The 69280-nt window shown below is 43.6% G+C and overlaps 7 protein-coding genes across 11 annotated transcripts in view; all 7 read left to right on the top strand.

Annotated features, from left to right (window-relative positions):
* Positions 1-1907, top strand: part of LOC115792648 (hepatitis A virus cellular receptor 1 homolog) — a 7460-nt gene extending 5553 nt beyond the window's left edge. The window contains exon 7 of the mRNA XM_030747265.1: positions 1486-1907. Coding sequence (XP_030603125.1) covers positions 1486-1654 — 169 coding nt within the window. The 3' untranslated portion in view covers positions 1655-1907. The remainder of the gene's footprint in view (positions 1-1485) is intronic.
* Positions 1908-4711: 2804 nt separating this feature from the next.
* On the top strand, positions 4712-12716 carry LOC115792502 (hepatitis A virus cellular receptor 1 homolog). Its single transcript, XM_030747062.1, has 7 exons — positions 4712-4821; positions 7165-7506; positions 7822-7896; positions 8229-8290; positions 8561-8648; positions 10931-10958; positions 12310-12716. The coding sequence occupies exons 1-7, from the start codon at positions 4788-4790 to the stop codon at positions 12500-12502; spliced, it is 822 nt and encodes a 273-aa protein (XP_030602922.1). The 5' UTR covers positions 4712-4787; the 3' UTR covers positions 12503-12716.
* Positions 12717-22159: 9443 nt separating this feature from the next.
* Positions 22160-31916, top strand: LOC115792393 (GTPase IMAP family member 8-like). Its single transcript, XM_030746911.1, has 3 exons — positions 22160-22263; positions 26665-26793; positions 28622-31916. Exons 2-3 carry the CDS (start codon positions 26694-26696, stop codon positions 31393-31395), a joined length of 2874 nt encoding a protein of 957 aa, XP_030602771.1. The 5' UTR covers positions 22160-22263; positions 26665-26693; the 3' UTR covers positions 31396-31916.
* A 7602-nt stretch (positions 31917-39518) lies between these two features.
* On the top strand, positions 39519-48232 carry LOC115792369 (GTPase IMAP family member 8-like). Of its 2 annotated transcripts, none has more exons than XM_030746878.1 (2): positions 39519-39584; positions 46297-48232. In XM_030746878.1, exons 1-2 carry the CDS (start codon positions 39560-39562, stop codon positions 47886-47888), a joined length of 1617 nt encoding a protein of 538 aa, XP_030602738.1. In that variant the 5' UTR covers positions 39519-39559; the 3' UTR covers positions 47889-48232. The 2 variants fall into 2 exon arrangements, with proteins under 2 accessions (XP_030602738.1, XP_030602739.1); XM_030746879.1 differs by having other exon boundaries at positions 39523-39584; positions 46300-48232.
* Positions 48233-50506: 2274 nt separating this feature from the next.
* Positions 50507-55968, top strand: LOC115792372 (hepatitis A virus cellular receptor 1 homolog). Of its 3 annotated transcripts, none has more exons than XM_030746883.1 (7): positions 50507-50603; positions 51779-52120; positions 52233-52286; positions 52722-52783; positions 54256-54346; positions 55118-55142; positions 55716-55968. In XM_030746883.1, the coding sequence occupies exons 1-7, from the start codon at positions 50570-50572 to the stop codon at positions 55855-55857; spliced, it is 750 nt and encodes a 249-aa protein (XP_030602743.1). In that variant the 5' UTR covers positions 50507-50569; the 3' UTR covers positions 55858-55968. The 3 variants fall into 3 exon arrangements, with proteins under 3 accessions (XP_030602743.1, XP_030602742.1, XP_030602741.1); XM_030746882.1 differs by having other exon boundaries at positions 55115-55142; XM_030746881.1 differs by having other exon boundaries at positions 54256-54413; positions 55115-55142.
* Positions 55969-57073: 1105 nt separating this feature from the next.
* Positions 57074-60916, top strand: LOC115792374 (cornifelin homolog B-like). Of its 2 annotated transcripts, none has more exons than XM_030746887.1 (5): positions 57074-57096; positions 57573-57751; positions 59770-59891; positions 60291-60445; positions 60615-60916. In XM_030746887.1, the coding sequence occupies exons 3-5, from the start codon at positions 59789-59791 to the stop codon at positions 60735-60737; spliced, it is 381 nt and encodes a 126-aa protein (XP_030602747.1). In that variant the 5' UTR covers positions 57074-57096; positions 57573-57751; positions 59770-59788; the 3' UTR covers positions 60738-60916. The 2 variants fall into 2 exon arrangements, with proteins under 2 accessions (XP_030602747.1, XP_030602746.1); XM_030746886.1 differs by having other exon boundaries at positions 59764-59891.
* Positions 60917-62282: 1366 nt separating this feature from the next.
* On the top strand, positions 62283-66085 carry nhp2 (NHP2 ribonucleoprotein homolog (yeast)). Its single transcript, XM_030746884.1, has 4 exons — positions 62283-62580; positions 63244-63313; positions 63412-63517; positions 65618-66085. The coding sequence occupies exons 1-4, from the start codon at positions 62412-62414 to the stop codon at positions 65741-65743; spliced, it is 471 nt and encodes a 156-aa protein (XP_030602744.1). The 5' UTR covers positions 62283-62411; the 3' UTR covers positions 65744-66085.
* The last annotated feature ends 3195 nt before the right edge of the window (positions 66086-69280 follow it).

The raw sequence follows: 69280 nt of genomic DNA, 5'->3' as shown, positions 1-69280 counted from the left end.
CTGTAGGCAAACTTTGAGTTTGCAGTTTAAACAGGCTTTAAGAGTCAGAGTGGAGAACAGACAGAGGAACTCGGAGGGGAAACAGTTGGAGGATCCTCGGTGCTGCATCCTGAACAGTGACCACAGGAGGAAGCAGGAGGTGTGGGCTGCTTGTGTTTTTGCAGCTAAAAATAAAATTAATCGCACTTTAAATGAGTTTGTGTGACAGGAGTAAGATTTACCTGTGACTCAGGTCCAGCTCACACCTCTGCAGTGGACAGATACTGACAGGAATAAAAACACCTGAGACTAAAGATTTAATGAGTTCATATTTATTAGTGAAATCCATCCATTTTCAGGGTCAAGGGGGGGGACCTATCCCACCTGCCATAAGGCAAGAGGCAGGTACACCTGTACAAGTCACCAGCCTGTTGGAGGGCTGACACAGAGAGACAGACAAACACTGTGTAATTTATTATCACCAATTAACCTAAACCCACTAACTGCATGTATTTGGACTGTGGAAAACCCACACAGAAAGGGTGGATTCAAACCCAGGACCTTCTTGCTGGCAACAGTGTTAATAAAGGGAAACGGGCCCAAGATAGTCCATCATCTTCCGTGTATCAGAAGTCAACAGCTGGTATTCCAGACATCTTTTTCCCCAGCAACACTTTCCAGTTCCTCCTGAGAGCTCCAGAGAGCAGCATCTCCTCTGGGGTCTCCTCCCAGCTGGGCATGCCCAGAAAACCTCCAAACAAAGTGACCAGGAAGCAGACGCTGAACCTCCTCGTGTCATTTCCTCGAGGAGGAGCAGCTTCTTCCAGACCACAGCTGAAGGTAGATGGAGCTGATAAAGCTTCACCTTCATGCTCAGCCCTCTCTTCACCACATAAGACCAACACAGCGTCCACATCACTGCAGCCTTCCTCCCCCACCGGTGAGCCAGACCCTGAGACGCTGAAGTCAGAGTTTCAGTTTCCTGTAGCCCCTCTTACCAGAAGCAGAGAGCGAGGAGAGGAAGCCTCTGAGGTTTCCACTCTGCCTTCTCATCCTCATCCAGCCACCACTTAAATGTCACAGCCTGAACCAGAGGGTCACGTGACTAAACCACCGCATCATCTGGGTCTCACTCGCAGGAACAGGAAGTGACCTTTAACAAACTCTGCTTTTAAAGTTTGAGTCTTTGACTTTGGAAAATCAGATAAGTCTGGAAGCAGAAACAGATTCAAACAGCAGATTTGGTCAAAAAAGTCCAAATATTTTTAATGTCAGTGGATAAAAGTAAAATAGTTTTGGAGGGAAAAATCAGTCGATCAGCTGAGAGAGTCTCAGCTGATTATTTCTGATTTCAACATATTTTGTTCAAATTTCTCCTAAACTCAAAGTGTTTTTTTAATGAATCCTGAGAATGAGTTTGGAGCTTCTCTGCAGGAAGTCGTCATTATTATTATTATTATTATTATTATTATTATTATTATTATATATCTCGCTGTCGTGTCTCAGCCCTCAGCAGCAGCAGATGGTTGGCAGCTCGGCTCAGCAGGTCCAGGTCAGCTCCACGTCGCTGAATCTGCAGCTGCAGAGCTCCACCGTGTACAACGTGTACCAGATGGACTGCGATGGAGGCGGTGATGGAGGTGAGGATGGAGGCACATACGAGTACTGTCCCTGAGCTCTGAGGCTCCACCCACTCACCTGCTGTGGATGTGGGACTATGACGAGCTCTTCTGAAGGTGAACAGGAAGCAGGAAGAAGGAACATTTTTGAAGGCGTTGCTCTTTGCTTTGAGAAGCATCCAATCAGAGAGCTGCAGGTGTGCGCCCATGTGATTAACGCTGCACTCAGGTGGGAGGTTGTGCAGGATGTGGTAAACAGACTAAAAATAAGAGCTTTTATTCTGAAAGGTTTGGTGAAGGTTTGCTTTTTTCTCAGGTTTAATTTAATAAAATGTTTGAAGAACTTTTGAACGTTGTCTTGAAGTCTTCTTCTGCTCCCCCGAAAAGCTGCAGCAGGTCTCAAACCATTACTGACTCTTTGTTTCCACCTGGTGGACGAATGGCTGAACTGCAGCAGGACACACATCTGTGCTGTTAACTACAAAGGTGCACTTTAGCAGCTTAATTATTAATAATAAACTTTGTTTGTATGGGACAGCTCATATATGTGAAGCATCTTTTATTGTTTTTAATTATATTTAGTTTGGCTGAGCCTGTTCCAGCAGCAGAGACACAATAAAATCCTGTAAATATGCATTAAAATAATCTGCATAGAAATAGTTTCATACACAGTAAATATGATTGCACATCAGTGATTCTGTGAAGGTCACTTTTTAAATTCAGCAGCTGAAATTCTGAATGTTCACATTTTAAATAGTCAGCGATGATCCTGTTTGGAGGCTGAAGGCTCTGACGCGTTAGCATCGAGTGTCTCAGCAGTTACGTCCGTCCAGAGTCGCATGAATTAATTTGAGATCTTGCATTAATGCCTCAGAGTGGGACCACAGAGGAATGTCTTCTTCAGGACTTCCCACAGATTCTCAGTGGGGTTCAGGTCTGGATCCATGCGTGACCCCCCCCGAACTTTCACATCTGAGCCTGATGATGCCGGAGCCACGAGAGAAGATCAAGTCCATGGATGGAAAATCCTGGAGCGTGTTTGAAGGAAGGTTCCAGATTGAGTGAAGTGACCCAGAAGCTCCTGCAGACCTGCTGGGATCATTCAAATATGGGAAAGTAGCTTCACTGCTTCCTTCATTGCCTCCTGTAGCAGAGGAGACACTGGAGCATCCTTTATGAAAGGTGATAATGTCCCTGTGATTCAGCATCAGAATATGATCAACAAAGTGGTGCAGGCCCCGCCAGTGTCTATTAACAGGCTGCTGCACCCAAAACTGGACTCTGAACATCTGATCCTGGTCCAGGTGCTGCTGCATGAAGAAGAAGATCCAGACCATCACCGACATTAACTGATCAAAGTTCTGCATAGTTCAGTTTGCATCAGAGTGTTGTTGTCAGCTTCATGTTTCTGTCGGGTCAGCTGGGATCAGCCACGGATGGAGGAAAATCCTAAACATGGTAGAGGAACAGAGGCCCAGTGGATCCTCCTGCAGGAACACAGAAGGAAATCAGACTTATTCCATTTTATTAGCTGTGGGTGATCAAACAAGCAGGTGATCTACTATCGATGCAATAATTCACACACTAAGATGCAGCCAGCCTGTCTGTGTGTAGCGGCTGCATCAGCAGTATTCAGACATGAATCCAACAGTTTGGTTTGTAACACGTGTGAAAGCAGAGAGAAAGAAAACAAGTCTGAGCGTCCTGCAGAGGAACAGCAGCATCACTGACACTCAGGACGAGCTGCAGACTTTTAAACTTCCAGCCTGTGATGAAGCCGCTCCTTCATTCAACCTGCATAAAACAAGAGTGAAGGACACTGGAGGAAAGGAAGGTGTGCATTTTGTAGTCTGTTTTCTGGGTACTGTAGTTTTAATATCTGGCGTCAGGTTGTTAATGAGCGTAAGTGTGGTCAGTATCTCCTTTCCTGAGTCCTTCTCAGTTCTCCTTTATTAGGTGTTGGCTCTCACTGTGGTATTGTATCACGTCCTGTTCCTGTTTGGGAGCACGGTCCAAGCAAAGCTTCTGCCTTTGGTGTCCTGCTCTGAGGTCCTCATCCTGCTTGCCACACAGCCGTACATTACAGGACTATTGTAATTCATTATTATCAGGCTGTCCTAAAAGCTCCCTGAAAAGCCTTCAGCTGATCCAAAATGCTGCAGCTAGAGTACTGACAGGGACTAGAAAGAGAGAGCAGATTTCTCCCATATTGGCTTCTCTTCATTGGCTCCCTGTTAAATCTAGAATAGAATTTAAAATCCTTCTCCTCACATACAAGGTCTTGAATAATCAGGCCCCATCTTATCTCAAAGACCTCATAGTACCATATCACCCCAACAGAGCACTTCGCTCTCAGACTGCTGGCTTACTTGTGGTTCCTCGGATACTTAAGAGTAGAATGGGAGGCAGAGCCTTCAGCTTTCAGGCCCCTCTTCTGTGGAACCAGCTCCCAGCTTGGATTCAGGAGACAGACACCCTCTCTATTTTTAAGATTAGGCTTTAAACTTTCCTTTTTGATAAAGCTTATAGTTAGGGCTGGATCAGGTGACCCTGAACCCTCCCTTAGTTATGCTGCTATAGGCCTAGGCTGCTGGGGGGGTTCCCATAATGCACTGTTTTTTCATTCACCTTATTTACTTTGTTTATACTTCATTCTGCATTTAATCATTAATTGATATTAATCTCTGGCTCTCTTCTACAGCATGTCTTTCTCTCCCCTCAGCCCAACCGGTTGCAGCAGATGACACACCCCCCCCCCCCCCCCCCTCCCTGAGCCTGGTTCTCCTGTTAAAGGGAGTTTTTCCTTCCCACTGTCACCAAATGCTGCTCATAGGGGGTCGTTTTGACTGTTGGGTTTTCTCTGTATTATTGTAGGGTCTTTACCCACAATACAAAGCGCCCTGAGGCGACTGTTTGTTGTGATTTGGTGCTATATAAATAAAATTGAATTGAATTGAATTGATTCAAAACTAAAAGCTCACCAGATAATAAACCAGAGCACAAAACTCTACAGGCTGGACCAACAGAAATCTGTCAAACTCTGCAGGGAGTTTCCTCCTCCTCCTCCTCCTGTCAGTAATTTGGTGGTTTTGGGTTATTTTTTGCAGTGTGGGGCTGTGGTGACTCACAGGTTTCAGCAGCTGTTTAAAAACGTGCTGTCGTGCTCTGATAGATCACTCAGGCTCCATCATGAAGCTCGTGCTGCTGCTCGCGCTCCTCGCAGGTACGTTCAGACCTTTTCGCTGTGATCTGATCCTGATCCGAGCTTCGTTTCCTGCGTTCATCTGCTTCACTTTCTCTGTTTCATCTGTAAAACTCTTTAAATCCAGATGAGCAGAAACTTTCAACATCACTGATACTGATGGATCTCAATGCAGCCTTTTGTGATTGAGTCATAGATCTAACCTCATTTATTTCTAAAAACTCTCGATTCACTGGAGAAGTGCACTCAGGCTTTCTGGTTTATATTCTCTCATCAGTTCCTGTTTTTATATTTTCCGTCTCCTGGGGAAGATAACAGTGGTAGCTGTAATTGACAGGTCTGTGAGACAGAGCTGCACCGTCACAGATTAAACACTGAGGCGAGGAGGGCTGCAGAGCCGAACCCCCTGAAGATGTTACAGCTCTGAACGGAGACTGAGGAGCCCAACTGTGTTTTAGGCTCCTGAAGTCTCAACAGTAACATGATTAAAAAAAAAAAGCAGTAATTCTGTTTGGCATCATCAACGTAAAGATGAGGTAACTCTGGGTGCTATCCAGGGGCAGGCAGGAGCACACCAAACAGGGTTATAATAGTTTTGGATTTTACATCATAGTTTAGTTTTAGTTCATGTTTCTTTTTTCCTCTGATTAGTTTGAGTGGTTTTGCTTGTTTTTACTAGTTTTAATTTTAGTTTAATGCTTAGTTTTAGTTTCTTTTTCATTAGTTTTAGTTTTAGTTTTTCACACTTTGTCAGGTGCAAAATTCAAGCTGAGTGACTCTTGTGTAATAAAAACTCATCAAAAGAAATATATACAACAACCAACTGTTCACAGACAGCAGCACTACGTGCTAAATGTGTGTAATATTAAGGACACACATGAACATCAGCAAAGAAAAACATGAACTCCAGAACACAATAAACTCTAAGGTTCAGCATCAGTGCAGCAGATTAACAACACCTACATGTGGTGTTTGACAAAAACAAACTCTTTGAAGGAGTCAAAGCTCAAATCCAGCTGCATCCTGATGTTCTCACCACCTGATGCTGCTTCTGTTTTGGAGCTAGCTTGGTTAGATGCTCACTGATTAGACTTGCAGGGTCTTTGCTGCCTCTGTACACAACCTACGGAAGATGCCGACCTCATGTCACATTTCTGCTTGTGTAGCTGGATTATGTGTGTTAATCACCTTGTGATCGTGTGCAGGTGTTTTATATGTGGTGCTTTCTGGGTCTTTTTTTTGGTCCTCGCTCTTTGTGCTCAGTTTTTTGGCTGCAAACATATTTGTCCCTGATTTTTTCACTTTCTTCAGTCCTTCACGTCCATCCCGATAGTTTCAGCAGTCTCCCTCCAGGAATTTGCTGACATTGAGTCCTTATATTGATGCTTTGATTATTATTCCTGTTATTCTCTCACTGATAAAGTAGCCGGAAACGCACAAGGACGCAACAGGTTAACCACAACTTTCTGGGCTGCGTGGACCCAACGAGTAGTCACGTTTCTCCAGAGGTGAACGTTAGGTTACCTGGTAGGAACAGAGCAGTTTCTGTAACCGTTGTGCGCTTCTCAGCTGGTGTTTTTTCCTGACAAAAGTGTTCCTCAAATTTTTCATCGTCCACAACAAGACACTCGCTTCTATCTGAGCTATCGTAGTCAAAGGAACTCCATATGAGACTCTGCTGCGGTCTGCAGACCACTGCCATTAGATTATGGACCAGCGCGGTGAGCACGTGCACGCGCACAGCTGCCCGATGGCGCTCCCAGCTTGACCTCGTAGAGCGTGAAAAATGATTTCATATCAATCTACAAGGGTTTAAAAAAAATGACAAACATGAAAACGAAGGTCATTTTATCTATAGTTTCAGTTAGTTATTTTTTTCCTTTTATTATAGTTTTTATTTATTTCAGTTAACAAAAATGTTTTTCAATTTCAGTTTTTGTTATTTCGTTCGTTTTCGTTAACAATAACAACCCTGCACAAGTGAACCAATCTAAACGCTCTAAACTTTAACAGAAACCAGCCGACATCCTGAAGACTAAACTCCAGCTCACAGTGAAACCAGGAAACATCCAGAATGAGGAAGCAAAGCTAAAAACACCCTGTGATGGTCACAACACAAACAGCAGTCAGCAAAATCAAACTGAACCCACACCCAAAACTTAGTGGAACCAATAAAATCTTTTACCTTCTGGTCTCTTACCCTGAGAACACGAGGAACATTCAAAGTTTACTGGAACCAGTCAAACCAGTAAGAACCAGTCAAAGATGATGAGACTGCTCTAAGACCTGAAAGCAGAGCAGTAATCAGAGTTTGGATCTGAGTCGCTGTTTTAATAAAGTCTTCCTGTTTTTCTGTATTTTCAGCCTCTGAATGCGACAGCACAAAGGTCAAAGGTCAAACGGGACAGGATGTCACTTTGTCCTGTAAATATGACAGAAAATACTACGGAGCTCTGTCGGTCTGCTGGGGTCGAGGAGAAATACCAAACAGTGGCTGCTACAATCAGCTGATCTCCTCAGATGGAGACAGAGTAGAGACCAGAGCTTCCAGCAGGTATGAGCTGCTGGGCCGACTGGAGGACGGAGACATTTCTCTGACCATCCTGAACCTCACAGAGGGAGACGCTGGACGCTACGGCTGCAGGGTGGCGATACCCGGCTGGTTTAATGATGAGAAACATCACTTTGACCTGACCGTCGTCACAGGTGAGGAGTTATCCTAAAATCTGTGGATCGATCAGTTCTTTCACCTCTTCATTTACTGAATGAAGGACACGTGAGGTCCTGACCCCAGTGGGTCTCCTGCATGTTTAAATGAAGATGTCCCCACTCGGCTCTGGTTTCACAGGGAGAGCTCGTCCGTGAAGCTGCTGCTGCTCTCTGAAGGCGTTCCAGCACACACTCAGCGGTGTGCTCACCCCGCTGACCTCTGACCTTTTAGAGACTGTCAGAGGTCAGCACAGTGAGATCAGGATTTCATTGAAAACTGTGCGTTGATGTCGTGTTAATGTTCTGTTTCAGCTCCGCGTATTCACACATCGCCGGCCTCAAACACAGAGACGCCCTCAGAGCCGACAACAGCCGCTCAGACTGAAGGTACCAGATTCAGACCTGCAGGCTCGAACCTGTGATCGATCAGCTCGATGGCTGAAGGCACTGAACACAACTGTGACGGACATAATTGTCAGCACCACAACTAAGGAAAGATGATCTTCCACCAAAGCCTTCTTCTGTGCAAGAAACATTGTTCACATATTTATAGCATCACTTCCTCATTTTTGTCCAATCAAAGTCCCAGAAATGATTTGATATCAGGCTTTGTGTGTTTCTGGAATAAAGTATCAGCAGGTTCAAACTAAAGCATGACATCATGCTGCTGCTGACACAGCTGTGCTAAAAACGTCTGCTTTCATTTCCTCGTCCTGCAGGTCACATGACCTCCTCAGAAAGCCTCTCCACTTCCTCCTCCAGCATGACGAAGAGCAGCGAGGTGAGAGATCCGGTGTGAAGGACAAAACACAAGTGTGAAAGCAAAGGTGCCCAAACAGAGCCGAGCTGTTTTTAATCTGCTGAAGAAGCAGCTGGAGCTTTGGTGTAAACACCATGAGACCATCATCTCCTGCCTCCTCTGCACTGTTTAGGAGCCCTGCTGGAGAGAGGCAGCAGATCTTAGCTGCTGTTTGAGTGAAAGAAGGCCAGAGTTTCAGAGCCGATCTGTGACCAACCAGCCTGAGTGACCCGATGTTTTTCTGGGTTACAGGAGGAGGACAGCAGCCAGCTGATCGTGGTTGTCCTCTGCACGCTGCTGGGTTTGTTGTTTCTGCTCAGCATCGTGGGAATCATCATGGGTGAGTTTAGTTAAACTGGTTTGGTGTTCTCCCATCCTCACAGCCTCACAGAACAGGAGGAAGTTCCCCGTCGACGGTCAGGGAAAAGACTTTTCAGCTGAGATCAGCCAAACGCCCAATCAGACAGGAAGCAGCATGATGGAGGTCATGTGAGGCGTTCACTGGCAGCTTGTGACACATGTTGCTGTGTGTTTTAATAAGAGTGAATTTTTTTATCAGTCAGGGCAGAGAAAACATGAAACGCTGTGGTTTGGATCATTGCTGAGGGTCTCCTCCAGCATCCGTGCCTCCCAGGAACCGCTCTGAGACGCTCTTTGGTGGAAACAGCACCGCAATGGTGGAAAAACATCCGCGATGACACATCATTAATTAATTAAAATATTTAAATCACTTTTTAAAAAATGCAGAGTTGAAGGATTTGAATAAGTTCAATCAACCAAAATTGTTTTTAAATGAGCTGCAAATGAGCAGTTAGCCTCCTGTTACTGTTACTTACAGCTGCACAAACAGCTGGAATGAGATGAAACAATGAAAGAGAACGATGATCGGTCCTTAGCTCCCGCCAAAAGAGCGATGAGCTCGAGACAATGGAGACACATCCGACGGTCCTCATCCTGCAGGATCAGTCAGATTTTAGTGAAGCTTCCACTCAGTGATCCTCTCACGTGTCTCCACCCAAACTGTGCTTCAGAATGATAGAACCAATGTTCTATTTTTAAATCTCATTAAGTCAATTTTATTTACAGTGACTTGCAAAAGTATTCACACCCCTTGAACTTTTCCATATTTTGTCACATTACAACCACAAACATAAATATATTTCACTGGAATTTAATGTGAAAGACCAACACAAAGTGGTTACAATTGTGAAGTGGAAAGAAATTATACATGATTCAAAACATTTTTACAAATAAAAACCTGAAAAGTGCGATGTGCAAAAGTATTGAGCCCCCTTTTCTCTGAGTGCAACCAGTTGCATTCAGAAGTTACCTGATGACTGCTAATGACTGAAAAGAGTCCACCTGTGTGTAATCTAATCTCAGTACAAATACAGCTGCTCCGTGACGCCCTCAGAGGTTGGTTAAGAGACTATTGGGGAGTAAACAGTATCATGAAGTCCAAAGAACACAGCAGACAGGTCAGGAATAAGGATGTGGAGAAGTTTAAAGCAGGCTTAGGCTATAAAAAGATTTCCCAAGCTTTGAACATCTCACGGAGCTCTGTTCAATCCATTATCCGGAAATGGAAAGAGTACGGCACAACTGTAAACCTACCAAGACAAGGCCGTCCACTAAACTACAGGCCGAACAAGGAGAGCACTGATCAGAGATGCAGCCAAGAGGCCCAAAATGCAGAGATCCACAGCTCAGGTGGGGGAATCTGTCCACAGGACAACTATTAGTTGTGCACGCACAAATGTGGTCTTTATGGAAGAGTGGAAGAAGAAAGCCATTGTTAAAAGAAAACCATAAAAGTCCCGTTTGCAGTTTGCCAGAAGCCATGTGGAGACACAGCAAACATGTGGAACAAGGTGCTTTGGTCAGATGAGACCAAATTGAACTTCTGGCCAAATGCAAAACGCTATGTGTGGTGGAGAATTAACACTGCACATCACTCTGAACACACCATCCCCACTGTCAAATATGGTGGTGGCAGCATCATGCTCTGAGGCTGCTTCTCTTCAGCAGGGACAGGGAAGTTGGTCAGAGTTGATGGGAAGATGGATGGAGCCAAATACAGGAAGAAAACCTGTTGGAGTCTGCAAAAGACTTGACACTGGGGCAGAGGATCACCTTCCAGCAGGACAACGACCCTAAACATAAAGCCAGGGCTACAATGGAACAGTTTCAAACCAAACATATTCATGTGTTAGAACGGTCCAGTGCCAACATGATCATTTACCTCGCCTCCATCACACAGACTGTCTCTGGGATGGTTGGGACCAGTCGAGTGGTCACAGGAGGATCCGTGCTTTCTGAGAGGTTCTCTCAGAGATGTTGGGTCTTCATGTTTCTCGTCTGGCTCCACCTTTCCTAGCTGAAACCATCAGACCTTCATCTTCTCTCAGTGTTGGTGCTGGCTGTTTGGGAGCTGCTGGTTCAAACCTGGAATTGAAGGACGCTGGTGTTGCCCAGCACTCCACCTTAAAATAACCTTACATGAAAAAACTTACATGAAATTCTGTTTGGCTTTTAAAAGCCTCTGATTGGTTCAGTGCTTTGTGACATAAAGGTGAACTTCTCTTCATTAATATGGTTTCTGATCTTTTTGTGTTTCTGCAGTGAGAAAACTGAAGCTACTCAACAAAATGTGAGTATCATGATGGGACTTCTGAGTTTTCGGAATAAATAACGTGTCTCCGCAGCACCTCGGTCATCGAGGACACCGCTGACGAATCGTGACTCAGGTTTAACCGTCACAATTTCTCAGCCTTCAAGCTGTTGAGACACCTTCACGCTGGCATCTTCGTGCGGTCCAGCATGTTCAGATTGAAACTCACACATGAGTGAAAAACTCCAGAACTAAAAAACCACACAGCAGAGTTCAAACGAACTGAAGCTGCACAGAAACTCTGAGCTCAGAAGCTTTAAAGCATCAGTGAGCTTCAGTCACAGCCCTGCTGAGACCCCGAGGTCCTAATCCTGATGCCAAAAAGCTGCATAAAGCCTCCCGAGCTGCAGCATGAAACACTCTCCATAAAAGTACTGAGCAGAATCAGATACAGCCTGACGGAGTCGGACTGACGGTGCAGGGAGCCCTTCATATCAGTGAGTTCAGAGTGAGCCAAACATGAGAGTCTAAATCTGGATCATCCTGCTGATGGATGTCCTCAGAGTTTCATTCTCTTCATCAGCATTCACAGGTCTGATATCCTCGTCTGCATCAGACTGAAACCCTCCACTGTCTCCAGCTTCACAGCTGCCTGATTAAAACCAGCGTTTCAGAGCTGTAGTTTCAGTTTCCCGCAGCCGTCCTCTTACAGAAAATCAGGGTGAGGAGAGGAAGCCTTCGAGGTTTCCACTCTGACTCCTCGCAGTCATTCAGCCGAGCGCGTCATCGTTTATCACCGCGACTGCTCAGGAATTAACTAGTTAATCTGAACCGCAGTGTGATCCCGCCCAGCAGCACCAGAGGCAGCAACAGGAAGTGACCTTTTAAATAGACACTGCTTCGAGTCATTGTTGAAGTTTGAGGCTTTTACTTTGGAAAATCAAACTCATCTGTATAATCAGAGACACCATGAAGAAGATGTGAAGCATGGTGGCGGGAAATTGAAACAGCTGATTGAAATCTATTGTTTTGGATAAAATATTAAAAATATATTCAGTTTATACTAAAATCTGAGAATATTTTATATTTTTCACCACTTTTTCCTGAAAGAAAAAAATGGGTCAGCTTTCAGAGTATCTGATGATTATGTTTCTGTAGATAATATCAGATTGTTGATTAATACCCCATACAGAACCATGAGCTATGTAGCGGGTCAGGAAACATGTGTCAACATAAAGTTTCTCTGAAACTCAGAGTCAACCGTTCGAGTTCGCAGCTGTAAAGAACCTAAAACTGACTTTGGAGCAGAGGGTTATTATGAAAGCATGCAGTAATGAGCTAAACTGGAGGTCCTGCAGATGATTAACCGGCTCTCGCTCTCGTGTCTCAGCCCTCAGCAGCTTCGGGAGGTCGGCAGCTCCATCCGGTTCAACTCCACGTCATCGACTCTGCAGCTGCATGCTCAAAGCACCCGCTGTGGACAACATCTACCAGATGGACGGCGGGCGGCGAAGGAGGTGTCTACGAGAACTGCCCCTGAGCTTGAGGCTCCTCCCACTTACCTGCTGAACCTGGAAGTGTAGCCATGATGAGCTCTTCTGGACTTTGAACAAGGAAACATTTAAGGACAGAAGGTGACAACACATCAGGTGTTCTGTCATGTAACGGTCAGGTGGGAGGTTCTGCAGGTGGCTAACACACTCAGAGCTAAAGTGTAAATAAACGTGTAAAGAGCTTTTATTCTGAAAGGTCTGGTGAGATTCCATGATTTTTCTAGATTTAATTTAATAAAATGTTTGAAGAACTTTGGGAGGTTGTTTTGAAGTCTTCTTCTGCTCCTCTGAGGAGCTGCAGCAGGTCTCACACCTTCACTGACTCTTTGTTTCCACCTGGTGGACGAATGGCTGAACTGCAGCTGAACAGACACACCTGTGCTGTGACCTAAGGCATTATTTATGAAACAGTGCTTTGCTGAGACATTACTGTCGTGGTCCTGGCAGAATCCACCCTCTCACTCTCACTCCTCTCAGGTGAGAGAATATTCCTGGAGTCTCTCCGTCTGTACCTGAGCCTCTTCCTGTGCACCTGTATGCTGTTTCCTCCTCCAGCCTCCTGAGTATTTAAGAACCGGTCCATTCAGCCAATTGTCACCAGATCTACCTCAGAGGTAAAACATCAGGCTCCAGCTTGGTCTTATTTACCCTGATCTCCTGCCTGCTCTCCTGGTCCTCCCTTGGTGTGTTAGTTGGATTACCTTGGTTTGTTTGGACTTCCTGTGCTCTCTGGACTTCCATCCAGTCCTCTGACCCACCTGCCTGCCCACTCTCCACTCTCTTCCCACTGCTGGGATCTGTCCAAACTGTGGACTACAGCCTGGTTGCCTCATTGTGGTCACAACAGGAACTTCCTGAGTTGAAGTCAGACAGTCAGTTTGGACTCTTGCAGATTCCTTCAGATACCAGTATCTGTGCTGCAGGCTAGTATAGATAAGATACTAAAAGGTTTTGAGCTCACGCACATAAAAAACAACCAACAAAACCCTAAATGAGGGGTCATCAACTACATTTGTCCGAGGACTGGAATTTTTCTTGACAAACACTATGAGGGCCAAATGCTCTCCTGACGTAAAGTAAAAGTTTTGTATCCTAGGTAATATATTATAATTTGATATACCAATTTTTCTTTCAAATTTATACTATTTTAAACTAGAAAAAGCATTTCCTGAAGAAAATGCACTGTGAATGCTGCAAGCTGAAAGATTACAGCTGAAATGCTAAGAAATGCTTCAAAGAGCTGAAACTTTATTTGCTGAATGAGCTTCAACAGCTGAACTGCTGAACTGCTGAACAGCTGGATAGCTGAAAGGCTTGGCTTTATTTTAAAGCTTAAATGGTGTCTCTAGCTGAATGTATGCTGAACTCATTAGATTTCAAAGCACAGCTGAACAGCTGGACTGCTGGACAGCTGAACTGCTGAATAGCTGAACTACAGAACAGCTGGATAGCTGAACAGCTGAAAGGCTTGGCTTTATTTTAAAGCCTAAATGGTGTCTCTAGCTGAAATGCCAGGAAATGCTCCAAAGAGCTTAAATCTGGCTGAAAGAGTTTAAGTTGGTGAATGAATGCTCAATAGAAAATCTTTAAAGTTTGAGGTAAAGCGGGACTTGAACCTGCTCTGTCTGCTTCTTGTGCATTGATGGTCCCCTTTTCTACCACTGAGCCAACAGTAGTGTCACACAAGCAGTGAGGTTTGCAAGCATACATATTGGAGAGCTCTGCCAAGCTGAATGCTTGTAAATGCACCAATTGAAAACACCTGCCAGGTGCACTGCTTACCTGCTGAGATGCATGCACTCTGTCAAATTTGCCTCAGTGCACCTGTCAAATAACTGCTTCTAAGTCAAAAACCGTAGCTCCTATCAAAATCATTTTTGAACTGTGAGCATCACAAGGACCTGCTCTAAACAGTGGTGTAATTTTTATTTTCCTGGGCTCAAAAGTGTGGCTGTGGGAGCAGTTTAAAAAAGGTGCTCATTTCTGCTTTGGAGAAAATCACCTCTCTGAAATTACTATGGAGGTTAATGAAGGAGTTGGAAGGTACTCCCTCTGTTTGAACGCTTACAGTTTAAAAAGTGTACATTTGACAGGGTTTAGAGACACATTGTTTGAAAGTAGAGAAGCAGGTCTACATTTTGAGCATAAAATGATGGCTGTAGCGCAAAGAGTGTGGACACAGTGGCAGTTTAAAAATAAATTTTCCACCTGAAAGTTTTGAAGTCTCCCACTCTACTAATCAGGCTCCCACTCTAGCAAACGCAATACACAACCATTATAAACTCTGAAACGGCTGAAAAAACACTTTAAACTTAAATGCTCACTGTGCTTAAACCATAAAAGATTTTGAAACACAAAGTAATAGCTGAATAGCTGAAAGGCTTGGCTTCATTTTAAAGCTTAAATGGTTTTTCTAGCTGAAAGTATGCTGAAGTTATTAGCTTTTAAAGCCTGAAAGGATTTGAAAAGGATTTGAAACTTCCCCATTCATTTTGAATGGCAAAAATGAAGATTATAAAAAGTTCAAAATCTTACAAAGTATAAAGGTTACAAAAAAGAAAAGTAATAGCATAAATCTCCAGAACAGGCTGAATGTTTTGATACCAGAACGGTGTCTGTAGCCCAAACGCTGCTTGAGTTTTTAGCGACCGAAGGTTTTTGGAGTACAAGAACAATACTGTGAATGCTTTGCAGCATTCACAGTAATGATGTGATGTGCAAGTCTTGGCCTTTCATGCTGTTCTCAGTTATGTTGAAGGTTATTATGGAGACAGCACAATTTGTGCTGTTGTGCTCATCATAGGTATAATGAGCATGGGAAATGATAGGGATTGTTTTTTACTCAGTGAATAAAAGGACAAATGTTTAAAATTAAACTCCAGCAAGTTAATTAATAAACAGTGTATCAACCAAATAATAAACAATTAAGTAATACATTAGAAAGAGAGCAACAGATAGAAAGTGCTGACTAACGTCTCTGTCTCAGTGCATCTTATCTTGGAGGTTCAGCTACAGTACGTATAATTAAAACATCACCAGTGTCAGCATGTTCTGTTATTAATCTGGACAAGATTGCTCTGTATGACAAATTAAAACATCAGGAAGATGATGTGCTTTATGACTCCACCGCTGAGGAGAGAAATCTTGGTCATGAAAACCCAGCTTGAACAAGACCGAAGATGAAGGTCATCTCAGTGCATCCAGACAGTTTACATGTAGATAATTGGCAGCATAAAGATGTTCTGATTAGAGAGCTACACGGTCTCAGAGAGAGCGTCCACATACATGTGTGATTTTTCTGATTCTTTAATATATTAAATGTCTTACTTTTTTAATTAAAGTGTTTTAGGTGTCTCCTTCACAAACAAACCTGTTTACCTGTCAGAAACCATAAAATGTTACATGAAAGCAACGAGTTTATCTTTGTACAGTGAACCCTCGTTATAACACGCTTCACCTCTCACGGCCTCGCTGTTTCACGGATTTTTTTAGTGCAGTTTTTAATGCTTTTTTTTTTTGCTTTTTTTTTTAACAGTGATGAACGCGCATCGTGTTCTGTGTCCTGATTGGCTGTCAATCAATCTCCTCCGTCCCTCGTCTCTGTCCAGCACAGAATGTGTTCAGCTTGAAAACAGGTTTTGATCTTTGGTTTCGTTCTATAGTACTGTATGATAATTGTAAAAAATAAAGCTGACTACTTCGCGGATTTCGCCTATTGCGGGTTATTTTTTCGAACGTAACCCCCGCGATAAACGAGAGTTCGCTGTATACTCTACTTTTATCTTGTGTTAAGTAATTTACCTACCTGGTCAATCTGGATCCACTGTGGGTTTATCTGGAAAGAAAACATCCAGTTAGCATCATTAAAGGTTTATTTTAAGGCATGCCAAATTTAATTACTGAATGTTTTTGGAGTCTGTATTATTGTAGGGTCTTTACCTACAATACAAAGCTATATAAATGAAATTGAACTGAATTGATCCTTCTTAGTCAGCCTGTGACCTTTTCAGCCCACCCTCATACAGTAGAGTTCACATCATACAGTATGTGCTAAGATGCTGCCTGGTGCTTATCTGTCTTTTACTTTGTTTCCACATTTTGTACATCATTACTTTGCCCTGTCTACTGTAACCTTTTTTATATTCATAAAATAAACTGTAACCTCAGGCTTTCACAGCCTGCATCTTTCAGTTTTCGCTCACTCCAAGTTTGACACGAACTCTGAGAGTCAGGACGACCGTGGACTGGCTGCTTTTTCCCCAAACACAGTCTGAGAGAAATGCCTGTGATCACTGCAGACATGCTGCTGTGCAGCTTTGACACACTTTGGTCATTATGCACATTTCTATCTTCTCTTCAGCTCCATCCAGCCATCCTGTTGGATTTAAGTCCAGATCTTGCTTTATCCTGTTTTGAATAAATGAGTTTAAACTAGCTTCCCTTCATGTTTTAATTAAAAAAGCAGAATCACTGATTTATTCATTTTTTTTCTCCTGAAATGACCAACATCAGCTTCCATCACCATAATCAAATCCCCATACATACGTGAAAGGACGATGAATTCAGCATCATTTCCTGTTTCTTTGGTAACCATCAGGGCTCTGGATGAGTAAATTATCCAGGTACTGCTTGTTACAAGTGGACTGTGAAATGAAGTTCAATAATAAATGTGCGACACTAGTTTTGTTGTTTGTTTTAACACTGGCCTCTGTCCGTTTGTCTGTGTGGTCACGTTTAGCTGCTTTTCCATACGGAACGACTCGGCGCGGTTCGACTCAGTCAACGTAACTCGGCACGTGTTGTGTTTCCATTGCAATTGAGGACCACCACAGTGTGGGTGGAGTCAATATAGCAGCGCGGCCGTAGTCTCATGACACAACTCGTATGTAGCTCAAAACACAACACAACAATACATGAGATAGAGGCAAGCTAACAGCTAATGCCAGTTTAATATCATCCAGTAGTTACCTTGAAAAAGTAGTCCGACTACTGATTACTGATTACTCCTTTAAAAAATAACCTAGTTATTTTACTGATTACTTAATTTTAGAAGTAACTAAGTTAGATTACAAGTTACTTTATTAGTTACTTTCAACAGCGGCCGGTCTTGTGCCAAAAAGTGATCGTCTGTCATAAAGTGATCCTGATGTTTCTGTGTTTTTATGTGTTTTATGTGTTTTTATGTCTTTGCTTATATTGGTAAACAGAGTGCAGTCAACATGATTTATGAAGGGCTTTTATATAAAATGCAGAAATAACCTGTTTTTCAACAATCTTTAGGAGTCTGTGTTATTGTACCTACATTATAATCAATCCAGAGCTTTTTGGCCACTTCAAATACCTTTATAGATCTGTGATGTTATATTTGGTGTGATTTCTGCAGCCTTCTGAGCCAGATTTCTGTTTAAAAAGACATTTTAATGTCAGTTTTTAACCTTGAAAAAAAAACGAATATATAAAAGTCATTTTGCCAAAAACTGAGTGCAGCTTCTACCTTGTGATAGAAATGCTGTTTCTCACTCAAAATGACCTGATATCATTCAGGAGAGATATGTTTGACACGTTTCACAGATTATAGGTCAACAAGCCATTTACAGCCGTTTAAATACAGGTGATCACTTTTTGGCAAATACAGAAAATTGCTTTTTGGCAAACAATCAATTTTTATCACAACACCAGCAGCACCCTCCGCCACCTCAACATAAAAATGACAACCATAAAGGAGGGCGAGCCACGTTTAAGGGCAGCATTTCCTCTACTACATACTGTCCCACCAACTTCTTCAACTCTCCCCCCACTTACTGGTTTATAGCAAAGTCCAGCTTCTGTTGTTTGGGTGCTGGGGGGCTCCTGCATTAGCTGTAGCTCTGCTTCACCCCCTGGTGGGACTTGCTCTGTAAGTGTGACTGTGCAGTGCTGCGACTCCAGATGTTTCGTAGTGTTTTTAAAGCTAGCTTTGATATTGTCATCTTTAGCTGACACAAACTCACAATATTGTATTTCCAGCTAGAAAACAGCATCTCTCTCCTCCCTCCATTCTTTGTGTTTGTGTCACGGTGCTGTTATTGTCCTCATGCTGAAAATGGGACGCAATTGTTGCATCTGCCAGTCGTCAGTCCCCGAGACTCAAGAAGAAAGCAAAAATACATCTTTGTATGGAGGAAAATGACAAAAATAGTAACACACAGTGACTTAGATAAGTTACTTTAATCTGATTACTGGACTGCAAATAGTAACTTAGATTACTCGTTACCGAGAAAAAGTAATCAGATTAGAGTAACGTGTTTCTGGCAACACTGATATCATCAACATGCATAAGGGCCCCATACAACAGTTTAATGGATGAAGGAAGGACTGCCGTGAATTATTCATCAGCGAAACCAAACAAGCTCTGACTAAGTGGCTGCTATAAACAAGTGCTGACATCATGTTGGGCTGCGCTCCCTCAGACAGACGAAGGAGGTTAGAGACGTTGCAAAGACTTCAGGTGAAAGGTGAAATACCTTAAACCCGACATTACAGGAAGGAAGTCACTCAGATCCTTCTGACAGGGTTTAAAAGTCACAGCTGGGTGCTGAGGAGGCGGTTCTGCTCTTCATCCGTCAGTAAAGGGATCACGTATCACGACTTTACTCGAGACACGTCTTCACTGAAACTGGATGAACGTGTCTGGGTGTCTCCGGTGTGTCGCGGCCGTCAGCTTTTTTTGTGGCACAGATCTTATCACAGACTTCGTGCTGTTCATTCATCACATTCGTGTTTTTAGTAACTTTGTTGCTTATGTGTGCCGCTCTCTGTTTATCCTTTAAACACGTCCCGTCACCGAGGTGCCGACAACTTTAATAAACCTATTTAAACGTTCTGGATCTGCTTCTTCATTCTGTTTGTCGTGTCAAAGGTTAAAGTATCAGTCTGACATTGAATGGGGTCATGCTGACTGCAGTCGACAGGCAGAAATTCACATTTGGTGCATGACATAAACACCCTCATTTGTAGTATCCCCAGAGTAATATCAGCACCCAGAATATAGCGATGCTGTGCTGTATTAAATGAGAGTATCCACCTGATCCGAGTTTTACTGACGAGTGACTCACAAAGTTTAGTGTGAGTCACTCTGTCACGGCCTCCCCGCTCACCTTTAAGGCTCATTACATCAACCGGTCATTACCTACACACACTGTTCCCTCATCCACCTTCACCACCCTCCTCCTCCTCCTCCTCCTCTCCAAGGGCATCTGTTCTCCTCACAGGAGCTTCTGTGCATATCTTTAATTTAATCTTCACTCGTTAGTCAGCTTCAGTTTATTTCAGTAAATCCAGCTGCTGCCAAAAGAAAACCTTAGAGTCATGGAAACACCAGCTTTGAAGGGATTAACAGAAATTAGTGAAATTAGCTAAATGTGAAGAATTATCTTAACCTATTGGATCAGCATTATAATGATCATTGACACCACACTTTTCCCCCTTTAAGCTCTTCTTAACATGGATATGAATCCATAAGTCTGCCAGCATGCACTTCGGTTCAAGACTCATAAATATGGTCCTCAGAGGGCCTTCATCAGGGTTACTGGATGACCCTACCAGCTGGGATTCTCCCACAGGACGGCAGGCTGGACGAGGACAAACCTCCTGAGGTCTTCTCATCTTCTCGACCCCTGGTCTGGTTTAGGGTTGTGAGGGTGCTGGAGCCTATCCCAGCTGTTATAGGGTGAAAATACTGCAGGAGCATCCCATTAAAAAAAGGGGAAAAAAACACACATTTATCAGTGCCTCCCTCAGAATCAGCTGATTTTCAATGCACAATAATTTTGGCATCCTTAATGAGGCATCCTCTACCTTCATACTATGAATATTTTGAGTTACAGGCCCTCTGACTACAGAGGGGGTGGATCGTACAGCAACAGGTTTAGTGTGTACAAACTTTTGACTGGTACTTTATACTATCTGCAGTATTTTGAGCCTTCATAACCTCATAAGTGCTCACAGGCTCCACAGGATGTTTTCAGTGCTGAGAAACACATTCAGCTGCTCCTCAGAGAAACAAGACAACAAAACTAACAGAGCGAAAAACAACAATATAAACAACAAAACTGAACCTGCAAAAGAAATGAAACAAAAGCTCTGGGAAAAAAAAAGGAAAAGCAAACTAAGAATAAACAGAGAATAAATAATGAAAACAACGAGAACGTCCCAAACTCAAAGCTGCGGGGTCTCAAACTCAGGACCGTGGCACGAACGTGGACGCCCACAATAAGGACTTGCTTCACGTCCCCAACATTAAGTCATATTTCTCCTCAGTGGCGGCTGGGGGCCCAGAGAAAACTGCAGAGTCTGATTAACCCCCCGACTGTCCGCTCTCTCTCCTGACTGCTGTCCTGGTGAATCCACCTCAGTGTGGCTGCAGTTTCCCGACCTCAGCAGACTCTGTGTGCCCTTGCTGTCATGCCTCCAACTACATTTAGCTCAAATATTTTAACTTTCAAAACTCAAACTGTCATCAAGTAGTTTTATTTAATTAGCCTTTAATGAGAGGGGAGCTCTTCCACTCTCCAAGCTCACTTCATGCTCATGCTCTATGTATCTCATAGATGAGTCTATAAATGTGTTCTGTAATCTGAGGATTGCAGTCTCTGATCGATCTGGATCATTTGGATAGAAAAGGATCAAACCTGCTGCTAATGAGAGACAAAGATGTGAAGCTGAACTCTCCTAACGTCATCTTGGTGTTTTTCTCTCACAGCGTCCTCTGAGACGACAGCAGTCACTGCTCTGTTTGCAGCTTATCAGTATTTACATTACTGACTGGGATTCATGCAGGCACACAACCAGAAACTCAGTCTGAGTTTCCCTTTGTTGGTGGGGTGATCCCTGAGGCTGCCTCATACAGTTCCATTAAAAAGCCCTGATGGTTGTTTACCGTCTCACTGATGATCCTGAACTGGTTCTTCTTGGTTTCTATGAAGAACTTTTATTTATGGGAAAACACTCATGTTTGTTGGCAAACAGTCAGAGGACACAGAGCTGCATGAAAATAACATTTAATGACAGGAAAGGTTTGAATAAAGTTTTATAAAAATGAGGGTTCCTGATTATTGAAATTAAACAAAAATGTACAGAAGAAAGAATGAAACTACAGGAAAAACAAGCCCCACGATCAGCCAGCCTCCCCCAGCCCACACAGGCTGAATTCATGTCACCAGACTGGGTAAAGACTTTAACCCGGGAGTGAGCAAACAGGCTATCAGCCTGGATCTCAGCATGACCACGGTCCCCATGCTTGAGCTCACGGAGCCAGAGGGAAACATTTCCTTGGTTCACTGGTCTGAAAACACCTGCCAGTTTATTTTTATCTGTTCGGTGCCCCTAACCTCACAGAGTTTAAGGGGAATGTTGCAGCATATGCAAGTGCTGTGGCGCAGCTTCATCACTGCATGGCCACAAAGACCCTCCCACAGCTGGATGGAGAGACGTCCCAGAGTCACAAACTGAGAAGTTCATCAGTGAGACCACTTTGCGAAAGAACCGAGACCTGAAGTACAAATGTACACGAGCGCTGTGTCCAATGGGACTTGGTGAGGCTGTCTGAGGCTGAAAAGAAGAGGCAGGAAGGCAAAAGTGAAGCAAAACTCACAACATCCAGGTGAGAAGCACGCCCTGCTGCAGGATGTGGGAGAGGCAGAGAGGAGGTGCAGGGAGAAATAATGAAGCTGTTCCCAGTGCAGGGACACAGACGTTGGGTTAAGGATTGTCCTGAAAAGCAGGAACCTGAGGCCGACTGACTGAGGGTGGAGGTGAGCACCTTTTTTACAGTGAGGGTTCGTGGACCCTGGGCTTTGTGCCTGAGCTTCTGTATTATTTAATATCTGGTTACTGTTAGCTTTTATTTTAGCCTTGATTCCTGTGGTTCTGATCAGCCCAGCCTTTTATGAAGTAGACTTTTCCTGGTTGGTTTCCTCGTGATTATGGTCTCAGTTTTATTCTTCACTTATTGCTGTGTTTGACTCTAGCTGCTGTCTGGGTTCACTTATAGTTTATATATTACTCTCTCATGGTCCTGTTTTCATTACGATGTTGTTCGTTGTTTGGAGCCTTGGTTGTTTTGTCACAGTCTTCTTGTGGTTTTGATTCTTTGTTCAGTTTAAGTTACAGGTCCTGTTTTTAGTTACAGGTGTTTATATTGAGTCCCTGTTCCCCGTGTTTCCTGTTTTACTTCAGTACTCTTGCTCCCATCTGTATTGTATTTGGTTGTCTTTCTGGTCTCGTCCTTTTTGATTGTTCCCAGCTGTGTCTCCACCTGTTCCCGATCCTTCCGATCCTGTGTTTGTATTTAAGTCCTCGGTCCGTATCTGCTCCTTTTCGTCGTCAATGAGCCTCCTGCTGTGTGTCTTCCCATCCAGCCTCAGTTTAGTTTATTCATTGTTTCTCCTGTTTTTTATTAAATAAAATCACATCCATGTCAAAAGCTCAGTTTTGGCTTTTGAGTCGTGCATTCTGGGTCTAACCTCATCTGTCATACAGGTCATTGTCAGTTTGTCCTGCCTCCCCTGTGGTCCCGTCTAGCTTGTTGTCCTGCTATGTTTCTTTGTCCTTGTGTTTGCTGGTTGGTTTCACCTGTACCTGTCTTCATCCCCCTGATCCGCTCTCAGAGGCTCCTGTGTTCTGCCATCTGAACTGAGAGAATTCCAGTTTGTTTACTAAGGACTGATATACTGGTTTCAAAAACGTTAATGGATTAATAGAGTTTGACTTTGGATTATGGGCTGTGTACTTGGCAGTTAGTGACTGACTACAATGATGGAGGCGAGGACAGCTGCAGCAGCATGGAGCTGAGTGAGGAAGCCAGAATCCCTTCATGTTGTGAGGTTTGACAGTGAAGGTGGGACAAAGGAAACAGACGAAACGTCAGAGCTTAAGTTGGTGAGGAGGTGTGCTGCAGTGTAAGGGGAGGGAGACCTGCTGCTCAGGTGAAACAGGAGGAAAAAGCAAAGAGGCTTCGAAGTGTGGGAAAAGTCTCAATCTGTGAGACGCTGGAGAGCAGAAGCTTAGTGGGAGTAAGGGGATGATTACTGGACTACTGCTAAGTGTTAGCATCTTAGAGCTGGCTGCATGACGCTGCAGACAACAGTGGAAACAGAATGATAGAAGAGAGGCAAGCTGTGTTGGCTCAGTTTGTTACGTCTGTTCAAAATGAATTTGTCACAGTTTTCTGACTTTGCAGACTGATGTGGAGGACCCAAAGAGACAGAAAAAACAGCTCTAAGGTAAAACATAAGTCCAAGGGAAGAAACTAAACAAAGTCCAAAATGAAGCAGAAAACTCTAATAACCGGGTCATGGAACAAAGAGACGCTCTGATGAGGAGAAATCTGCAACTACCAAAAAAGCACCGAGGGTGACTGAAGCTGAACTAAACCTGAATAACAAGATTAGGAAAACTAAACAAGCACGAGAGAAAACTATCAAAATAAAACAGGAAGTAACATAAAGGAACACCTTGCACAGAGGTTTAATGGCACGGATACACTGAAACAAAGAAAATAAACAAACCATGAAACATAACCTGGCCTGAGAACAGCGTGGCAGAGGACCCCAGTGCAGGACTCACAGGAGGAGTTTAACAGTAACTTAAATCTTTAATCCAAAATACTGGAACGTGGCATAAAAGCACACAGCTGGGGAAAAACAACAAATAACTGACAACACAACCAGGAACTAAACAACACAGAGGCCTTAAATACACAGACATGAGGGAAAAGCGGTGACAACACAGGTGAACGAAATACACTAACGAGACCAGAGGAAGTAAACCTAAACACAAAGCACAAGGAACACAAAATCGTCAAAATAAAACAGGAATTGACCTAACCAAATACATGCAGACTCAACACAGGGAGACTGACACACAGAGGGAATGAGAACATGACCAACTAAACACAAGACATGAGACAACGGAGACACACTAACACAGGGAGAACTAAACCAGAGCTAAGGGAGAGGGAACCTAAACACAGAAGGGCCAAGACACACAGGAGCACAGGGAAGACCAGGACATGGAAAACTAAACAGAAAACAAAGACAAACTAAAATTCCAAAAATCCTGAACAACCAGAAAACAGAACTTCACAAAATCTCAAAACACTGGGCCACGGGCCCAGAATCACAACAGAAACCCAGCATACACAAACCTGCTGATGAGTACAAAACCTCAAATAAACTAGGAGTCAAACAAAAAAGTAAAATAATAAAACTTCCATAACTCAAAGGACCGGGTCAAAGGACCAGGGCAGAATTTTGTCTCGGAAGTTTAAGGTACAGTGTGAGGGAATTGGTTCCAAAGGCAGTCAGGTGAGAGGAAGAGTTTGGGCATGTCATGGCCGGGGAGGAAACGGACGAGGGAGGGCAAACACGCAGGACTCCGGAGATTGGCATAACGTAAAGACATTTATTTATATAGGGAAAAAATAAATACAAACACCGTAGAAGGGGGACGAAGGGCAGACACAGGGAGCACAGGAACACACGGGCACACAACGTCAACGACACGACAAGGAGCATGGGAAACACAAGACTTAAATACACAGAAGGTAATGAACAAATGGAAAACAGCTGGGAGGGAAGTACAAGACAAACTAAACCCAAAGCACACAGACCAGGAACCTACCAAAATAAAACAGGAAATAACTTGACACCCAGACTAAACACCTAAGGACAGCACATCAGTATGGGGAGACAGACACCATAATAACAGAACTATACATGAACATAAACACTGGGCCACCGGCCCAGGACCATGACAGGGCACATGACCAAAGAATGCAAAGCCAAGAGGCACAGAGGTGACCATGAGTTTGAGAAATCAAACCCACAAGCTGCGCCTGTGGAGGTGAACACGGGGTTGTGTACTGAGGATGTGAAGCACTGAAATGCAAAGCTACACTGCAGCGAGTCTGAGGTTTGAATGCTGAGGCATTCCCGAAGCCTGGACAGGAGAAATGTCCAGTAACCATTTAAACCACTGTGAGTGTCATGTAGGAAAGAGAAGAGGAAGATAATCATTTACAGCAGGAGTTATAAATGTGGCTGCTGATCTGTCTGTCATCTGGGTTTGAGAGGTGTGAGCCAGTCAGAGGATTGAGTCCAGGCTACTCAAGATTCACAGTTCATTGTCAGTACAGTAAAAATCACCTGCGTCAGATTCAAATGGCCTCTGGAATTTTATCCAACTTGTAAAAAAATCCATCTTATGTTTAAATAGGATGAAATCTAATTCTTCAAAATTCTTCAAAATGTCGGACAGTTTGGGGTCTAATATTGAATTTTGCTGCAACTGCTTCTGCAAATTTTATAATCTTTTGTGTGTGGAGAAAAAGCTCCATAAAGAATCCAATCAGCTGAGCAGCTTTAAGTCGGTTTCCAGCTCAGAGAAACCAGGAAGTGAATGGCCCGAACACACGGCTGTCAGAGACACGTGGAGGGAAGAAGATGATCTCAGTGCAAAGGTCGCAGTTAGAGGACGTCAGTACTGAGGTGTGGGGGGCTCATCAGAGGGTAGGAAATATTGTTTAGGTTTCTAAAAACTCCCGGGCCTTTTTCCGAGAATGTAGTGTCACTGTTGTAAAGCATATGACTCCCTGAGTGGTGGCCTAGGGGAGAAGAAGAGGGTCATCCACTGAGAGGACCCTGGTTCAAATCCTTGGGCTGGCATCACTGTGGGGTCCCTGAGCAAGCCCACCCCCCAGGTTGCTCCCCGGGCGCCCTTTGGCTGCCCCCTGCTCCATGCTGTGCTGTGTGTACTACATACTCCATGTGTGTGATGGGTTTAAATGCAGGAATGAATCTCACTGCATGTATATGTATGTGACAAATAAAGCTCTTCTTCTTCTTCTTCTTCTCTTATTGGGGTGGGGTTGGGGGGGGTACTGTAGCAGAAAGGGTTCCTGACTTTGATGTTTAAAATCTCTTTTTGTTCTTGACTTTAAAATAATTAAAGTAGTTAAAATAATACTTTATGGATATTATGAATTACATCAGCTGGCTCTTCTCACTGAACCACAAACATAGCAAGCGCAGCATGTTTACACACTTCAGCTGAACTCACAGAATTTAACCAACTGCTATGTGTGTGTGTGTGTGTGTGTGTGTGTGTGTCTGTGTCTTGTGTGTGTGTGTGTGTGTGTGTGTGTGTGTTGGAAGGGCGGACCTGGGTGCAGACTGCAGTCCTGATGAGCGATAAAAGGAGACGGTTTCAGCAGCCGGACATCAGCAGTGACTCAGTCACAGACATGGCAGCTCTGAGGATATCAGACAAACCGCCTCTGCTTGGTAAGTAATTTAAATCAACTCTTCCAATGTAAACTTTATTATTACGGTAATGTTAGTAAAGCCTAATGAACTTGGCGCCTGTTTATTTTAATTTAGATTTTGGTTTCAGTCTGTTTCATTTTCTCTTGCTCTTCCCAGATGAGCTCTATAGATTCTCCGTTAACTCCTCTTGTTAGTGTTTTTTCCTTTTATTTTATTTCCTTAATTGTGTTATTTTTCATATAAGTGTATATGTATTGTGGCAATGCCAGAGTTGAGAGGCGGGGAAAAAAGCAAGAAAGAAAAAGAAAAAGGGGAAGAAAATAGGAAGAGAAAGATAACAAGAGGACGGAGCACAATAGAAAACCACAACGGTTTCACCTGCTGCACCTGGAAAAAACAAGAAAAAACATACAAAAAACAAAGCTGGAAAAAACAAGAAAAAACATACAAAAAACAAGCTGGAAAAAACAAGAAAAAACATACAAAAAACAAAGCTGGAAAAAACAAGAAAAAACATATATGTAAAAAAAAAAACATGCCTACACAAACCAACAATCTTTGTGGTGTGTGTTTGTGATGTAAATGTGAGGTGTGAAGGTCTGTGTTTCTGTCACAAAATGTTTTTAACAAATGAGGGTGGAAAGCTGTCGCAACGCCCCCCCCAGAGGCCAGAGGCAAGTAGAGAAAGACCCAGGTGGCCCGGCCCGGTCCCCAGCCCCCTAAAAGCATTGAAGACCCATGGTCACGCATTCCAATGACAACCACATGCTACCCCAGCAGAAGGGAGAGGGAGGCCCCGGACGACGGAGCACCCCCACACCCCACCCCACCCCATCCCCCCCACCGAGGTGCAAAAGCCCCAGAGAACCAGAGGAAATGGGAAATCAGCCCCCCAAAAACAGGCCGGTGGCGGGCCCAGGACCCTGGTGCCTGAGAACCACCCGACACCCAACAGAGCCATTAATCACCTCCACTACATGGATGACATCATTCTGTATGCCAGGAGTGAACGAGATATTGATCCACAGCACTCGGATCTACAGCAGTGACACTGGAGACGTGCAGCTGGATGGTAACAAAGAGAAGGGAGGTAGTCAGAACTGAGAGGATTGCACTGCCAAAGGGCAACATTGCAGACACTAAGGACAGCTACAAGTACCTTGGGATCTCACAGGCAGATGGGAACCAGGAAGAGCTCGCTAGGAAAGCTGCAACCTCCAAGTACCAGCAGAGAGAAAGTCCTGAAGAGTCAGCTGAATGGAAGAACAAGATCTGGGCAAGTCTCTTAATAAATGAGATCATCATTTGAAAACTGCCTCTTGTATTTACTCCAGTTATCTTTGTCTAATATCGAGATTTGTATGATCTAAACATGTCAGACTGACAGATTTTGGGACAGTATCACATAGAACTGCACCTCTGTCTGCCATGGTTATCCAACCCTCCACAGCGTCTCAGTGACGCTCACGTCACATTCATTCAAGTCAAGTTGAGCAAGATTACAGTGTTTTCATGTGGGTTCCTGCTTTTATTGGCTGTAGTTATGAACTGTGCCACTGATCTGATACTTTCTTCTTCAGGAGAACAAATTCTCGCCTTTTTACTTTGCTTACTTCATCATCTTTAAGTTATTTCTCATAATTTTACAGGTCAGAGAATAAAGAATTTGCAGGACCTCAGTGTTCTTTGTTCACTCCATCCTGTGATGTTTTCCAGTCTGGGCAGCATTAAAATAAGCTTGTTTTCAGGGTTTGACAATAAAAGATTGTGGAAATCAAATTTTACTGAGAGTGAGAAATGTTCACTTTGCACAACTGTCACTTACGTTTTGCTCTTTTCTTTACAGTCCAAGAGAAACCAGAGGAACGATACAAAGCACAGAAAAAAGAGGAGGCGGACCTCAGGATTGTTCTTCTTGGGAAAACTGGAGCTGGAAAGAGCGCAGCAGGAAATACCATCTTAGGGAAAGAAGTATTTTACTCTTGTGTGCTTCCTTCCTCAGTAACATCAGAGTGCAGTGTGAAAACGGGTCAGTTTGAAGGAAAAATCCTCGCTGTAGTTGATACTCCGGGTCTGTTTGACACCAAGAAAAATGAAGAGGCGAAGACAGATATCACCAGGTGCATCTCCTTCGCTGATCCTGGTCCTCATGTGTTCCTGATTGTGATCAAGGTGGACAGATTCACAAATGAAGAACAAGAAACAGTGAAGGCCATTCAGGAGATGTTTGGGAAAAAGTCAGCTCAGTACACCATGGCCTTGTTCACCCGTGGAGACGATCTGGAGAAACATGGAGTCCAGATAGAAAAATTCATTCATGAGAATCCAGCTCTCTGTGACGTAATCAGTCACTGCGATGGAGGATATCATGTTTTTAACAACCGAGATGAGAACCCCGCTCAGGTCAGAGAGCTCCTGAAGAAGATCAACACAATGGTTCAGAAAAACAGAGGGAGCTACTACACCTACGAGATGTTGCAGGAGGCTGAGGAAGCCATGAGGAAAGCTGAAGAAGACCTCAGGATTGTAATTGTTGGAAAAACTGGAGCTGGGAAGAGTTCATCAGGAAACACCATCTTAGGGAGGAAAAATTTCAAATTAACACAAACGTCAGAGTGTCAGAAGGAAACGGCTCAGTTTGACGGTCAGACGCTGGCTGTAGTCGACACTCCGGGGCTGTTTCACACCAGGCTCACCGAAGGGAAGGTGAAGACAGAGATCGCTAGATGCATTTCCTTTGCTGCTCCTGGTCCTCACGTGCTCCTGGTTGTGATCCAAGCTGGAAATTTCACAGAAAAAGAACAAAAAACAGTGAAAATCATTCAGGACATGTTTGGGGAAAAAGCAGCACATTACACCATGGCCTTGATCACCCACGGAGATGATCTGAATGAGGAGGAAGCCAAAGAAGCATTGATTAGTAACGATCCAGCGCTACGTGACTTCATCCATCAGTGTGGTGGGGGGTACCATGTTTTTAACAACAAGACGAAGGACCCCTCTCAGGTCAGAGAGCTGCTGAGGAAGATCAACACCATGGTTCAGAGAAATGTAGGAAGATACTTCACCTATGAAATGTTCAGGGAGGCTGAGAGAGACATAGGAGAAGGAGAAGGAGACCTCAGGATAGTTCTCCTTGGGAAAACTGGAGATGGGAACAGTGCAGCAGGAAGTACACCCTTAGAGGGGAAAGTATCGAAATCTGCATCGTTTGCTTCTTCGCTGATATCAGAGGCTCAGAAAGTAACAGCTCAGTCTGATTTTCAAACACTGGCTGTGGTTGTTACTCCAGGTCTGTCTGACATCTTTAAAACTCACGAGGAGATGAAGAGAGAGCTCGAGAAGTGCATCTCCTTTGCTGCTAATGGTACTTATGTGCTACTGGTTGTGATCCAGGCTGGCATATTCACAAGAGAGGAGCAAAAAACTGTGAAAGCCATACAGAAGATGTTTGGAAGAAGGTCAGCATATTTCACTATAGCCTTGTTCACCTGGATGGATGATCTGCAGGCAGCCGGAGTCACTGTGGACAAACTGATCAGGGAGAACTCGGTGCTGCGTGAATTCATCAGTCAGTGTGGAGGAGGATATCATGTTTTTAATAACCGAGACAGGGATCCCCTTCAGGTCAGAGAGCTCCTGAAGAAGATCAACATAATGGCTCACAAAAACAGAGGAAGATACTTCACCTATGAGATGTTCAGACAGGCCGAGAGGGCCGTGAGAGAAGAGGAGCCTGCCATCAGGATTGTTACTGGTGAAAGAAACAGAGCTGGGAAGAGTGCCGCAGGAAACACCATGTTAAAGGGAAAAGTTTTTAAATCAGCATCACCTTCACCTTCACCAGAGAAGGAAAAGCCTCCGTTTGAGTTCCAAAGATTGGCTGTGGTTGATACTCAGGATCTGTTTGAAGATGAGGTGAAGACAGAGATGTATAAGTGCATCTCCTTCGCTGCTCCTGGACCTCACGTGTTCCTGATGGTGATCAAGACGGGCAGATTCACGAGAAAAGAAAAACTAACGGTGAAAGTCTTTCGGAAGATGTTTGGAGAGCAGGTGTCACGTTACATGATGGTCCTGTTCACCTGCGGAGATGATCACAAGCCAAATGGAGTCACGGTAGAAAAATTTATTCATGATAATCGAGTTCTCCGTGACTTCATCTATCAGTGCGAAGGAAGATATCACGTTTATAACATCAAAGACGAGCATCCCTCTCAGGTCAGAGAGCTGCTGGAGAAGATCAACGCAGTGGTTGAGAGAAATGAAGACAGCTACTACACCAATGACATGTTTGCAAAGGCAGAGAGAGACATCCAGAGGGAGATGGAGGAGCTTAAGGAGAAAAGGCCGGAGCTGACGGACAGAGAAGTACGACACACTGCTGAAAGAAGCGAGTTTACTCAGCAAAGCTGGGTGACTACTGGTGCTGGGGTTGCTACTGGACTTGCTGCTGGAGTTGGCACTGGGATTGGCATTGAAGTGGCTGTTGGAGCTGGGGTTGGAGCTGTCGGCGGTCCAGTGGGAGCATTAACAGGAGCTGCAGTGGGAGCTGGAGTGGGTCTCGCTTTGGGAGCTTTAGCTTTAAAGCATCAAATGAGGGACTGTGTTACACAGTGATAAAGGTGCAGCTCATTGAAGTCACATGAACATGAAGACACAGTAACAGTGTGTGTACTGAGTGTGCTGTAGACAAAGACGGATCACTGCATACGGGACACACTTTGTTTTCATGATGATGTGCTCATTATTTTTTTATTTATTTTCATATGTTTTGTTTGAGTGTGCAATCTGTTGATTAAATTATTAGATTAGATTCAACATTATTATCATTGTACACAATGAACACAGTGAGTGTTCGTGAGGTGTCTGCGGTCATGCAGCCGTTATACAGGTGCTACACAGAAACAACTCTACAATGTTACTACACTTCAGTCTAAATCTGTCAGATTGGGTCAAATGTGTTTTGAAGCCTGCAGACTCACTGAATGGGATTCATCTGTGAGTCTGCAGGCAGGTGACTGAGGAAGGCTTGAACCATCGGAGGAGGAGCGCTGATGAAGAAAAGTGAGCTGAACCAGTTTGTAGAGAAGAACATTCACTGAGCTGTTTGTTGCAGATCAAAGTGTGACATCATGTTTCCTCTGGACTTTAACATGTTAATGAAGACATATGGAACAAACATCTGTGTCTGACTTTTACTGCTCAGTATTTCAGTGGCTCACAAAACTCCTGACCTGAGAGGTTAAAGTGTTTTTATAGGCAAGGTTAATGATGCAGCTGATCAATCACAGATATGGGATCAGTGTCGAGTGGCTTAGGCAGACAAGCCTGCTGTCAGAGGCTGAAATGATTTTGACTCTAAGAACATGGGCTCACACCTGATCACTCTAATAGACACTTTATTTGGATTGTTTTGGTCCACACAGTCTGTAGCAGCTGTATGAAGTTACTACAGCCTGAAGAACAGCAGGAATCAACATCTGGACATTTATTCTCTATAAGAGCAATAAAGCTCATACAGACACAGAGACTCCGAACTCTGTCCAGATGTTTGTCTTTGTTGAAATACTTATTAAAAATACTGCTACAAATAAAATCCTCAGACAGAGTTTAATAATTACTGATGGTTAAATGCAATCGTGCTGTTGTTCCCACATACATGCTGGGAGCAACAGTGGGAAGGAAAAACTCCTTTTTAACAGGAAGAAAACCTCCAGCAGAACCAGGCTCAGGGAAGGGGGGGTGGGGGGGGGGGGGGTCATCTGCTGTGGACAGGACACAAAACATGCTGTGGGGGAGAGACAGAGATTAATAATAACTCATGATTAAATGCAGAGTGGGGTATAAACAAACTGAAAAGACGTGAATTAAAAGAAACATCATGGGAACCCCCCAGCAGCCTAGGCCTATTACAATTAAAATGATCAGCCTACAGAGGCTGAAGTCAAACACCCTGAAAATCAAAGTGAAAATGATGCAGCAGACTGGAAGATTCTGCTGAAATTTCACTGCAGCAACTCTAAATGGTTTTCAGTAGTTTGTGTGGCCCCCACATGCTTGTATGCATGCCTCACAACTCCTAATGAGATGATGGAAGATGTCCTGGAGGATCTCCTCACAGATCTGGACCAGGGCATCACAGGGCTCCTTGACAGCCAACTGAATTTAATAATTAATTATTAATAGATTAAATGCAGTGTTGAGGCTGTCGTTTTCAGCATCTACATGGATGTTAAAATCACCCACTATAATTATTTTATCTGAACTGAGCACTAAATCAGATAAAAAGTCTGAGAAATCAGACAGAAACTCTGAGTAAGGACCAGGTGGACGATAGATAATAACAGATAAAAGAGGTTTTTGAGTTTCCCAATTAGGATGGACAATTAATAAGCTGGAATTGAAGATTGCTGCTACTCCTCCTCCTCGACCTGTGCTTCGAGCATTCTGACAGTTACTGTGACTCAGGAGTGTTGATTCATTTAAACTAACATATTCATCCTGCCGTCCAGCAACTACTGACCACTTCATGTAGTGGCAGTACACGAGATCAGGAACAGGTGAGCTCACTGCTTCAGGGTGTGTGAAGTCAAAGGGCGGGAACCGGAAATGAGTCCCGCCCCTGAAACACATGGGTGAGGTCACCACACACACACACACACACACACTGATACGGCTCCTGTTCAACAGTTTATTCACTTTTCAAAGCAGTAGCTTGAAAACCCAGTCAGTAGGGTGGTGTGTTGTAACAGATTGTGACAACTGTAAGAAAATATCTATTTAGAATAGAATCTTTATTGTCATTGTGCACAAAACTTGCACAATGAAATTTAAAATGCAGTCCTTCCAGGTGCCTCAGGACAATAAATAATAAATGTATGAGTGGCAAATAATAATAAAAATACAATACATGATTATAAAATTTAAATTAAAGGACACCAGCCTTGATAAACACTAACACACACATACACACCCACATCACTTTCCATTGGACAGCACAGAGTTCAGTTCAATGATGGCTCTGGCACAAAAGCTTTTTCTCAGTCCGGTTGTTCTGGCCTTAATTGTCCTGAAGCGTCTGCCTGATGGCAGTGGCTGAAACAAAGAGTGTCCAGGGTGGGAGGGGTCCCGGAGGATGTTCTGCGCCCTCCTCTGGCAGCAGGCAGGTTGATGACTCACTGGAGAGGTTTTCTGTCTGCAGCTGTTAAACCACTCTCAAAGACAGTAGGTCAAGATGCTCTCTACAGAGCAAAGGTAGAAGGACACCAGCAGATATTGGGTCGGATAGTTGCTCCTGAGAACCCTCAAGAAATGCAGTTGGGCCTTTTTGACAATGTTGGTGGTGTCCTCAAAATGGACTCCCAGGAACCTAAAATCTGAGACCAGCTCCACTTCATCCCCCTCGATGAACAGGTTGGAGGACATTTGTTGTCCTCCTAAAGTCTACTACCATCACATTTGTCTTAATTGTGCTCAAACTGTATAATGCAGTGGCTGGCATGTGTGTGTGTGTGTGTGTGTGTGTGGGGGGGGGGGGGGGGGGGGGGGGGGGGGTGGGGGGTAGCACACACACACACACACACAAGTCTTTTGTAGAGGGTGAAGAGTAGTGCACTCAGCACACAGCCCTGTGAAGAGCCCGTCTTTGGATCAAGCCAGTCCTTGATCCAAAGACGGGTGGAGCGTAGTATCCCCAGGCCAAGAAGGATGGTGTTAAATGCCGAGCTGGGGTCCACAAAGTGCAGCCAAACGTACTTCGTGTTCTTCTTGGGAATGGGGATGATAATGGAGGACTTCAGTAGGGAGGGACAGCAGCCTGACTCAGGGACTGGTTAAAATTGCTGGTAAAAATACCAGGGCATCTACCATGCTGATGGAACTTAGGTAACACAGTGTTTAAATCAGCATGGTTAAAGTCTCCTGCAGTGATTTACAGCCTCAGGATATCTGCTAACCATGTCATGTAAGAGACCTGTGGCCAAGTTAGCATTAGCATCATGGGAGAGATCTTTTGGGAGTGAGAGCTCTTTGTGTAAAATTATTTCAACAAATCTGTTATTGTATTCCAGTTTCACCTCGTCTTTCAGCTCCAGAGTGAACTGTCCTGGACAACATGGCTCGAGGACGTTTCCCAGATAACGAGGATTTCATCAGTTCATCATACAAGCTCCATCAAAGAGGTTCTAAAATGCAATAAGTGGTTCTACATGGAAACCAACTGGTAAACATGCACATGCACAGTAGATCTACAAATGATAGATGCAGAGGAAGAGCTCCACTTCATCTACTTATCAGCATCAGTTCAAAAGCCTGCATCAGGGTGCACAGGTGATCAGCTCAGACTGAGCACTCTTCCTCCTCTGGTGTGAATCAGTGAGTTGAATATTTTTGGTGACCTTCACTCTGACCTTCACTTGTTGCATTATTAATTTGCACTTGCAAAACAGTCCTAAAGTTCTGTGTTTGCATCCTCTGATCATTCCTTCAGTCTGACTGTACCCTTCCTGTACCCTCAGTACCCGTCTTTGTGCTGGAAAAGCACAACAGAAATGTGATCCGAGTCTCCAGGGTGGGGCGAGGGGCTGCTTTGTAGGCAGTTTCATTGTTTGTGTACATCAAATCCACTGTGTTGGCTCTCCTGGTTGGAACATAGTGGGGGAATTTGGACAGAACTGTTTTTTTTTTTAGTTTGCAGGATTCAAACCTCCAGCATCTACAAACTGTGTGGATGTTCTGTGTGTGGCTCATTGGGTGTCCTAGGTGTTAGCACTGGGAGGACGGTCCACAGCCAGCACCAGAGTGGTCCTGAAGTCCCATGGCCGGGTGAAGTGTTGTGTCTGACAGTCAGTTGTTGTTTGTCAGGGGTCTATTTCTGCGTATCACACAGTGGGAGGAGGGTGGAGGCGCTCTGCCAGTCATTTTGAAGGTGCAGCAGGTTTCCATGTGCTCTGCTGCTGCTCTCCCGCAGGTAAAACCGCCTGACTCTCTGGACTGTTTCAGACTCTGTGTGTGTTCAGCTGAAAGATGAAAATAAGTTAAAGCTGTTTATTTCAGCTGTTTTAATGGCATCAAAGGAGGGAACGATTAAGCCTGTGAGCGTTCAGTGATGATCCCTCAGGTCTCATTTCCACTGTGAGGTCCTGTCAGCTCAGCTGTACCTCAGCTTTCTTTCCCCATTATGGTGTTTTTCCTCCTCAGCTGTGGATCTGAGACAGCTGATCTGATGTCATGGTCCACTGCAGATCGGAGACCAAGCTTCAGATTCTGGGACAGGAAGTCAGGCACGGGAATATTTTTATTAATTTCAAGGGGAATAATTTTGTTGCAGATGGTCGATTAAAATATAAATATGAAAGACAGAAAACATACACTCTCTCTATAAAAAAGATGAATGAGTAAAAATAAAGTGATCAAAGTGCAACGGGTTCAATTCCAATATTCCAAAATTAAAGAATAATATGACAGGATATTACAGGTGAGAGCAGTCCAGGTGTCATGAAGTGGAGTCATAAAGTTTGATCTAATCTCGCTCAGTGGGCGAGTGACACTGACATATTCTTTTGGTTGCATTAGATGTTTTCACTTTAACAGATGCAGGTTTCAGGTTCTGACTGAGTGTTAATGTTACCGTGGCTGCTGTGGGCAGACAGGAGAGGCCAGAGAAGACCTCTGAGGTCAGAGCAGCAGCCTTCTTCTCACCTTACAGGTAAGAGTACACAGGAGAGAACGATGTGGGTGGGGTGAACCTGGTGTCAGGTAACACATGCAGGAAGTGGCTGTTTTAGAGTCATCAGGTGTGTGATATCACTGCACATTTAAGTCATGCACTTCTTCTTCATCACTAACGGTTAGGACTGTCTGCAGCACTGAGCTCAGTTTGTTCCTCCTCAGGTCTGCTGAGGCTTCAATGCCTCACAGAGGGAAACAGAACAAAGCAGTCAAAGACACGAGTGAACAGTTAAAGGTCAAACTGAAGCTTTAGCTTCAGAGAAACAGTGTGTCAGTATGTCAGTGTGTGTTTATGTGGGTGTGAGTCTGTGAGGGCTCACAAACTGTCAGAAAGCCTTGAAAGGTCATTTGTATCCATTCTGTCTGCTGATGAACCTGCTGCTATAAAGTGTTACATAAAGTCATGTTTGTGTGTTTGTCTCACACCGTGCTCATAATCGTCCCGCTCATTTGTCTGCACTCACCTTCCTGATGGCAGGAACACTGTGAGTCTGAAACAAACTGCAGGAAGAAGCAGTGAGAGCTGTGAAGCTGCATCACACTGATGAGCTCTGAGCCTTCAGACGTCACCGCGCTGCTGCTGCTGCTTCACCTTCTCCCACCATTTTAACCAGTGTGTGTGTGACTGTGTGAGTCTGAGGACACACACAGCCGTGAATGTTTATAGAAATATAAAGATTCAATGATAGAAAACAGTTTAATAAACCTCTATAAAAACTCATGTTTGTCACATGTTTAATAATCAAAGAACAAAGTTACAGATGAAACATGAAGCTGCAGCCTCAGGGTTCAACTGGTCAAACTGGTCCTGCTGGGACTTAAACCAGAGTCCTGATGCTCAACAGGAACTTCACAGTTATATTAATATATTGATGTTAAAATGAAATTTATCATTGTTCTGGCCTTTAAACTCATTCAGTTTCATCATAACTGCAGAAACATTTACAGCTACGTTTGTTTCAGATATGAAGCTGCTCCAAACTGATGGAACCAGCTAACAGGGAAAAATTAATGTTAACCATTAATGTGTGAATAAACTGGGCACACATTATTAATACAACCACACTCTGCTACATCATCACTATCATCATCATCAGCTGCTGGATAAACTCTGACCTGCAGTCAAAGGTCAAACGAAGCAGAAGTGCTTCCATCAGTCTGATGGTTCTCTTCAGGGTCACGTCGCTCAGTTAAACCTCAGACCACACCCTCCCTCTTCACATCCAGCTTCACGACCCCGGCAGCAGCCCAAAGCTAAAGACTCCACATGTGACTTCGTGACCCACTGGGTGGCATCACGGTGGCCTTTTACATGTAGATTATGACCAGCGTACAGAAAAGCCTCTTGAAGTCAGCTTCCTCCTCCAGAGGTTGCTTCATCACATTTACAGGAACGATGCAGCTGAGCTGGAATGAAGGCAGATTTCAAAGATGAGAGGTGCTGAGGCTCATGGGACGCCATCATATCACAGCCTGCAGTTTGAAATGCTGTCATTATGTTTCTATTTATCACTTTTCTATTATTTAAAATGGGAAGAGTTACAAAACCGTTAAAAACATTTCAAACAATTTTTTTAAAAACGCAGTTTATTCATTATTCAACATAAAATACATAAACATAAATACAGGATTCTCTCCTGATATTAGGACTGTAATACATGAATCTGGACACATGAGGGCGACATTTAATCATAATAACATCAGACAAAAACTGTCAGAAGTTTAGAAAACTCAGTATAAGCATAAATTATCCACAGTAACTGGGAATAAGTTTTGGACTGTTGGATAAACAGACAGTTTAAAATGAGCCGAACTCTCCGAGCAGCTTCAGTTTATCGTGAATGTTCAGACGAACCTCCGACAGATTCTCAGTGCACCTCTGAACTGTTCCTCCTAATGAACATCAGATATGATCATGTCCTGTGGAAGTGGGCGCCACACTGAGTATTTAAATGTTGGAGTGAGTGATGTGATTCTGATCCCTGCAGAGAAGAGAAGCAGCAGAGGTTCAATAAAAGCGCATCAGTGCCGTCAGAATAAAACATCCTGACGTTCACGTGGGAATAAAAAGATGAGCACCGACTGTGAGCAGCAGCAGGAGGAAGGACGACGATGAAGGAGGGTCTCAGTGTTGCACACTGCTTACCTGCTGAGCAGGTGTGACAGAAATCTTCCAGCAAACAAACAACATTAACGCAATGGCTTGTTTCTGATTGGAGGGTGTTAGTTTCCCCACTGGGTGCTTATCCATGTTGGTGGTGGGCTGACTGGTTGGACTGGTGCAGTGCACAGTGTAGTGGAGAGAGAGCTGAGCGGTCCGTGTACGAGCCCCCTTTGTCCAGTCGACCCAGAAGCTGATACCTGCTGGAAGATCTGGTTGCTTGTCTCATTCTGAGGGTCTTGGTTCATTCTGTGTCAGTGTGCTGAGTACCTGCATCTGATTTTATGCTTCATTCTAATGTCTGATGCCGCTGTAAAAAGGCTCCAGTGATTGGCTGGTTCTTTGTGATTTGTATTAGTCAGTGAGAGGAAAGAAGGTGTTTCAGCTCTGAGTTATGCAAAGCAGCTGTGCTGGTGTCCCTGAATAGAGTCAGGGCCGCGTCCTGATTGGTTACCTGTGGTTGCACCGCCCTCTGGTGTTGTTTCTCTGTTGGGTCTTTGCAGAGTCCGAGCTGCCTGCGTGGATGCAGTGACGAGCTGTGTTCACTGCTGATGGTCCATGCAGTGACTTCCACCTCCACCAGCATCCACCAGCATGCAGCTGCTCTGTGTGTGCACAAACTTCCGTGATTATGATGGAATCACTGATTCTTCATCATTTCACAAACCTGTTGCACAGTTCACACAGTCTTTAACAGAGAGCTGAACCCCTCCACAGCTCACCTTTACAGACACTTACCTGAACAGGCTGCACTCAACAAAGCTGGCAGGGCTTATCTGTATGGGGCTGGTTTGAAGGGAGGGGACTACAGGAAGAGTAAACAGTGCTGTTGCACAATAATGAAAGTAATCGTTAGAAGCAGGAGCAGCATCACCGCCTGTAAAAGGAAACATGTCGAGCAGCTATCAGCAGCTTGGTAAGAACATTCAGACACGTTTCTGTGTGTCAGCTGAAAGGTTTGGTGGTTTGTGATGGTCCGTGTTTGGCCCCCACAGCTGGGGGAGAACTTTAATACGGTTAACGAACATCTGCAGACAGCTGAGAGGCGGGTCAGCAGGGAACGCTGCAGCCAAACAGACAGCAGGTGCTTTAATTCAATAAATAAGAAGTGTGTGACCCGCGTGTTTGTTAAGATGCCGCACACACGTTTCATCTGTTTGCAGAGCTAAAGAAACAAAAACGCTGATCTGATAAAGATGGAGGTGCGCGCGGCCGCCGTAGTTGCTGTTATTTATTTATTTATTTATTAGTTACTTATTCTTTCTAGTGTTTCGCTTTTCCCTTCGCCCTGTACATCACTTACAACCGGCGGGACAGTTTAAACTACAATCCACCTCCGTCTGATGTACCGGGGGAGCTGCCCCGCACCAAGCCGGAGCAGCAGGCAGCGCGGGGGGGGCGGGCGAGACAGGAAGCAAAAGTGGGGCAAGCGGGCCGGCATCCATGCAGGGCTAAGGAGCTCACCCAGCAGGCCAGCCCGGCCCAGCCTGTTTGCGGTGCACATAGTCACAGGATCGCACTGTTGCCAATTCTTCAGTAAGGAAAGTTGCTATTGGCTGTCCTAAAAGTCGCTAGAAGTCGATGTATGACGTCATCACCTAATTTGCATAATTGATTATTTGCATGTAGTTGCAATCGAGGCTGTAGGTGAGAGGAATAACATCTTTGGAGATGGCCAGTGAAACACACAGAAAGTAGTGGACAGTTTTCTACTTGCATTTTTGCTCAGTACAAATGTTATCATACCACGTGCCTTATTGTCTTTCAATGTCATGACTGCATTATGTATTTCTTGAGGGGAGACAATCACATTCTCATTAATATGTATGTCACCCACCACAAAAGCGCTACTTTTGACACAATTAAACAGCTCAGTGTAGCGCTCCTGCCATAACTTAGTAATTTCTTTTAATCACTGACACATAGTAGCTGGAAGTGATCTTTTACAATTATTTATTTTCTTAATTTCTTTCCAAAAGTCCTTGACATTATTATTTTTTAACTTTCTTGCAAGAGAGTCAGACCTCATAGTGTTTTCATTTCTCTTTATAAATCTTAAAGCATATTTAAAATTTGCATTTGCATGTTTTTATACTCAAACAAAGGGCCGTGTGTATATGTTTACCCGAATCAGCCCGTGGTTTAAGAGCGCTTCTGCATGAAGCTCTCCTACAGTCACTCCAGCCTGGCTTGATACCATGTGAGCTGGTTTTATACAGAGGTTTGAGGTGAGAAGGCACATCATTCTCATTCATAGTGCATAACTCAGAGCTATGTTGAGGGTTTTTAGTGTTCATTTCGTGGCATGAGATGGCTGCTTTTGGTAAACCCGTTGTCAAAAAGTAAAGAAAAAACACCCTAAATATGTTTAGAAATACTAGGGCTGGGGAATATGGACCAAAATAATATATCTATATTTTTTACCTGAATGGCGATATATGAAATATAGCTTGATATTTTTCTTCCCAGAGGTCTGAACAAAAAGGCACCTCTGAGTCAAAGCTACGTGTCCCAAATGTCACACAGACACTTAACATTCAGCTGTAGATGTACATGAGAAATTGCTCAAAAATAAACCACTGACATATTTAAATAATAGTGCTCTTCAAATAAATGAATGCTTTTTTTCCTCCATAACAAAAGACTCACAGCTGTGCTATTAACATGTAAACAGAAAAGATACAGAGTGAAAATAGCAAAAGGCTGAGTGATTCTTTAAAAGTCTGCGGTGAAGCAGACTTCACCACAGAGCTTCCTCCTGTGGAAGATAAACGTGATCAGACTGAATGAGCACTAAGCCAGTAAGATGATCGCCCATCTCTCACCAAAGACAAAACCTTATCCCACTTACTTGAAGGTGTAACTGTGACTTTGTCTTGACTAAGACCTCATACACATTAATATTCCAAATGCATTTCAAGAAGACTCAGGAAATGTGTTTTTTAAGAATATAAACAAAATGCAATGAAATTCAAGTTTCACAAGCTGATGATTTATTTTCCAATAAAATCTTGGAATACTGGTTTGCTGCTGAGGTGTGACAGTGATACTTGTGCCCATAGCTGACCTTGAGGTTGCAGTTGCGGTGCTTTGTGTAGCACCAAAAAACAAAACGGGGATCTGCTCCCCACACACGAATCTGCTGCTGGTGAACGGTGGATGTTCGGTGTGATTTCATCACTGTCACACCGTTCCAGGTCAAAATTATATTTTTTCTGCACACTTTACAAAACGCCTCTCGATCATTCCCCATGACCAGCTTAACCCTCTGGGGTCTGGGGTATATTTGGCCATTTTTGACTAATTTTATTTTTAGCTTTACAGTTAGAAACGGTTTACACCAACTTGTGTGTGTGTGTGACTGTATAGTTATTCTTTCATTTTGACATACTGTATTAACACATTGGACTTAGAGGATGGCAGTGGCGCAGTGGGCAGGTGCTCACTTTGCAACTGGAGGGTTGCTGGTTCGAGTCCCCGTCTGAGCGTCATTGTGTCCCAGGGCAAGACACTTAACCCACATTGCCTAAGTGTGAATGTGGTGACTGACCCAGGGCAGCTGTGGCTACATTAGTAGCTTACCACCACCAGGTATGATTGAGGTGTGCATGAAATTGTAAAGTGTTTTTGAGTGTCTAGAAAAGCGCTATATAAGACTAATGCATTATTATTATAATCACATAAAAACATAAAATCCAAGTAGAAAAAAAGTTAGTTTTTTTTTTTTATTGTAACAATCACAAACATGTTTAATGAATTATTTTTACAATTAAATTGCAAATATATTGTACATTTTCAAAGCTTGTGTAAACATATAGTAAATAATAAAGTTAAATACAGCTCTTCACATTAAAATGCAGGAAAGGCCTCGGGCGTTTTTGTGTGCAACTATTTCCAGAGCACTAAATAAATAAATAATGTAAAAATAGGCAAAATAAAACTTTAGGACAGCAGCTTGTCCACAATCCCAAGTTGGTAATAAGTCCATATTGTTGTTTCTGCTTTTTGATTAGTTGAATTTCTGATTGTAAGTAATGTTTAAGTTCAAACAAAAAAAAAAAAACAGAGAAAGTTGGCTTTCTTCTCAAAATTATGCATTTGCGTATGTGAAATTTAGCTTTAATAATTAACAAATTGATAAAGAAAACCTTTGGACTGGTCTTGCCACTTTGTTGAAACCCAAACAGGACATGTTCCCAATACAGCTGAAAGCTTGCTGATATTTTTGAGTCCACATAGTTACAAAAATGTTGCCAAAATTCTTTAGCGTGAGGACACTTCCAGAACAAATGAGTGATAGACTCTGGGAAAAGCTCACAGAATGTACAGTTTACAATAATGTTACAGCTGAATTTCTTTAGGTAGTCTTTAGCAGGGTAAGTCCTGTGTAAGAGTTTAAAGGACACTTCTGTTACCTTGTTAGTGAGAAGAAAGTAATTTGAGAGCAACCAGGTAAATTTCCAAGATATATTAACCCGAAAGCCATTCCAATATGACACAGCAGCAGGAATAGAAGCCACCTCCTTCTGAAACAGGGATCTAATTGCCTTATTATTGTTACAAACAGGAATAATAAGACATATTTTTCCAACAGGAGAATGTATGGGGTAAGAGTCAGAGATTAGTGATAAGTGAGTCTATCCTATGTTTGAATAACATGCAAATCTTAGTTAAAATAGCACCAAAAACTTTTGCATATTCTCCGGAAGAGATGGGAATATTACATTTAGAGAGAAATTCCTCATAACTCAGTAATGTGCCAACACTTTTAAACAATTGAGCTAATGTTGTGACTAAACCAGGTATCCAAGAATAAAGTTTTCTTCTTATATAAAATGTCCTTATTATTCCATATGAAATATCGATGAGGAGAGAAGTTGTGCTTGTATATGAGCAGCCATGATAAAAAAAGGCCTGATGGTGAAAATCAGAGAGTTTGATTGTGAGTTTTTCAAAATTACAAACCAGAAAGAAATTCAAACCACCAAATTTAGAGAAAATATGGAAGGGTATGATGTTCCAAATAGAGGCTGGAGATCTAAAAAAATTGAAGAATCCCGTTTATCTTAAAGGTGTAATTTAGAATAGAGAATGATCCGGTCCTCGGTTTTCACATGAATTCATTAACGTAGCTTTTTTAATGCACATTATGAACACTGCACATTATACTCCAAACAAAGAAGAAAAAACTTAAATTTGTTAAATATATGAAAACATGTTACTGCAAATGATGTTTATGTGTCATTAAAATGGGAGAAAATAACATCACAAAGACCAAAAATGTGTGGCACATTGTAGACGGTGCTTGTTGCACTACAAATCATGACACGCATCTCAATAAAAATTCAAATCTAAAGTGACGGGCACCGGGGTGGAGCAGGCAACCATGCTTGCTGCAAGGCTGAAAGTAGGCAGCGCAGGTTTGAGTCCTGGCCTGTCAGTCCTTCCTGCATGTCCTCCACCATCTCCTCTCCTGCTTTCCTGTCATATCTACACTGTCAATAAAGCCACTGTGTCCAAAAAAAAAAGTTTAAAATGATAATAAAACAATACAAACATCCATCCATTTTCTTCTGCTTATTCGGGGCTCGGTCGTGGGGCTGCTGCCTGAGCAGTGAAGCCCAGCTTTCTAAATTCAGATCAAACTGAAGTTCTTGTACTCGGCCCCACAAATCTTGGAAACATGGTGTCAAACCAGATACTTACTCTGGATGGCATTACTTTGGCCTCCAGTAACACTGTGAGAAATCTTGGAGTCATTTTTGACCAGGATATGTCCTTCAGTGCACATATTAAACAAATATGTAGGACCGCTTTTTTATATTTGTGCAATATTTCTAAAATTAGAAACATCCTTCATGCATTTATTACTTCTAGGCTGGACTATTGTAATTCATTATTATCAGGTTGTCCTAAAAGCTTCCTGAAAAGCCTTCAGCTGATCCAAAATGCTGCAGCTAGAGTACTGACAGGGACTAGAAAGAGAGAGCAGATTTCTCCCATATTGGCTTCTCTTCATTGGCTCCCTGTTAAATCTAGAATAGAATTTAAAATCCTTCTCCTCACCTATAAGGTCTTGAATAATCAGGCCCCATCTTATCTCAAAGACCTCATAGTCCCATATCACCCCAACAGAGCACTTCGCTCTCAGACTGCTGGCTTACTTGTGGTTCCTAGGATACTTAAGAGTAGAATGGGAGGCAGAGCCTTCAGCTTTCAGGCGCCTCTTCTGTGGAACCAGCTCCCAGCTTGGATTCAGGAGACAGACACCCTCTCTATTTCAAGATTAGGCTTAAAACTTTCCTTTATGATAAAGCTTATAGTTAGGGCTGGATCAGGTGACCCTGAACCCTCCCTTAGTTATGCTGCTATAGGCCTAGGCTGTTGGGGGGTTCCCATGATGCACTGTTTCTTTTCATTCACCTTATTTACTTTGTTTATACTCCACTCTACATTTACTGTATTTTTCGGACTATACGTCGCTCCGGAGTATAGGTCGCACCAGCCAAAAAATGCATAATAAAGAAGAAAAAAACATATATAGGTCGCACTGGACTATAAGTCGCACTTTTTTGGGGGGGGGGGGGTTGATAGAATCCGAGACTCAGAGCAGAAATTCCATCTTGAACGGCAATTTAAAATAATAATGGATTAAAGAACAGGACAAACACGGTTACGCCTACGTTATGCTAACGTAGCACATTCAGCTACATGACGCACAACGAACACGTGTTCGGTATGTTAACGTAACATTAAGTTATTCAGATAACCATAGCATAAAGAACATACTAACAAGTTAACCAAACCATCAATCCATTGAATTCTTCATCCTCGGTGTCACTTCTAAACAATTCCGTACACTCCGTAGACGAAGCGCCGCTTCCTCTTCTGTGTCACGTTAGTCAGACTCGTCGTCAGCTGCAGTTCCAATTATTCCAGCCTTTCTGAATCCCAACAGGATGGTTTGTCACTGAAGCCCATGTTTTCTTGATCCATCCAATGACTTCCAGGAAAGTTGGGTGGCGCATTCTCCCAGTTGCTGTTAAGCTGTGCTCTCCATCCATCATCCACTGCGCCCACAGGTTACGCAAGACTGCCTTAAAGCTGCAGTTCACGGAGATGTCAAGTGGCTGGAGTATTTTGGTTCATGTGTTATAAATGTCACATATACGTCGCTCCGGAGTATAGGTCGCACCCCCAGCCAAACTATGAAAAAAAGTGCGACTTATACTCCGGAAAATACGGTAATCATTAATTGATATTAATCTCTGGCTCTCTTCCACAGTGTGTCTTTTGTCCTGTCTCCCCCTCCCCCCCCCCCCCCCCCCCTCCCCCCTCAGCAGATGACCCCCCCTCCCTGAGCCTGGTTCTGCTGGAGGTTTCTTCCTGTTTAAAGGGAGTTTTTCCTTCCCACTGTCACCAAGTGCTGCTCATAGGGGGTCGTTTAGACTGTTGGGTTTTCACTGTAATTATTGTAGGGTCTTTACCTACAATATAAAGCACCTTGAGTCGACTGTTGTGATTTGATGCTGTATAAATTGTATTGAATAGAACTGAATCTTAGAGAAATGAAATAATAAAATGTGTTCTTTACACCATTATAACTAAAATTATGTAATATTCTTCAGCAGAGCCAGAGAGATCAGTGGATCCAGATCTCAGGATGGTGCTTCTTGGAAAAACTGGAGCTGGAAAGAGTGCTTCAGGAAACACCATCTTAGGAAGAAAGGATGCTTTTAGATCAACACTATCTCCTAGCTCTGTAACTTCAGAGTGTCAGAAGGAAACTGGAGAGTTTGAAGGTCAAAACCTGACTGTGGTTGATACTCCAGGTCTGTTTGATAACGTCAACACTGACGAGGAGATGATGGCAGAGATCACCAGGTCCATCTGCTTTGCCGCTCCTGGTCCTCATGTGTTCCTGCTTGTGATCCCGGTGGGCAGATTCACAAATGAAGAACGAGACACCGTGAGGATCCTTCAGCAGATGTTTGGAGTCAGCTTAGCAGATTACACGATGGCCTTGTTCACCCGTGGAGATGAGCTGTGTGGAGGAAACACCATAGAAAATTTCATACGTGAAAATCAAGCTCTTAGTTATTTTATCCATCAGTGTAAAGGAGGATATCATGTTTTTAACAACAGAGACAAGGAGCCCTTTCAGGTCAGAGAGCTGCTGGAGAAGATCAATGAAATGGTTCAGAGAAACGGAGGAAACTGCTACACCAATGACATGTTAGAAGAGGCTGAGAGAGCAGCGAGAGAAGAAGAAGACTTCAGGATTGTTGTTACTGGGAAAACTGGAGTTGGGAAGAGTGCATCAGGAAACACCATGCTCGGAGGAAAAGTCTTTAAAACATCTTCATGTTCACCACCTCCTCCCTCAGTGACATCAGAGTGTCAGAAGGAGATAGCTCAGTTTGATTTTCAAACCCTGGCTGTAGTTGATACTCCAGGCCTGTTTCACACTGAGTTCACCTTGGCGCAGGTGAACACAGAGATCAACAGATGCATCTGCTTTGCTGCTCCTGGTCCTCACGTGTTCCTGGTTGTGATCCAGCCAAACAGTTTCTCAGCTAAAGAACAAGAAACAGTGAAAATCCTTCAGCTGGTGTTTGGAGAAAATGCAGCTCGTTACACCATGGTGTTATTCACGCACGTAGATGATCTGGTGGTCTCCATAGAAGAATGCATTATTAAAACTCCAGCTCTTCGTGACCTGGTTAGTCAGTGTGGTGGAGGTTATCATGTTTTTAGAAACAGAGACAGGGATCCCGCTCAGGTCAAAGAACTGCTGGAGAAGATCAACGCCATGGTTCAGAGAAATGGAGGAAGATACTTCACCAATAACACGTTTGAAAAGGCAGAGAAAGTCATAATGAAAGAGATGGAACGCCTGCAGAAAGAAAAACCAGAGATGACAAACAAAGAAGCGAGATACAGAGCAGAGAGAGCCAACAGGTTTGTTCAGGGGTTTCTGGCTGGTGTTGCTACAGCTGCTGCTGGCCTGGGTGTAGGAGCTGCTGCTGGAGCTGCTGCTGGAGTTGGTACTGCAGTTGCCACTGAGGTTGCTATTGGAGCTATTGTTGGAGCTGTAGCTGGTCCGGTGGGAGCTGTAGTGGGAGCTGGACTGGGTCTTGCAGTTGGAGCAGCAGTTGGAGCTGGAGTCCATTTTACTACTGTTGCTAAACTGAAGAAGCAGGCATGTGCTACACATTGACAATCAATCACTCAGCAGCATCCAACTCACATTAACATGATCAAAGGAGTCCTGTGCACCGATATTGTGATTATGTGTTGTTTACTTTTCACTAAATCATCAATCAGTCAATAAAGTTTATAATTTCATTGTTAATGAAGTTACTGTAGAAGACACTGAGTTGGATATCTGATTTAATATAGTAATTCATACTGTATCATTCACTGTTATTAATATGAAACTAAAATATTTTTAATAGCTGTGAAATGTAGTTCTAAAAGAAGACCTGAACGAGATATGAAGAACGAAAGAAACTCACTAAAACAGAAAATTAGAAATGTGAATTAAAAATTACACAATGTGCACAAGATTCCTTCAAACATCTGAAGGAATCTTCATAATGCACTTTTTATTTTTAGTCACCTTTTTTACTCTGTTTATATTTTTGCTCTATCATCATTCGTGTCAATCATTAGTTATTATTAATCTCTGGCTCTCCCCCCTCAGCAGATGACCCCCCCTCCCTGAGCCTGGTTCTATGGAGGTTTCTTCCTGTTAAAAGGGAGTTTTTCCTTCCCACTGTCACCAAGTGCTGCTCATAGGGGGTCGATTTGACTGTTGTGTTTTCTCTGTATTATTGTAGGGTCTTTACCTGCAATATAAAGCACCTTGAGGCAACTGTTTGTTGTGATTTGGTGATATATAAATAAAATTGAATTGAACTGAATTGATTATTAAAGCATTTACTAACAGGGACTTGGAAGAGAGAGACCTAATGTTTAATAATCCACATTTAATTGTTTTATTCTTTGGTGCAGTTGATGAAGCTGTATTATTATTTGTTTTTGTATTTTTATGCTTAAATAGTTTTTTTGCTGATTTTAGTTTTGTTTTTTGGTGGTCTGGGAGCAGGCACCGACTATGGGGATGGGGTTTTGGGGGGATGGCAGGAGGAGAGAAGCTGCAGAGAGGCGTGTAAGACTGCAACTCTGCTTCCTGGTCTCAACCCTGGGTAGTCAGGTTTTAGGAGGGTTAATAAATTTGGCCAGATTTCTAGAAATGAGAGCTGCTCCATCCAAAGTGGGATGGATGCCGTCTCTCCTAACAAGACCAGGTTTTCCCCAGAAACTTTGCCAGTTATCTATGAAGCCCACGTTGTTTTTTGGACACCACTCAGACAGCCAGCGATTCAAGGAGAACATGATAAACATGTCACTCCTGGTCTGATTGGGGAGGGGCCCAGAGAAAACTGCAGAGTCCAACATTGTTTTTGCAAAGTTACACACCGATCATCAGGCAAGTATGACAATGTCCTCAAGGACCCTCATGTTCACCATCTCAACAAAATTGAAATGACTCGGATCACAGCGGATTTGTGGATGCAGGAACTAGACTTCCTGTTTAAGAGGGTCCTTGAGTGCCCCCTGCTGAAGAAAAATGCAGTTAAAGCTTTGTTAAATCTGCAGCATGGACCCCATACCACAGCTGAGTTCTAAGTTAATTTCCACATTTAAGCTCTCCAGTATTTATTCTTGTATGATCTAAATGATCAGTTAAAAGATGAGTTAGCTTCTAGAGATGAAGTCTCCTCTTTAGAGTCACTCATTTCTCTGAGTATTTCGATCCATGATCATCTGAGAGAGAGAGAGTGTCAAGATGGAGGCTCGAAGGTTCCCTCATCCTCCTCTCAGGAGACCATTCCGGTCCTCCAAGCCCAATCACGATGCTGGTGGTTCCCCAAAGGAACATCAGGGGAACCTGACAGCTTGGTAGAACTCTCCTCTACCTCATGCTTGTCATCTCTGGAAACCACTGTGAGCACTGTGTCCAGGCTCCCATGGTCTGAGCCACCAGCCTCCTCAGCTTCCTCTTGGCCTCTCTACTGTTCCAGAGGGTTCACGGTCTATGGGAAGTATTTAGAGAGAAAAAAACCCTCTTTTACTCCTCATGGGTCCTGTGACTGCACCATTAACCTGCTGCTGAGAGCTCCACTTCCATCTACTCATCTCTATAATCTGTTGCACCCCCAGCACGAGGCACCTCAAGGAGCAGGTATATTCAGTCTATCCTCTCCTCCTCTTGGTGCAGGTTGGTTTTCTGTAGATAAGAAAGATAAAATACCAACAGAGCCATCAGAGGACTAAACAACATTTCTGTTAAAAATAAAACTTTCCGATCCATCTTATTAGTTCTGCTTTGGAGCTGCTGCAGCGAGGACTCTTTTGCTCCCAGACATGCCCATCATTCAGTGTGTTTTAAGGAGGGAGCTGAATGGAAAGCCTCTTTGATGCCCTACTCAGACACTCATCACACCCCAGCTGTCCTCCTGGTCCCGGCCAACAACTACCTGTGACTCTGTATATGTTTGCATGTAATCATCTTTGCCTCCGACAGAGAATATGTGAAAGATTTCTCAGTGACTTAAATTTATCTACTGCACTTCTTGTTTTTATCAATATGAAGCTGATAACTGATATCCAGTTAATCAGACTGATGAGAGGTGGATGTTTCAGTTGTGACTTTGGCCTCCTGGCTGTAGATGTACCTCCGGAAAGTGGAACAGAAAGCGTGTCGGTGTCACTCGGGCTGTTGCTGCTGGTGGTTTTTACACCCTCTGGCTCATTTTTTGCAGCGTGCAGCTGTGGTGAGGGGCAGCTGTTTTAGCGTACTGACATGCACTGACGGCTCATTCGGGCTCCATCATGAAGCTCGTGCTGCTGCTCGCGCTCCTCACAGGTAATCTGCTGCTTCGTGCACCTTTTTGAATCATTTGATCCTGAGCTGAGCTTTCTTCATCTGGGTTTCTCTTCTTTCTTTTCTCTGCACAACTCTTTAAATCCAGATTGAAACTGCTGATGCACTTTTTGAACATGCAGTAAATTGTAAATAACTGTCAAATATTGAAAGTTTGAAGTGTTCTGTAAAAATGGGCAACAGCATGAGTGCACAGGATGTTTTCAGGCCCTTTAAGCAAAAAAGTCCAGGCTTAGGTGTTAAAGGGTTAATAAGAGCGTTAAAGCAGCAGCAGCCCAAACAGAGACCTGACCCCACAGCAGCCAGGAGAGCTTCATCATCTGCCGTTCACTGCAGGGGGGCTCTGTGCAGCAGGGCTGTGGCACTTTCTTATTATCTGGTCTTCTACTTTGTAGGTCAGTGAAAGCAGAAACCTGAAAGTAGCCCTGCGTGAGAGAGAGAGAGACGCTTTCAAACCACAGAGTGAACACAAAGGCAGGGAGGGCTGCAGAGCCACATCTGATGATGTCATTGGTCATAAACATATTCACCCTGACAGGTGTTTGATGTCTTTGTGGAACATACTTTGGTTACTGGGCTGGAAGAGGAAACGGCCTTCCCCAAACTGTTCCCACCATGTTGGAAGCAGAGATTGTCTGAAATGTGTTGGGAAGCTGAAGCGTTAGGATTTCCCTTCAGGGGAACTGAGGCTGCAGTCAGGGTTAGGGTCAGTGCAGCCAGCGCTTCCCCAAAGCTGGACTCGTAGATTTGGAATTATTCAGCAGCATGTTGGTGGCTTTTACCCGCTGTGAGCCTCGGCTCTCTGCGACCTCGCTCTCTAACTCGTGCACTTCCTGCCTGCGTGCTGGCATGTTTCTCATTGTTAAAGCCTGAAGTCAAACTCAGTCCTGCTTTTATTTTTCACACAGACACAGATCAGGAATCAGAGTCAGCATGCAATAAGAATTAATAAAGTCTTTGGTGTCAGTGAAGCCTTCTCACTTCTGGACTTTTACCTTTAGAACACAAGGAACATGTCAAAGGTTACTGGAACCTGTCAAACCAGTAAGAACCAGTCAAAGATGATCAGACTGATCTGAGATCTGAAAGCAGAGCATTAATCAGAGTTGAGATCAGAGTCACTGTTTTAAGAGTCTTCCTGTTTTCTGTCTTTTCAGCCTCTGAATGTGACAGCACAGAGGTCAAAGGTCAGGCAGGTCAGACCACCAGTCTGCCCTGTAAATATGACAGAAAATACTACGGAGCTCTGTCGGTCTGCTGGGGTCGAGGAGAAATACCACTGTTTCGCTGCGGTGATCAGCTGATCTCCACAGATGGAGACAGAGTAGAGACCAGAGCTTCTAGCAGGTATGAGCTGCTGGGCCGACTGGAGGACGGAGACGTTTCTCTGACCATCCTGCACCTCACAGAGGGAGACGCTGGACGCTACGGCTGCAGGGTGGCGATACCCGGCTGGTTTAATGATGAGAAACATCACGTTGACCTGACCGTCGTCACAGGTGAGGAGTTAATGAATTCACGAAAAAGGTTTGAGGTTTATATGAATGAATCCACATCTGAAAATCTGGAACCTTCAGTTTCTGGTTCATTGATGTTAATGATCTGTTTCAGCTCCACAAATTCACACATCGACCGCACAGCCGACAGCAGCTGCTCAGACTGAAGGTAAAAGAGTCACACCTGTGACATGATCTGTGGTCATGAGTGCCAAAAACAGACTGCAGATTTATTCTGGCCTTTGAATCCAGAATAAATCTGCAAATAAAAGCAGCTGTTTCAGCCTTTTGGTGCAGACGTGAGATGATGTCTGACATCATTTCCTCCTTATTCTTCATTTATAGCTGTTGGTAATCAGTAACACCTATAAATGGGAGGACCAACAGCCAATCAAAGGAAAGGCAATCATCTGCATTTCTGTTCAATAAACTTTATTAGTCATCATATATTTATAGTAGCAGCTCCTGATTTTTGTCCAATTCAATTGATCATCACAGTAATGATTTGCTATCAGGCTTTGTGTGTTTCAGCAGGTTAAAGTGAAGCGGCTACTGACACATGAGCATCTTAAAAAACATCTGCTTTCACTTCCTTGTCCTGCAGGTCACATGACTTCCACAAAAAGCCTCCTGACTTCCTTCTGCAGCGTGACGAGCAGCAGAGAGGTGAGAAAAAGGCAAATTATAAATGTGAGAAAGAACAGCGCAATAAAACTTACAGTAAATGCTAAATATGGCTAATGTTTGAAATTATGAAGTACACTGATCAGGCGTGACTTTATGACCACTTGTCTCATGTTATGTTGGTTCAGCTTTTTGCTGTCAAAGTAGCCCCGATGGTTCACCAAGATGTTACCAACAGATCCTGTAAGTCCTGTAAGCTGTGAGGTGGGGTCTCCGAGGATCAGACTTGTTTGTCCAGCAGATCTCACAGATGCTCGATTGGGTTGAGATCTGGGGAATTTGGAGGCCAAGTCAATGCCTCAAACTTGTTGTTGTGCTCCTCAAACCAGGGGTCTTGACTGTTGGGTTTTCTCTGTATTATTGTAGGGTCTTTTCCTACAATACAAAGTGCCTTGAGGCGACTGTTTGTTGTGATTTGGCGCTATATAAATTGAATGAAATGGAATGCCGGCAACAACATCGGTCACTTTATAGCGTCTACAATGTAACCTACATAAGATTCCCTGCAGGGGTCTGAATCAGGCCTTGATGTTTGCGTACAGCAGATCTATGGTCCTCTCCTCTCTGGTGGGACAGTTACTGGTTAATGTGGTGTCCAAAGTGAGTGGTTAAAGTCCCCTTATGTACACTTTGGACTCTGTGCAGGCCAGTCAAGCTCTTCCACACCAAACTGGCTCATCCATGTCTTTATGGAGCTGCTTTGTGCACTGGTGTGCAGTCATGTTGGAACAGGAAGGGGCCATCCCCAAACTTGGAAGCATCAAATTGTCCAAAATGTCTTGTATGCTGGCAGAGGGATGAGCATATATAGCCACTATGATGACATGTGAGAACTCATGGGGTAGATAATATTGTTGGTCAATATTATCTATATTGTGGTGAACTTTCCTGTTTCTTTTTGGATTTACTTCCTCCTGTCTCAGTGTCTAGATCAGATTCAGTCTCCTGTGCCAGGTTTGCTGATCATGTGTATAAATAGTCCTGTCCTTCCCCAGTCTCTGTTTACCTCCCTGTCTGCTGCTCTGCTGCTCTGCTGCTCTGGATTTTGTTTCTTCACCTTTTTTGCACTCAGTTTGTGTGGTTTTGCTTTTTGGACATGTATCAGCTTTAATAACATGTTTTTTTTTGCTCCAGTCTGTGTCTCACTTCCTCATTGGTTTCTCTCACTCCACAATGATACTGTAGCCATACTGGGCCCATTTCTCTGTTTTGAATAAAGATTTACTTTGTTCTAGTTTTTGTCCAGTTGTGTTGCATTTAAAAAATAAAATACCAATTTCTACTCATCACACAATCTGCAAACCTGATGAATATCAACTACCAGGGCTGATACATCACAGAACACCAGAGATCCCAGAGACGTGTCAGGCTATAACCCAGCAGGCTCACTTCTCTACAAAAGGTGAAGGTTTCAAACCCTCCCAGAGTGACGTGGTGTTTTTCTGGGCTTACAGAAACAGGAGGGCGGCCTGCTGACGGACAGTCTGTTCTACGTGCTGCAGGGTTTGATATTCCTGCTCATCGTCAGTGGACTCCTCATCATCAGTGAGTTTAGAATCAAATCCATTCACACAGCCTCAACAACAAGGAGGAGGTTCACCAACAGCCTGTGGTACAAACACATTTATATTGGACATTTTAACAACTGGTGTTTCTTCCATTTATGATGATGATATTGTTATATGTCAGATGTGGTTATTATAACCCCTCAGAATCAGCTTTGGTATATTTAATGAAGCCACGTAGAATTTTACTTTGGTGCTGTGACAGTTACAGCCCTCAGAGTGCAGACGTGTGCGTCCAGATTTGGTGTTTCTAATGATTCTTTTCAGCCTTTTCAGCCCTCATAAGTACAGCAGATACGCACACGAACATTTCAGGGCTGATAAACACAAAACTGAAACCAAAGGAGTTTCACTCCCTCTCAAAGTGTCACAGTCTAGCTTTAGTCCTCGATTAGATTAGATTAGATTAGATTAGATTAGATTAGATTAGATTAGATTAGATTAGATTAGATTAGATAAAAACTTTATTAATCCCTTTAGGAAGATTCCATCAGGGATATTAAAGTCTAACCAATCAGTCTAATGATCGACCACAGTCTGAATAGCCTGCAGCAGTTTGATCTCTGTGATGCGGAGGAAACCAACATTGTACTCTGGGTGTCTGATCTGTTTCTGATCAGTCACTGCATGATTTTTGAAGAAGCTCTTCTGTCAGAGACTCTCTGTGACAGCAGGGCTTTCAGATGCTCTTAGAGCCCTGATGCTGAACAGTAACAGCTCACCGTCTCATGTCTTTGTGTCTCTGCAGCAGGAGGACTGAAGCTACTCTGCAAAACGTGAGTCTCATCATGAACTTCTTCTTTCTGCATTGTCTGAATAAATAACGTGTTTCAGCACCTCGATCATCGAGCGTGAATGACTCGGGTTCAGGGGCCTTTAGCCTTCACAGTTTCTCAGCCTTCAAACTGTCGACATATCGTCATCATCACATCTTCAGACTGAAACTCAGAGATCAAAGTGTCCAAAACCACAAACCACACAGGAGATTTCAAACGAGCGGAAACTGAGCAGAAAGTTTCAGAGTGCATTCAGACCCTTCGAAACATCCTCATGAAATTACAGACACAGATGTTAGCATGTGACCTCTCTGACTACAGTTATCATCAAAGGTTAACGAGCTTCTGGCCGGTGTGATGTCCTGATCTGATTATAATTTTATTTATGATTTCAGTCGACAGATTTCTCTCAAACTCAGTGTTTTATCCATTAGCTGTTAGATTTTAGCAGCTCTAATGTTTGGTGCATCTATACAGGAAGTCTTTTATTCTCTGCAGGAAGTCACTGAGAAGTCATGTAATAATAATCAAAGTGAACCTCCTACATCTGATTAACCAGCTGTTGTGTTTCAGCCCTCAGAGACTTCAGCAGATCGGCAGCTTGATCAAGTTCAGCTCCACTTCATCGACTCTGCAGCTTCACACTGGACAGTCCGCCGAGGACAACATCTACCACATCAGCGGCAAGGAAGTCACATACAAGAACTACCCCTGAGCTCTCAGGCTCCGCCCACTTACCTGCCAAGACTGGAGGTGGGAAGACAAAAACAGCTGTGAAAGTGAGCGCTCCAGGTGTGATTAATGCTGCGCTCAGGTGGGAGGTTCTGCCGGTGGTCAACACACTCAGAGATAAAGTGTACATAAGTGTGAAGAGCTTTTATTCTGAAAGGTTAAGTTTCTCAGATTTCAGTTAATAAAATATTTTTGAACTTTTGAACGTTGTTTTGAATTCTTCTTCTGCTGCTTTAATGACTTTTTCCTGCAGAATTCAGCTCCAACTTTCTGGGGGCAGATTCAGCTACAAATACCTCATTACTGTACTTAAGTAGAATTTTCAGGTATCTGTACATTACTTGAGTATTTATTTTTCTGACAGCTCTTTACTTTTACTCCTTACAAACAGACTCGTTACTTTAGGTTTAACAGCTGAGGGAAGATTTTATTTCCCATCACTGCCTTCAAACATCAAACCAATCTGAGCCTAAATATGGGGAATAATAACATATATAGGGCAATCCTATTGGTGTCTCCATCAGTGAAGTTTATCACATACAAAGAGAGTTAAAACCATATAATTCATGCTTCGTTTATAGAGCTGTGCTCAGGGGTTACAGTGGGACTCAGTGCAGATGCCTGTAAGCTGCTGTGCTTCAGCATCTTAGTTCGCTCTACTGAAGAGCAGTGAGCATAAAGGGAGTAACGCTTTTTAGATGCAGCTAATTTAAATTTTTCTATCAGCCCAACAAAAATCAGCAAACACACAAACTGTTTGTGTGCAGTTTGTTACACAGTGTGTCTGCGAGCTGAAGGTCCAGCTGCTGTGTTTCCTGAATGAGAGAGAAGTTCAATCAGAGATGGAGAAAGACGATAGGAGAGGTTAGATTTAAAGGGATGTTGTGATTTTTCATACTGTGAAACATCCTGTAAACAAACTGAGGCACACTAAGTTTGTGTTATTCAAAGGTTGCATGAAAATACTGCAGTTTAGTGCAGGATAAACAGGTCAGTTTGCAGTACTGTGGTGAGTTTACAGTAAAGCTCTGTGTTGGACTGGTGCAGAGCAGCTGTGGTGTTCATGGTCAGAGTTACAGCTTTAAACACTAAAACATTTCAAATAAAATGACGCACATGGCATCAGAGAGATGAGTCTAACAGTGTGCAGTGAGTCAGCCAAACTCGTTTATCAGGTTCATCCAAAACTTTCATCCCTCCAGTCAGTCTCACACTCGCACAGGTAAGAGGATCACACTCTTCTTCTCCTCTTTAGTTTGATCTTCTAAATGAGCTCATTGTTCGGGTCTCAGCAGCTGCTCTGCTGCTTTTGGTTGGTCTGTTGTGTGGTTTTTTTGTGTGTTTGTTGCTGTTTGTTCCTCTGATGGTTTGAAACGATTAATCTGACATTGCTGTTACGTTACCTCACATGAATGTGGCTGTTATACCTGTAAATGTTCTCTGAGCAGTGGGTGTAAATCCACACCAGACTCCATTCACTGATCATCTCATTTAACACCAGTTTCCACATCGATCAAATGTAATGATAACGTTTAATGTTTACAGCTGTGGGCGGAAGCTTCCACATGGGTGTGAACATCAGGGTCATTTGGAGCTTTAAGGAATTCTTCGAACTTTTCTTTTTCCAGGCTGGAAATTATGGAAATATATTTATGGCAAAAAAACACAATCACGAGCAAATAATTTGATTTCATGCAGATATTCTTCACCACTCACATAATTAAATTCCTCAAGCTGAAATTCAACAACCCGCAAGAACTCAGCAGCCACAAAGAAGTCGTCTCACACACGAGCGTGTCAGCTGCTCCCACAGGAAACTCTGCACTCAGAACTGAATCCTGAGGCCTGAACCACGAAGCAGGACTTCCTCTTCTCAGGTAAATTCAGGGTAACTCTACAAAGGTGACTCACTTCTTATGAGGGTAAATCTCCATGGTAATTAATGCTGTGAACAGGTGAGGTTCCAGATTAGAAATCACCACCTACTGACCAATCAGATCTCCAGAAAATAGTGTCATCATTCATGGAAGATCCCTCAGAGCTGTGAGGGGGAGCTGGAGGGTCTGAAGTCTTTGTGTTCCCTGATGAGCGTCAGTACTAAAGATTCTTAGACAGATTCTTCTTTTACGGCAGGTTTATTGTTCTGTAAGTCTTCATATCTGATCCTAAACCAGGACACCTACTACGCGCTGATCTCAGATCAGATCTGTATGCAGACTGAGCCTGTGTCTGAACTCGGTTTTTATATTTAATCTTTGCTCTGAAACCCTCAAACAGCAGCTGGGAGGATAAAATCTGTCAGCAGCAGCTGATGTTCAGAGTTCATGACTTCACTGAGTCTTTGGTTCACAGCAGGTTCTCAGAGAGATTCAGACTCTGCTGAGAGAACACGCTCACACATGCAGCTTGTTACGCTGTACCTAAAACCACTCAATGAAGCCCAAACTGTGTGTCACCGTCAGGAATGTGTGTGTCTCAATGTGGTGATTTAAGAAATGTTGTTCTGCTTGATTCTGATCTGCTGCTGGAAACAGACGCACAACAAGAACAGCGGTTCATACCTGTTCAATCAGTCATCAGGCATGTTTGGTGATATCATCAGCCTATGATGACATCATCAGTGGGAGGTCACCACCCCAAACCCACCCTGGCCATCCTGACTGAGCTCCCTGCCAGTAAAGCCCAATAATCATGAACCATCATCAGTCATCAGGCTGTGGGACAGGAAGTTTTAAGAGTTTAAAGTCTCAGACCTTAGAAGTCAGCAGCAGCACTGAGAGCGACTCAGACACACAATCATTCACTGCATTCAGATCTTTATTTTGCCGCTTGGTGCCAGAAACCAGCAGATTTTACAAGAATGTTGGATTTTACTGACATATTTTATTATGTTTATTTGATAACATCTCTGGAGTAGGCGGCACTCAGGGATTCTTTTCTGTAGAAGAAAAGTCATGTGACCCATGAAACACCTCTTTTAGATTGGTCAGAAGCTGCCAGTCCCTCCCCTTTCACAGGTTAAACCCTGGGCTACCTTAGAGAGCCAATCACCAGCTTATCCTGATCAGCAGTGTCAGGGTCAGATACCTGGGGTACGCTGAACCCCCTTCATAGTGCAGGGCGCTGCTCTGGTATCAACTGACTTTTGACTATTTGGAGGGCGGAGCCCAAAGGTAGAGGAGTCCCAATGTGATTGGTCGCTTTGATGGACAGTTCAAGTCACTGGGTTAAACCGAGTTACACTGTGGCAGCAACTTCAGAGCTGCTTTAAACTGAAAATAAAGTTTTCTGGATCAGCTGTCAGCCGTTATTGTTTCCTGTGCAGCAGCAGAAACACTGACATCTGTCACTGCTTTACTTTAATGCTCAATAAATATTTAAAACCAGAGGATTCAAAGACAAGTTAAAGCCAACGTGAAGCCAGTGAAGCATCAACAGATCCACCCGAGCACAGCAGAAATCACAGCTGGAGTTAAACCGGCAAACTTCCCTTTACAAACAGCAAGTCACTGATAACCACCAGGAGCTTCCAGTGAACCCACTGTGAGACTTTGCCCCACCCTGTCATGTGATCTACTGAGGTCACCTGAATGTGAGTGGGGTCGAGGTGCCTGGGAAGGGATCTCAGGACTGCACTGTAGGTGGCTGATCTGTCAGTGATCAAAAACATTAAAGGAAAAAAATTCCATCTTCAAGACTGTTCATCATCATATTTAACTACAAACTGATGTTAAATTAGCAGATTTCCTAATGGGATTATGTGTGGATTATTATCAGATACATGGAAGTTAAAAAAAAACACCAACACTCATCATTAATTTTTGTTTGTTTAATTTGGATGTATTAGATTTTAAATTACCAAACTCCATTGAAAAACCATCTAATTTAGCAGCAGGTGTTCCGTCAGGTGGACGATGAGCAGGCCGGTGCTGACGCAGCCTCAGGAGATCTTCATTTCCTCCGCTGAAGCTGACTGGGCGTCAGGGATCTGCGACTGCTGCGAGGACACGAAACAATGTAGAGTAACACACAAATTTCATCCAATCAGAGTAAACCCACACAGACACACAAGAGCAGACAGCTGGAACATGAATGAACACTAATCTGTCAACAGCTGATCTACATCAAACTCCATTCAAATTTGCTAATTTAACATCAGTCTGATGCAGCTGACAATGAATCTTGTGTTAGCTGATTTTACTTTCGTTATTTTATTCACCTCAAACTTAAAATAATAAATGAAAGCCTTTGATCTAAAGAGCAACTTAAGTCATAACTACAAAGTGTAAGTGATATGTGTATTTATTATACAAATGCAGTGAAATTTTTTAAAAAAAGTGATGTTTTCTTTTGAAATGTGATTTTCTTAGAAGTATGTTTCTTGTTTTGATGTTTTTTGGTGTTTATTGTTCCCAGGCTGCTTTGCGTGCTGGTGCTGTCCCTGCTTTGCCTGTAAAACCACCAAAGAGTTCGGTCAGTGTCTCTGCCTCCCCGTGCTGGACGTGTTCGGCTGCATCCGTCCCATCACCATGTCCATCAGGGTGTCCATACGTCAGCGCTACGGCATCAAAGTACGACCCCAAAGTTACTGAGAGCAGCTCTTTGGTGATGTTAGTAGACTCCATTCCTATGCTAAGATTAGCAACTGTTGCTCACTGTTTGTGTCTTTCTTTCTTTCGTTGGTTGGTTGGTTGGTTGATTGGTTGGTTGATTGATTGGTTGGTTGATTGGTTGGTTCAGGGCAACCTCTGCATCGACTGTTTGTGCTCCACCTTCTGTGTACCCTGCGTTTGGTGTCAAATGGCCACCGAGATGAAGAAGCAGAAGCTCCCCACCATGTTTGGTGACATCATCAACCTATGATGACATCATCACTGCAAGTTCACCAACCCTGACCCAACCCAGCCCATCCTGACTCAGATCAGTCACTGAGCTCCCTGCCAGTAAAGCCCAATAATCATGAATCATCAGTGTTTACTTTATCAGTTATTTGTTTGGATTTATCAAATCTATTTATTTATTTTTTTTTACTTTATTTCCTCTGACGCTGCTCTGCTGTTACTGTATTTAAATATTTAAATTATCTTAAATTCATTAAAATATTGATTAAAAATTAAAGTTGTGACTGAGAGCTTCTTTCATAAATAGATTGAACTGTGATTGTGACCCATTTGTTTTATTTCAGCATCTGTACAGTGGGTTTTTAATTAGAATATTTTGTTGAATGCCTGGCAACACAAATGAACCAGCTGCTAATGACTAAGACACACCCAGAATGGCTGACTACTGGCGGACAGTTCTGATCTCCAAGGATCCCCAGAAGGTACCAATCCAATCCAAATACCAGCCAATAACCTGCCTTAGTACAACATGGAAACTCCTATGAGGCATCTTCACACCTAAGATGAGCAGGGAAGTAGTTCAGTACATGAGCGGGGAGCAAAACACCAGCTACTGATAGATAGAGCAGTCACTCAAGACTGTAAGACCAGACTGACCAACCTGTGCACCACCTGGATTGATTACAAGAAAGCCTATGACTCGATGCTGCACACATGATCCTGGGATGTCTAGAACTATACAAGATCAACAGGACCCTAAGAGCCTTCATCAAGAACTCAATGGGTATGTGGAGGACAACACTAGAGGCCAACTTCAAGTCAGTTGCACAAGTTACCATCAAGTGTGGGATTTACCAAGGAGATACCCTGTCCCCGCTGTTGTTCTGCATAGGATTGAATCCCCTCAGCCAGATTATCAACAAGACTGGCTACAGATACCGACTATGAAATAGAGCAATATGGATGGCCACAAGGGATCAGGTGCTTAGTGAATACCTCAGACAGAAGAAACCTGAGAAAGAAGAGGAGCAAGAACAGGAACCATCATGGAAGGACAGGCCTCTGCACGGCTTCTACTGATTGAAGAAGTGGCTCATATAGAAAAATCCTACCAATGGCTGGACAAAGCTGCACTGATAGCACAGAAGTGAAACATCTTCAAAAAAGTTTTTTTTTCAGGCTCTTGAGACTACCATGATCTGGATGACTGAAGCTCTCCACTGATGCAGCAATTAATATATTGATACAATTACTCATTGGAAATATAAATGCTGACCAGACTCCATTCAAATATGTGAAAATTTTCCATATCAATATGCAGGAAATAATTTTTGTGTATGTTCTTTCAGACATGTTCCACACATATATTTTTAATCATTTTTCTTCCAGCACTCTGCACCTTTCCTTTTTATTTTAACAAGAACAAAAAGAAATGCTGATTTAATGTATTTTTTAAAACTTTTAATTTTGATGCTTTATTTTTCTGTAAGCTCACAACGGAAGCTGAGTGATTTATTTTGAAGGGTGGAGCTGTCGCTGCTCTCCGGGCCGCTAGAGGCGCTGTTGTTCAGCGTTCTAGCAAACAGCAGAAAAAGAGGCTCAAAACACGTGTGGCGTTCGTGTTGTGATCAGCAGGCAGGAGTCCGAGCAGGAAACAATCAAACGGACAACGATTATAAGTCATTATCGATCAGAAATGACGAAGGTAAAGAAGGAGAAGGGCTTGGCGGAAGGAGAGGAGGCTGGCGCCGGTACCGGGGGCACCGAGAGGTCCTACCAGGAGCTGATCGCTAACATGAACCCGATCGCCCAGCCGCTGGCCCCGAAGAAACTCAGCAAGAAGCTCTACAAGTGCGTCAAAAAGGGTAAGAAGAAGGAGAGACCGCTGACCTGCCCGGAAAAATACGAATGCTGCTGTTTTCATGGAGGCGCAGCGGTGCCGAGCTCCGTTCAGAAATGAACACATTTAACGATTTCTTGCTTTAATACAGACGTTAGAAACAGTACAAGACTTAAAATAAGACATCATTCGAGTCATTTGAACCTTCTGAATAATTCGGCCATAAACGTGTTATTGATATGTCCACAGTTTATAATGTATTAGTCATTTTCTGAGGGGAAGCAGCTGCTGCGTGCTCCGCGAACCTCCAGTTTGCCCTCCTTCCTGCTTTGTTAGACAGTGCTTGACCTTTTCATGATGATGATTGGTAGCAGCGATCATCATTATTTTAGGCATTAATTTAGATGCACATAAGTCTTGATTAATCCAGCGTGTAGCATGTCAAAGTGCCCTCCACAGAGTGGACGCCTGTTTTGTTTGAATGAGCTGCGTTCAGACTCATGCACGCGCTGCAGCAGATGTTTCAGATGTTGGAGCATTAACCGTCCAGCTGTGCTCAGATGCAGTCTGCAGCTGGACTCAGCTGGAAGGCCACAAAAGGCAGACCTGATATGTTGCTTCTGATCGAAAAACAGCTGATTTTTGGATGGACCCTGGTTAAGCAGTTTCTCTTTGTATCTGCATCCAGCTGCCAAAGTGAGGAACATCCGACGAGGAGTCAAAGAAGTTCAGAAGTTCATCAACAAAGGAGAGAGAGGGTGAGCCGGCTGCCACGCTTTCACCATTTAACGAGTCATCGGGTGTTTGTCATGATTTCAGGTGCAATTATTTGTTTCTGGCTGGCTTGTCTCTGCAGCATCGTGGTGTTGGCAGGGGACACGCTGCCCATTGACGTCTACTGCCACCTGCCCATCATGTGTGAGGACAGAAGCCTGCCGTATGCCTACATCCCCTCTAAAGTGGTGAGTGACTGACAGCAGACAGGTGTACTGACGGAGGCCTGTCTCACCTGGATGGCTGTGTTTTCAGGGTGTTTGTGAGCAGCTCAGTGAAGCTTCACAAAGAAAAACTTTATTGACCGTCACGGTCATGGTGTGACAGATTTCAGCCTCTCTGGATGGACTCCGCCTCCACCTGAGCTCTCACATTTGTCCAGAAACATCGCCGCGTCCAACACCAAACGCTGTCTCTATCGATGCTCCTGCAGCCTCAGATCTGCTCTCACACTGAGGCGTCGACTCGCTTCCTTATTGGCTCCGCTCATTTCTGCTAATCTGTGCTCCCATTGGTGGATTATGTAGGTCATTATTAAACGAACCAGCTGGGTCTTAGTGACTAAATGAAGTGGGAGTGTGAGGGAGTGAGTGGTGTGCTTGAGGTCACTGATCCAGAACACAGCGGCGGCGTTACAAACAGCTGACAGAACGTGCACGTGATCTACTGTTCGGCCCGAAGGTGGTGTTACCGCGACACGTGGTTAGATACTCACTAATTAGCCTTCTGTGCTGGGTCTTGGGTATGCAACCAACCAGCATTTATTCATGTGTAAGCCGCGTCATGTGTGTGGTCATGTGCTGCTGTTTTATTTTGCGGCCCGGTGCAGCGAGCAGAGACACAGCGAGGTGCCGGAGCTCCTGGTTTAAACTACTAAAACAGAAAAAGTGATTTCATATCAATCTGCAAGGCTTTAAATAAACTGACAGACAGGAAAGCAAAGTGCATTTTAACTATAATTTCAGTTACTTTTATTTGTTTTGTAAACCCACAATACTGTTTAGGTTATCGTTTTTTCCATTTAATTACAGTTTTTATTTATTTCAAAAATGTTTTTTCAATTTCAGTTTTTGTTATTTCGTTTGTTTTTGTTAACTCTGATAACTTTGGCGCTCACTGCATCCCATTTTAGAACATCTGCCTAAACAACATTTTCCTAAACACAAAAATAAATAATGTCAAACACAAAAAAGTAAACATGTAACTGGGGCTACAATTATGGATTATTTTTCTAATCAAGTATTTGATCGATTATTCCATCGAGTAATTGGATACTTTTGTCACATTAACAGTTCAACAGCATATTTTAACTTCCGTACTGCAGATGTTTCCCTGTGTGGAACAAACAGGGTGGATGGAGCAGCTACAAAGTTCTGTTCTGATCAGGTGGTTGATGAAGGACCTCCAGCTGTTTCCCAGTAAAGGTTTTAAGGTGGTTACAGGAACAAGAGCTGCTGCCTTGGACGCTAGAAAAGCGCCTCTTTGTGCGCGCTGCGTGTGCAGACAGACTGCACAGCTGCTGCTGTGTTTTTGTTGAAAAACTGGGGGCTGCATGAGTTCGATGCTGTAATGCTTTTTATTCACATGCGCCCTCTTAAATACGTTTCTACTGCAGGTCTATTTTAATCCTGCTAATGTGAGTGAAACGCTCGCCTTACACAAAGACCTGAGCTGCAGAATTTAAACGAATCATCAAAGCAACAAATTTGTGTTGAGGATTTTTTATAATCGATTTATTGAAGTTAGTCGATGAATCGTTGCAGCCCTGCATTACTGGCCTGTGGAACAAGCCTTCATTAGCTCTGCTGTTTCAGAGAAAAGGTGGCGGCGTCTGTTCTGCAGACGTCCGTTGGCTGTAACTTGAGAATTCCCACCATAGATGCAGCCTGTCGACACTGCACCCATCAGACTCCACACGTGTTCACTGACTTCAGTGGAGCAGCACTTTGCCCCGCCCCCTACGCCAAAGATGGCGTACGGTGGAGTCAGACTAACGTTAGAGCGATCCTGCCTTTGTGGTCACTCACTTTAGACACGTCCTGTTTGAGATGTCTCTGTATGGCATGGTTTCTGGCTTTTAATTTGAAATACTTGTGATTTTTTTTTTTTTTTTTTTTTTTTTTTTTTTTCTCTGACTCTTATTGTGCAAAGTTTGCATAATCTTGGAACGTCTGTGTAGGTTCTCAGTCATCCAGGTCACAAAACCACTGATTGTAATGACCCATGCCTCCGTTTTCAAGCTCCAGAGAATAATCTCGGAATTTTATTGTGAAATTCCTGTGTTCCAGGATCTGGGTTCCTCTGCAGGCTCGAAGAGGCCGACCTGCGTCATCCTCATTAAACCTCACGAGGACTACCAGGAGGCGTATGACGAGTGCTTGGAGGAAGTTTCCAGCCTGCCCAAACCCCTCTGAACTGCCAGCTAATCATGGAGTGGCTCCGCCCCTCTTGGCATAAGTCCCACCCCTCAATGGAAGAGCTAACAGTTTCCATCCACTTCCAGTGTTTGTGTTAAGCTAGGCTAACCCAGCAGGAGGATTTAAATCCAGTTAAAAAGACTTCAGATTATTTTTAGATAAAAACATGTTGTTAATGTTTGAGTGAAAAAATCAGGTTTGTTTTTGTACGACTGATGTATTGATCACTGATCAGGACTCTGTGAGGAGCTGTTTGTTCCTGTGTAAAGGCAGATGTTTGACAGATGTTTTAGGGTTTTGTTTTTTTTTTCTTTTTAATTAAAGATGAGAACAGAGTGAGTGTCTGCACTTCCTGTCCTGCTGCTTTCATTTTAAACTCATGTTGATGGTCTGTTCTCACCAACATCTGATGGAGCGTCGCTATGAATTCTGGGAGAGTGTCAAAGTGAGTGACAAGTGAGTGACAAATAAATGAACCATAATGGTTCATCAGCTGCTGCACCAGAAAAGAAGGAAAACCAACACCAACAAAGCATGGCCACACAAACCAAGTTTGTTGTGTTTGTGTGAGTAAGCGTGAATGTCTGCGTTCATGTCATAAAATGTACTTAATGAGGGTGGAAAGCTGCAGCTCTGCCCACCAGAAGCCAGCGGCAGATAGAGAAAGACCCAGGAAAACAACAGAACATCCGCTCTGGAACTCCAAGGCACCCACACCCGGGGGGGGGTTCATAATGGTTGCAATGCAGCATCTGAGATCGGCACCCCACCACCACTGCAGGGGGTCACCTGCTTAACACCAGACATGCATTCACTCAACATTAGACACAAACAAGAGACAAGACAAACTGGCCTGACTTGGAAACATGGTGCTCCGTCCACCCCGAGATGCCCGCCCACCCACGCACACACACACACACACACACACACACTGCAGGCACCCCAGAGCCCCCAAAGCATAGGCTGGGCCAGCCCACCCCACCCGGTGGTGTGCCCAGGACAGCAAAGACCACTCCAGGCCAGGGAGGGACCCCCACCAGGAACCGGGTGACCCCAGGCACCGGGGTGCAGACCCCACAGCCTGAGCCCCACAGAGAAGACCAGCCCCCTGGCCATGGACCAGCACACGTCACCCCAGGCACCGCGTGACCACGGATATGTACACAGGCACCAGGAGTCCATCCCCGGCTGCCTACAAAGCACAGCAGGGGCAGAGCCCACAGCCAACCACCCCCATTAAATAATGGAGCTGATCAGTGGGAACCAGACAGTCAAATTCATCCAGTTGGGTTTTAGAAGAAGCAGACATTCTCTCTAAACCAGGGTTTCAAACTCTGATGTCAACAATATAAGACAATTTGGCCCTTTAAGTTATTTTTTTGACATTTCGCTAACTCCTCTTAATTGGAGGGGAAAGTGAAATGTAATATAATAAGCGAAAATAATATCTAATAATCTATATTGAGTAATACACAGTTTATTTTTTGACTTCCAGTTCATGAGGATAGTTTTCTTAGCGATGCATAAGACAGTAAGAACTATGTGTGATATATTTGCCTCCATAACTAATTCCCTAACATCTCCTAAAATCCACTCTGGGGGAAGTTGGGGGTTATAATAGTTTTTACATTATGGTTTAGTTTTAGTTAGTTTTTCATTTTTTTTCTCTAATTCAGTTTGTTTTAGTTAGTTTTCAGAGTGCTTTTAATTTTGGTTTAACGCTTAGTTTTAGTTTAGTTTCATTAGTTTTAGTATTTTCACACTTTGTCAGGTGTAAGAATCAAGAGTGACTAGTGTGTGTAATAAAAACTCAACAGAAGACACCACTTGAAGAAATATATTCAACAACCAACTGTTCACAGACAGCAGCACTACGTGCTAAATGTGTGTAATATTAAGGACACACATGAACATCAGCAGGGAGAAACAAAGAAAAACATGAACTCCAAAACTCAATAAACTCCCAATAAGGTTCAGCATCAGTGCAGCAGATTAACAACAGCTACATGTGGTGTTTGACAAAAACAAACTCTTTGAAGGAGTCAAAGGTCAAATCCAGCTGCATCCTGATGTTGAAGCTGCTTCTGTGTTGGAGCTAGTTTGGTTAGATGCTTATTTTTGTAGATAGCATGTGATTGTTCTGAATTTGAGTCACTATTTTGAACAAAGTGAGTACTAACTCAGACCAGAGTTCTTTATGAAACTCTGCTGGAAAACCCTCTGGACCTGGGGCTTTATTATTTGGGGGGTGCTGTACAGCTTCATGGAATTCAGACATTGAGAGTTGAATCCAGAGCTGCAGCCTGCTCATCATTTAGTTTTGGTAAGAAATTCTTCAATGACAGCATCAGATGGATTAATAGCATCATTAATTAAATATACAAATAAATATGCAATAAAATGTTTTTAATATCGCTGATACAAGAAGCTTTTTTGAGCAGCTCCCTGGTCACCACAGGGGGGAGCTCTACGCTTCATTTGACAGATTTTCATTTGTTTTTTTCACTGGATTTTCTTCCTGTTTGGAAGAACGATGGAATGGTTTCACAGGTGGAGGACTCACATTTTCCCTCCTCATCTTTTCTGGCTGTTTTTCACTAGTTTTCCATTTGGCTACGGTCAATGTCACTGCTGTAGCATGAGGCCATACCTGGACCCTACAAAGTCTGCACAGGTAGTTCCACAATTCTTCCAGCATAACACATCAATACGTGCCATTGTCAGAAGGTTTGTTGTGTCTTCCAGCACAGTCTCAATACATGGAGGAGATTCCAGGAGACCGGCAGTTATTCTTGGAGAGCAGGACAGGGCCGTAGAAGGTCCTTAACCCATCAGCAGGACTGGGATCTGCTCCTCTGTGCAAGGAGGAACAGGATGAGCACTGAAGAGCTACAAAATGACCTCCAGCAGCCACTGGTGTGAATGTCTCTGACCAAACAATCAGACACAGACTTCATGAGGGTGGCCTGAGGGCCCGACTACTTGTAGTGGGCGCTGTGTTCACTGCCCAGCACTGTGGGGGCTGATTGGCATTTGCCATAGAATACCAGAAGTGGCAGGTCCACCACTGGTGCCCTGTGCTTTTCAGAGATGAGAGCAGGTTCACCCTGAGCACGTGTGACAATCATGAAAGGGTCTGGAGAAGCCACGGAGAACGTTCTGCTGCCTGTAACGTCGTTCAGTATGACCGGATTGGTGGTGGGTCAGTGATGGTTTGGGGAGGCAGAGCCACACAGCCCTCTACAGGCCATCAGGTATCAGGATGAAACCCTTAGACCCACTCTCAGACCCTACACTGGTTCCTCCTGGTGAGAGTATTCAGGCAGGTCCTGGAGGATGAAGGAACTGATACCAGCACGCTCACCTGACCTAAATCCAATAGAACACCTCTGGGACATTAGGTTTCAGTCCATCTGATCCCACCAGGTTGCTCCTCTGGAAACATGTTTGGGCCTGCTGCAGGTCCGCGGTGCAGCCACACGGGGGCAGCAGCGGCTCACAAGAACTCAGCTGGAAAACAGTAATTTTATCCTC

This window comes from Archocentrus centrarchus, chromosome 14 (assembly GCF_007364275.1).
Source record: "Archocentrus centrarchus isolate MPI-CPG fArcCen1 chromosome 14, fArcCen1, whole genome shotgun sequence".
NCBI classification, from domain to species: Eukaryota; Metazoa; Chordata; class Actinopteri; order Cichliformes; family Cichlidae; genus Archocentrus; species Archocentrus centrarchus.
Note: the sequence above shows the minus strand (reverse complement) of the source record. Positions and strands in the feature narration are given on the sequence as shown.

Excerpts from the sequence above, each read along its gene's own strand:
- LOC115792502 (XM_030747062.1), top strand. The coding sequence starts at position 4,788 with ATGAAGCTCGTGCTGCTGCTCGCGCTCCTCGCAG. Across the intron at positions 4,822-7,164 it reads GCTGCTCGCGCTCCTCGCAG|CCTCTGAATGCGACAGCACA; the intron begins GTACGTTCAGAC and ends CTGTATTTTCAG. Across the intron at positions 7,507-7,821 it reads TGACCTGACCGTCGTCACAG|CTCCGCGTATTCACACATCG; the intron begins GTGAGGAGTTAT and ends GTTCTGTTTCAG.
- LOC115792393 (XM_030746911.1), top strand. The coding sequence starts at position 26,694 with ATGAGCGATAAAAGGAGACGGTTTCAGCAGCCGGACATCAGCAGTGAC. Across the intron at positions 26,794-28,621 it reads AGACAAACCGCCTCTGCTTG|TCCAAGAGAAACCAGAGGAA; the intron begins GTAAGTAATTTA and ends TTTTCTTTACAG.
- LOC115792369 (XM_030746878.1), top strand. The coding sequence starts at position 39,560 with ATGTCGAGCAGCTATCAGCAGCTTG. Across the intron at positions 39,585-46,296 it reads GAGCAGCTATCAGCAGCTTG|CAGAGCCAGAGAGATCAGTG; the intron begins GTAAGAACATTC and ends AATATTCTTCAG.
- LOC115792372 (XM_030746881.1), top strand. The coding sequence starts at position 50,570 with ATGAAGCTCGTGCTGCTGCTCGCGCTCCTCACAG. Across the intron at positions 52,784-54,255 it reads GCGTGACGAGCAGCAGAGAG|AAACAGGAGGGCGGCCTGCT; the intron begins GTGAGAAAAAGG and ends CTGGGCTTACAG. Across the intron at positions 55,143-55,715 it reads CTGAAGCTACTCTGCAAAAC|CCCTCAGAGACTTCAGCAGA; the intron begins GTGAGTCTCATC and ends GTTGTGTTTCAG.
- LOC115792374 (XM_030746887.1), top strand. The coding sequence starts at position 59,789 with ATGAGCAGGCCGGTGCTGACGCAGCCTCAGGAGATCTTCATTTCCTCC. Across the intron at positions 59,892-60,290 it reads CTGCGAGGACACGAAACAAT|GCTGCTTTGCGTGCTGGTGC; the intron begins GTAGAGTAACAC and ends TATTGTTCCCAG. Across the intron at positions 60,446-60,614 it reads GTCAGCGCTACGGCATCAAA|GGCAACCTCTGCATCGACTG; the intron begins GTACGACCCCAA and ends TGGTTGGTTCAG.
- nhp2 (XM_030746884.1), top strand. The coding sequence starts at position 62,412 with ATGACGAAGGTAAAGAAGGAGAAGGGCTTGGCGGAAGGAGAGGAGGCT. Across the intron at positions 63,314-63,411 it reads ATCAACAAAGGAGAGAGAGG|CATCGTGGTGTTGGCAGGGG; the intron begins GTGAGCCGGCTG and ends TTGTCTCTGCAG. Across the intron at positions 63,518-65,617 it reads CCTACATCCCCTCTAAAGTG|GATCTGGGTTCCTCTGCAGG; the intron begins GTGAGTGACTGA and ends CCTGTGTTCCAG.